Genomic DNA, 72,089 nt, shown 5'->3' on the forward strand with positions numbered 1-72,089 from the left:
ATATTTATAATTTTCAAAATATTTTCCAAACTGCTATTGGAGCTGACAACCTTGTTGCACAGTTCTTTAGATTTTGTCCATTATTAATCTGGAATTAATAATGTAAATACAACAGCCAGTTTGGCATAATGGTTAAGGCATCAGAGTAGAAACTGGGAGACCATGAATTCTAGCCCCCCTTTATGCATGAACCCAGCAGAGTAATCTAGAGCCAGTCAGTTCTCTCAGCCCTAGAAACAAAGCAGTGGCACTTCAAAAAATCGTGCCAAGACAAGTGCAGGGAATAGTCTCTAGAAAGTGGTCAGGAGTAAAAACTTACTTGAAAGTAAGTAAAAATATTTGTAATTTAACATTGTATTCAAAATGTTTAAAATTTTGTGTTGAGTCATGGTATTATATCTAAAAGTTTTGTTCTGGCAGCAGAAATAACTAACAGAAAAAACTAGTTTTGTTCATTTGTTTTTCTAGTGTAAGTATATTTTATGAGAAAGGTGAAGCAAATTATAAATTCTATTTTAATGTAAATAGTTGACCCTACATTTAGCATAATGACTGAGCAAATATTATTTGGCAGGTTCAAACTAAATAACCACAGTATATACTGTTAAATATGTACAAATGGGAAAAAAAGACTTGGCAAAATGTATTACAAAGATAAAATTATTTAATTTGAACGAAATCTTAAATGTGTAATCCTATATTATGTAAATCAGTTCCTGAAATTCTGCCATGCAGCTTGGATTAATTTAACAGTGTATAATGTTATTACTCTTATCCTAAATCTATAAAAAATTAAATTGACTAAGCCATTACTTGCTAAACACATTTACAACTGTTTTTCAAAATTAAAATTATATAGTATATTTCTACAGCATTTGAAATATTAATTGATAACAATATAAGTAATTTATAATATCAAAAATCCTTCACATATTGACAAAAGATGTGTATTGAAATGAAGTGTTACTATTACCAAGATTTTCTTGTAACACTTTAGTATTTGTGGGTTTAGGGAAGCAAGTATTATGAACTGTTATTATGGTGTTGGACAATATTCATGAAAATTAATTCCTTGCTTTGTAATCTTCATAATTTCTCCATTTAATGAATCATCTTCAAGGATTTTTATCAGTCCTTCAGCAATTAGTGATGGGCTACAAATAAATTCATATGACAAAAATTAGACAAGGCTGACTATAAATATTAGAAATCATTTCATATTTCCTAAACTATTAAAAGAGAAAAGAAACAATTTTCTGTCTTTGTGAGATAAATATACTTGAGGAACAATCAGGTAAATAATAGTTTGATCTAATTTATTTCTATTCATTTTCCTATCATGATAACAAAGCAGATATTTTATATGACTATATAGTATTTTTAATACTAGATAAAATATTCTGATATTTGTTTCTGGGATCTTGCAAGAGTCAAAATAAAAATCAGTTATGAAGTTTATACAAACCTCATTCATTTGAAGTAATTACAGGTAGTCCTCTACTTACAATCATTGATTCAGTGACCATTCAAAGTTACAACGGCACTGAAAAATTTGACTTATGACCATTTTTCACACTTAAAATTGTTGCAGCATACCCATGATCATGTGATCAAAATTTGGATGTTTGGCAACTGGTTCATATTTATGATGACTGCATTGCCCTGGGGTCATGTGACCCCTTTTGTGACCCACTGACAAGAAAGTCAGTGGGGAAGCCAGATTCACTTAACAACTGTGTAACTAACTTAACAACTGCAGTGATTCACTTAACAACTGTGGCAACAAAAGTTGTAAAATGAGGCAAAACTGACTTAACAAATGTCTTGCTTAGCAACAGAAATTTTGGGCTCGATTTTGGTTGTAAGTCAAGTACTACCTGTATATAAAATCCTATTCAAGGTATTGTAGAGAACAGATGATATTCAATATACCAGAAAATGTGTGACTATTTTAGGCCTCCAACTTTTTCTATCTCAAAATGTATTTATTATATATAGTGAAAACAATTCACTTTAATGGTGATATGTTTTTGTGGATTACCTAACTTTATTGCTAAATAAAGTAACCTTGTGGATAAGCAATCTTACATTGCTTAATATGTATTGTCTCCTTCTTGGTCCATTGTGGCTATTGAAGGAAGCAAATTTAAAGGTGACTATTATATTTTTAATATATTTTTAAGGATTTGTCAAAGCCCACACATCCCAAGTATATAACCTGTTATGTGCGAGCATCTGAAGTTGCAATTACTTAATCTAATCCACAATTTAAAGATGTATTTGAAGCTTAAGTTCCATATTTCTATTAATGTCCTCGTATTCTTTTTAAAAACATAGTTTTCAAATGAAGAATTTGAAAATAAAAATGGAAAATACCATTTGAACCAAGGACATTCCAAGAAAAAGCTAGTGTAATATTTGAGTTCACACAAAATGCTAAAATAAATAAACAAAATATATATGCTTGGTTCAGATCTTACGGACTATGATTTAACAACTGGCTGGTAATGCAAAGCCCTTTAGTTAAGTTATGGTCTGCATTATCCCACGTGCTGGTTTAGTTGCTTTAAAAAGATCCTGCCATGCATGTAAATACTTTGAAACATCCAAGCAGAAATGTAAAATAAAGATTTCCTTTGAATTAATATAGCCAGCCTGCAACTATCAGTAGTCCTTGAGTTACGAATGTAATGGAGCCTGCCCATTCCATTCGTAACTTGAAAACTCATGGGAGTGAATCTCATACCTCAAATGAGATCACTCCCTGCTCGTTAAGATGCATGCAGCTTGTTAAGTGAACATGAGGTATCTCAGGGTGGGGAAGACCATGGAGGGCCTAGTGATGGATAGATAAGATACTTCATGCTTCCCCCTTGCTTCATGCCACGCTGGACTCACCTTGAAAAGATCCATCTCCTCTCTGCCACGGTTCCTGCTGTGCAGGAGGTAACACAAGATCATGTGAGATCATTGGCGCAAGATCTCACCCTACTGATTTTGTGTGATCTCATGCTACTTTAGGTCTCTGTTCTCTGCAACAGAAAACGGAACTGTAGCTGGAGGACACTACTGTGTGCCTCTGTAGGCTGGATCCAGGCATTGGAAGCCTTTTCCAGGCCACTGCCATCTGGATCTGAGGCCAGCTTGTGGGTGGCCGCAACCTGGAAAAGGCCTCCAATGCCCAGATCCAGCCTACAGAGGCATGCAGAAGTATCCCCTGGCCTCAGCAGCCTGGAAAAGGTCTCCAACACCCAGATCCAGCCTCCGCAGGCATGCAGAAGCATCTCCCAGCTATGGTTCCATTCTCTGTTGCAGAGAACAGAGGCCTAAAGTAGCATGAGGTCATGCAAGATCAGTAGTGTGAGATCTCGCACCACTGATCTCATGTGATCTTGCGTTACTTTAGGCCTCTATTCTCTGTGAATGCACCGAAGGCCTGGAGCAGCCAAGAAAGTGAAGAATTTCAATCTTCACAAGGTGAGTATTGAAGCTCTAGTGCCTAGGGAAATATGGGGTGGGGGTGGGAAGGGAAGGAATAACCAGAATGAATGTTGCAGGGCCACTGAGGTCGGTCATAAAGATGAATGACTGCCGTGGTGCAGCAACATTCATAATTTTGGGATTTGCTCATAAGCACTAGGGGCCACTTATCACGTAACTTCAAACATTCACTAAGGGAATGCTCGCAACTCAGGAATTACCTGTATATGGATATATGTCCATGTAGTTTTCTTGGCAGCACTATGGAACTATATAATTCTTACTGAACTACAGGCATTAAGTAGAACTGCATAGTTTTTACTCACTCCAAAATGCCATAGAATTCCATCTTATGTTTGATTTCTTCTTTGAATGAATAATATGAACCCATATATTCTTCCTGGAAAGCACTCTGAAGAATTGGTGTGTTGACAAAACCAGGACAGATAGCATTTATTCGTACACCATAATTTTTTGCTCTAGCAGCCAGCTGTAAAACAGGAAACTATATTATGTACTATTGTTGAGATACGGTAAGAAAACATTCTTTGTATGGAAAAAATATCAGGTTCTATCTCTGGCATCTTTAATTCAAAGGAACATTAAATGAACATATAGGAAACCATGCTGAGCACAGTAGGAAATATCAGAAGAATAAATAATTTGATATAAAATACAAAACAGTTCCTTGATTTGTATTGTCTACTGCATTTACAAATATTGTTTCATTCAACCAACAATATAATAATACTTTTTATCATTTATATTTTTGCGCTATTACTATGTAGTGTTTCAGTCACTCCTTATTCTTTTGATCCAGTGGACTTCATTTCTCTAGGAGTGTCTATCAGTAACTGTTTCTTATAAGCTCATATTTCTGTCATCAGTGATAATATATATTCACATAGACTTCTGTGGCCTTTTTCCAATTGCCTTCAATTTTTACAAACATGTGAATGTAATGCAATTTCCATTGAGCCATGGATATAAAATAGGTAAACCTTAGCTTCATTATTACAGTAATGTAATAATGTATTTACTTCATCAAATACTGAAGATTTGTTTTTCTTTGTGGTCCAGGGTAATCCCAAAAATTCAAAGGCATCAGCTTTTTTCTTTTCATTCTTTGTAAGGATACTTCTTTCACAGCCACATATTACAACCAGGAAACCATGGCCTTTGTTGTCAGCATGATGCTCTTACACTTTAATACTTTGTTCAGTACTTTCATAGCTTTTCTTCTAACCAACACACATCTTTATTTCATAGCTACAGTAATCATACTTGTGTTTTAGCCTAGGAAAATAAAGACTGTTACTGTTTTTATCTTTTTTTACCTATTTGCAATGGACTATTAGCACTACTGTGTTTCTCCAAAAGTAAGACCTACCTTGAAAATAAGCCCTAGCTTGATTTTGGGGTGGGCCTAGTATAAACCCTACCCCAAGAATAAGCCCTAGTTTTGGGGTGAAGTGCACACCTAAAAATCAAGCTAGGGCAGGGGGGATGGAGCTGCCCCGTGTGCCCCGCATCCACTTATCATCTGCTCACTTCTGTAGCATACCCTGGTCTGCATTTCACTGTCAGCGGCCTTCAGGAAATGCCCCTGCAGCTGAGAATGGAATTCTGGATTCCTCCCGGCCTGTATTTTGCAATCAGAGACCTTCTGGAAAGGCCTCTGCAGTCGAGAACCAAGCTATGGAAATCTATAGCTCAGTTCTTGGCTGCACAGGCCTTTCCGGAACATCTCTGATGGCAAAATGCAGGCCGGGGGGTGCCATGCGTGTCACTCTGGAGCTTCATTCTCAGCAGCAGAGATGTTTCCTTCAGCCGTGGAAGAAGTGGGCCAGTTGGGTGGGGCTGTCATTGTCGCGAGGTGAGACTGTGGTAAAGTCACCCCCTGAAAATAAGACCTGGTGCCTTTTTTGGAAGCAAAAAAAATTAGACCGGGTTCTATTTTTGGGGAAACGGTAGCACTGACTGTTGACATACTGTAATCCTACTTTTGATGGTGGGATTCTACTGATCCTTCTGGTTTTGAATTCCATTTTTTACCTATATGCTGTCTCACACCCAAATCTATCATTTGTTAATTATGTTCCTGCTAAAGGAGAAGCTTTTCTTAACATTGATTTTATTTTAAGGAGAACCTCAGAAAATCTTCAGTTAATCAAATCTGAAGAGTGTGTGTGTGTGAGTGAGTGAGAGAGAGAGAGAGAGAGAGAGAGAGAGAAATAGAACGATGGGGTTCATCAAGAAGAGAGCAAGACTTTTTTTCCCACTATTTATACTCACAGCCACTGAACGTGTAAATCCAATTACTCCATGCTTTGAAGCAGAATACACTGGTTGGTATGCAACTGGCCACAGCCCTTTAATGGTTAAAAAAATCAGGAATTTAAAAAGAACTTTACTTGTTAAAAAATGAAAAAAAACCCTGTAAAACTATATGGTTTCTTTATATTATTCCATGGATCAACACAAAAAGAGTTAAAATGGTTCATTTTTGTTAAAGCTAGTATTCTTCCATACTTTGGATTTGATCTCAATATTGTTTATAAGTACATAGGAGTATGAAGGTGACACCTGTTTGCAATATTTTAAAATGGATAGATTTTTCCCGGTCTTTTGGAGACTGAACCTAAATCTTAAGCTGTACTGACATTTTGGCTACCACTTCTTACTTGTTTTTCCTATATTATGATCACTCAAAAAGCACTTATGAAAGATGTTTCAAAACTGTATCATTCATGTGAGAAGAAGTAGAGAAGAAACGCAGCTTTAAACGTATGATTTTACTTCTATTTCACAAGAATTATTTTTCCAAATGTCATTTATAGATACTTTAGAGATACATGACAGTGTTTTCTGCAAATTATCTATAGGTATCTAACTTTAATTGATTAATTTGTAAAAAACAGTCCTAAAATGTCAATGAGTAGAAGAAGAATATTATGATATAAAAGCAATTAAATAAATCCTAACCTTGTAGGATATGAAATCACAGAAGTAGAAAGAAAAAGAATAGAAAGATAAGGTAAAGTAATGAAAAAGAAAAATATTTCCTCTCTATAGATTTTCCCCACCATAACAATTCATAAATGTAAATTCGCACAGCTGGGAAGCACATTTTGCTGCCTTGATCTAGAAGTATGGACAGTTTTAAATCAGTAGCTGTTAGATAAGAGCTTCCTACTTTTCCTTGTAAAATCTGTCCTGAATTAGCTTGATCCCAACTACATCTGTACAGAATACACTTTGATCCTCCTGATATATTCCCCTCTGTCCATCATTAAATAGAAAATCATTGTTTCATTGGAAATAAAATGAAAACTTTCAAATTACAATAAGGCAAACTTTTCATTAATTAAACAAAATTAGAGCAAACTTTTTATTTCTAATGACTGGCATATTGTCATTTTTCTCTCTCACATCTGCCTCTTTGATACATGCAATATAGAAGAGAGATATCACTTTATGACTTTTTCTAATTGTATCTTGCTCTGCAGCACATGGTACAATATGGAATACAATACTCTGAACATTATCTCAAAGGGACTTTGGTCTTAATGGGAAAAATGCTCAAGCTAAATTTGCTGCACTGTACTATGCTGTGCCGTGCTGTGCCGTGCCGTGCCGTGCCATGCCATGCTAAATTCTATGCTACCTTTACTATTGTCCATCTTCTCACAATGGCAAAATCAAAAAGGTTTACATAAACAAAAATGCAAGAGTCTGAGGAATTTCAGGACTCAGGTTAAGTTTGCTCATAGTTCATTGTCAATATAATTAAAACCTGTTGAGTTCAAGGAAATATTATATTAAGCAACAGAGAGAACCTAGACTCTTCATAAAACAAAAGAAAAGTGACAGGCTATTCTGGAAACTGATGTCATAGTAATCCAGTATGTTTATTCCAAATGTTTCAGTAGAATCCTAGTTCTGATGCTTCTTAATAATCTCATTAATCTGTAATGTCTCTCAAGGTTGTCTAGACAGTATATCCTTTCCTTAAAAACAATTGAAGATGCCCACAATATTGGAATTGGGGAGCAGATAGCTAATTGCTAAATTGACTCTGGATAAAAACAAAGAATAAAATCTTCCAGAACCTTTGGACTCAACACCCAATGATAGTTTTTTGTCCTTTTAAGATTTTGACAAAAATCTGAGCAATAAAGTCCTTTTCTCTGACTAGAAAAATCTTATACTAGATGTATAAGATTCAACAATATTTATGAATATTTTCCCCAAACTTTATGATCAGAAATTATTTTAAGTTTTATTAATTAATAGCAGACAGGGTTCCAGAAAAATCACAGCATAATTGACTATTATTTAATACTTATATTATTGTAACAAATACTCATCCTAAAACAGAGGTCTCTAAACTTGGCAACTTTAAGACTTGTGGATTTCAACTTCAGCATGGCTGGCTGAGGAATTCTGGGAGCTGAAGTCCACAAGTCTTAAAGTTACCAACTTTGGAGACCCCTGTCCTAAAAGAACATTTCTTTGATACGCTTACTGATTTTAAATAAATATTTTATACAGTTGATAGATTGTGGGAAAAGCATTGGTATACAAATATTGGTAGCTACCTTGTAAAGTTTAGTAAAGTAAAGTTAGTAATCCACTCCAATATATTGGCAAACTGATAACTGGCCATCAGTCTCCTTTACTAAAAACAAAAGACTTCTATGGGACTCTATATTTATAGTACTTCTGTTTTTTCCTAAATAAACAATATGCTATTTCTTTTCTCTACTATTTAATAGTTATAAAATCATGACTTTGATGTATGTTAGCTAAATGACAACTTTATTTTTGAGGGGAACTTAGGTTTAAAAACAATGTTGATCAGATTGTCAAACCACTGAAGTGCAGAAACTCAGAGTATTAACTAGGGAAGAACAAAAGTGATGATATTTGGTAGCAGAAATATTAAATAAAAATAAATTGTTCGATTTTGATCAATAGAGTAATGTTCTTCCTTGAAGTTTCTGGATTTTACATTGTGTAAGTCTTTATCCTAATAGAAACACTTTTGGAAATGGCTAATGAACAGTGAATCATCTTAAAAATTATCCTTGAAGAAAGGAGAATTAGGAAAAAAAATCCCGGTCCTTTTTCAGGCCAACATTTATTTTCCTTGACTTGTTGATTCTCATTCTCATCTATAATTGCTTCACTAAACTATATCCTGTTCACTTGTCTGTGGCTGGTATTATTAGTTTTTTTCTATTTATGTACACTTTTCCTTTAATGGTATAACTTCCCTTGTTTATTTGAACTGGAAATAATAATGTTTAATGGTCACACATTTTCAAACTTTAAATAATACCTCATTCAAAGGTCAGGAAGCATAATGATAAAAAAATAAGGTTTTTCCGCCCTCTTTTCACTTCTTATCTAAAGCAGAATCTTATTTAAGTATATTCAAAAGAAAATACCATTGGCCTCAACAGAACTTATTCCAAGTGTATGGATATTAGTTTGCAAGTGTCCAACTTACGTCAGGAGGACCAGACAGGAAACATTACCTGCTAAACTAATTCTAATTTATTGTAAAGTTACTGTACATCAATAGAATCTTGCAAGTCTAAAAGTACAATTGTCTTGCAGCTCCTTTACAGGAGTAGTCCCTTCTGATCACGTTTTCCTGCCCATTTTGCAGCTATAGGCTATTGCTGTCTCTTATCAGACTGTTCCATATCCAGCTTCTCTTACTCCTCATCTCCTGAGGTGTTTCACATTACCATTACAGTCTATATGAATGTCAGAAAATCTCATCATTCAAATGGACATTTGTGCATAATTTGGACAAAAACAAAAGCCTTTTATAATAGTATTCTTTTATTAAACTGTATATTCTGCTCTCACTATCTCTAAAAGATTATAAATTTATGAAACAAAACATACCTAACAATTAGACAGCTGGGAGATTTCATAATTTGGTTATGGAAAACTATAGAAAAATTCTGAAGTATAACTTTACATTATTTTTATTATATGAACCTATATAGATATGAATGTGTGTGTTTGTGTATGTGTGTATATTGGGTCATATCTATGTTTTAATATATGTATAAATATATGTTATACTATATAATATACTACTTCGTTTTACAACCCTGTAATCCCTTAATTCAGAGTCAGAGCAACTGGATGGAGCTGTACTACTAATATATGAAGTGCAGAAACTATTATTACCTAAACTTCAAAGGAAGATCCAACAAGGCCTCTTTATTTTAACCAACACTGAAAAACACAGTGCAATGGCAAATAGAAGCTAAAATAAGAGACCCATATAGCCTATAAGATTCATGAGAAGTTGCTGACTTTTAACCCAGTGTTGTTGGAAAGAGCAGACAGTTTTCATTATATAACAGCAAGTGTGCATGTTTAAGTCACATTTACATTCTCATTCTCTGTAAGAAAACCTATGACGGGATGAACAGATTATAGTTTAATTTGTCGTGTTCTATTTTAACATGGGCATTTGTAATTAAAGTGATTGTTAGAAGAGAGCTCACTAGGGACCTTTTGTCCAGCTGTAAAATGTGATCACTGGCTCAACCAAATGGTAAAAACTAGTTTCTGCTTAGGATATAAACTACAAAGCACAAGGAACAATTTATCAAACAGAACTGAAAAAATCATGATTTTCTTGTGGATTTATATTTACGTGCAAGGTGTAATGTTCTAGAAACTGTTACATCTTATGCATTAATTCCAAGAGTCCACTGCAAATATAAACTCAATCTGCAAATTTTAGCCATGTTTGTAAGCAGGTTCTGCCTAATACACAGTACACATATACAGGTCAAGGGAAGAAAATTATTATTTTGAATAAGTTTCTTTTTGATGTACAGTATATATTTAACACACTAACTGTTAAATATATTTTATCTAACTGAACTTCTTCAGATGGATAATCTGAACTGCAAATCACCTAAACATACACCTTAGTGTTGTCAGAGATCCCCTGCACCTCAAAGGGTTTAGGACTAGGATACTCTGACTCTCCATTCAAAAAATTGGATTTAGCCATTTCATTTTTTCTCTGCTTTTTATTATTTTTTATTGAGGCCTTTCTTAGGCTCTAGATAACTGCACATAGGAGGGATCTGTTCAGGGATTTCAGTATTAAAATTACTACAGATTTAAATTCTACAGATTTAATGGAAGCAAGTGCAGATGACAAAGTACTGGAAAAAGATCATTAAATCTGTCCGAGGCAGCTTGGATTAATTTTCATAAAGTCCTTGCATTGCCTCAAGTATTAACTAGCAGTTCCAATAGTGAAAGCTAAGAAACAACACAAATTGCCTTAACAATGTGCTTTACAATGTGCTTTAATCTTTGATTATCAGTTTCTAGACAATAGTCATACAAAAACACAGTTTGTTCCTTTGGTTGTTGTAACATTTGGAGTAGGCTTCACAAGAGAGGCCAAGTGAAGCAGTAAAGCCATGTTATGTGCTACTGTGTTATCTCTCCTCAATTTTACTTCTGAAATTTTGTTGGGCCTTCACCTTGTCCAGGTTGTATGCATTACCCTCCAGATTCCCACATTCCTTTTCAACAGTGATTTGCCCATGTAGAGATGGCTGTAGAAATCCCCCAGTCTCATGCTCCTTTGTGACACTCTCTACAGGGAATCTCAGAAGACATATAGATCTCATTTTAAAGAACTATCCTGGTAGAGAGACAAGGCTTATCTTTCACTGCTTCTGTCCAACCAGGCCCTTACTTATCTTTCCCAATTTTGCCTAATTTTGTGCTATCATTTCAGTCTATGAATGCTGGTGATTGTCACTGTATGATTGTTCCTTTTTACTTTATTTTATGTAATTTTACTGCATTTTATGTCTACTTTTTAGTTTTGTTAATTATAGGTTAATGTATTTATTGTAGAGTTTGCTGGCTTAAACATCTAATATTATAAAGATTTATATTTTTGGCCTTTTTATTGTTTATATTGTAATTTCTTTTTCCCAATATTTTATTATTTATAGATTTTTTGATTGAATTTGATTGTTAAACATAGGATGTGGAATTGCTTTAAAAGCAGTTTCAAAAGAATGTTTTTCTTAAAGCTTTTTAAAGCATTTTTTTCCATTTGAAGCTCTGCATAAACCTAGAGATCAGAAAAACCATATTTCTCCACTAAAATCTTTAATGCTCTGAAATGTTCTACTTTGTCATATCTTTAATCTCATAATTAATGCTGTAACTTGTCATTTAAAAGCATATTTTCCATAACAATTATCTTTGGATATGCATAACTAAGCTGAACCTAGCAGGGTTAAGAAGTCTTATCACTGTAGCAAAGGAAAGATCCAACAGATGTAGGTAGAGATATTGTTAAACTCTAACAGAAGTGAAGAGTCAGAGAAACAATGAAGGACTAATAAATCAGAAAGAAATGGTTGGCCAAGAGCAAGAAAATGTTAATATTAACTGCGCAGGAGAAGAACAAGAATAGGCTATCTGAGGAACTATCTCACCCCAATAGGTTTGGTTCACCCTACCATGCTGGCAGAAAGGGCATCCTGTGGATGTTGCTCAGGGAATTTTAGCTGGCAGGGTCCAGGAGAAAAAGTTTTTTCCCAAGCCTCTTGCCCTTTGGAACACTGTACATCCCCGCCCCCACAAGGTGAGACCCAACCACTTACTGTAAGGGCACTGAAGACCTGGTCCTACCAGTTGGCTTCAGGCCCCAACATGGGTGCAACACTCTGGAAATGGGTATCAGGTTAAAAAAAGTGTCCCAACTCCACCCACACACTTGGTGCTCTCTTCCCCGCCCTATCTTTCAATTGTAAATTATCATTATTATTACTTATCATTTATAATTTTAATGTTTATAAGCTTCCTACATATGAGATGAGCAGCACAAAAATCAAATCAAATAAATAAATGCAAAGTCACGCAGCCTGAAATTCTGGGTATGTAGACCAAATAATAATGTTTTCCCATGCTTCACAATTTCACAAATAAGGACCAGCTAAATCCATGATATGGGGACGTGGTGGCTCAGTGGGTTAGGACACTGAGCTTGTCAATCAGATGGTTGGCAGTTTGGCGGGTTGAATCCCGAGTGCCACGTAACAGAGTGAGTGCCTGTTACTCGTCCCAGCTTCTGCCAACCTAGCAGTTCGAAAGCACGTAAAAATGCAAGTAGAAAAATAGGGACCACAACGGTGGGAAGGTAACAGCGTTCCGTGCGCCTTTGCCATCTAGTCATGCTGGCCACATGACCATGGAGACGTCCTCGGACAAGTGCTGGCTCTTCGGCTTTGAAACGGAGATGAGCACTGGCCCCTAGAGTTGGAAACGACTAGCATGCATGTGCGGGGGAACCTTTACCTTTACCTTTAAATCCATGATGGTTGGTGATATAACTTTTCACCTGGCTAAACTATATTAGAAAAAGCTTCAGAAAAGAGAAAGAATTAGAGCCCCCCTCAAAATCTTAATTATTGCTAGTTTTAATGCTGCTGCTGTAGATGATTACAATGGTTTGGATGTAGATTTTACATTCTGTTTGGGAATTACCGGTAAATGTTATGGAAAAGCTCATGCCCTTAAAAATAAGGTATAAAGTATATTTTTACCTGCTAATGATGCAGTATTAATAATAGCCCCTCCACTGCCACCATTTTCAATTTTCATGTACTCTAGTCCAATATATGTTCCTCTAATCACTGAAATCTGATGTAGAAAATACAAATGAGTTATCAGGTATATTTCATTCTCATAGCTGTTTTTTAAAAATAATGTTTCAGTGTACAACTTGTATCCAATGTTTTTTTTTCCTCTTCATGGCCCATTATTTCTCATTCTAAGCAAAATCTTTCTTTTGATCTGCTTCCAATTTTGTAATATATTTTTTGTTTTAATACATATATGATTCTGAGTGTTCTTTGATTGCTTAATAGATTTCAGAGGCATTTTTGATATCTGCCAACTAACTACAGATGAGCTCCACACCTTTCAATCATGTAGGACGTTTCAAGCTTGTTATCAATTTCCTCATATCTCCACACTATCTGTTTCCATATGTTGTTCTTTCATTTAAAGCAATGGTTCCTTGTGATGGGTAACTAAAATAGTCTTGTAGACTATTATCACTTTTATGCTATACTATTTGTTTCAGTCAAAATTGAATGGTTTCATGACTGGGGAGATAACACAGAAAAAAAATCAGCAGATGGATATGCAGTTAAAACCAAACATATATTGAAGAAGTTATTCTGAAAATGTCAGTGACTCAATGTGTCATGTTTTGAATATTATTCTATGAATTAATTATTTAATCCATACTTAATCCATAATACTGCTGACATTCCTGAGCCAGTAGTGTAATGACTACTTCTGTTCTTAACATTGACAATAGACATGGAAGAACTGTTTGAAGTTAGTTATCAAACAGCATAACACTCTCAACAATCATTTAGGATGCATTGGATAATCCTTCTGCTGCAGTTATAATTTGTAATAATTAAAATCAATAGCGATAATAGGCAAGCAAAAGCAAGTATGTATTGGGAGGAGAAGACATATATAAGTCAACTGTCAGCACTATAAATAATTAACCTGAAAATGAATATCTTTTAAAAATAAAAATGTCTTTGTGGGACAACAATATCATAGCAGAAAACAAACATTGCATTCAGATGGCCTTAATTTAATTCTGATTTCCTAGCTCAAAGGAATCTACAATCAACCTATCTATTATTCAGAATACTAAGCTAACTTATGGTAAGATAACTATATTCTTCACTTTTCATTATATATATATATATATATATATATATATATATATATATATATATATATATATATATATATATATATACACTAGTTTTGTGTGTGTGTGTGTGTGTACACACACACACACACACAAAACTAGTTATTAATTTTACTTGGAATAGCAATATTGCAATTTTACACACACACAAACATAAGCACATCTAAGCCCTACCTCCAAAATAAGCCCTGGTTAGGATCCTGCCAATTCCATCCCACCTTGCTGCCATAATGCGGCAGGAGAGCACATGTCGCACAGCAACTGCCACAACAAAGTGAGGCAGGTGGGGGAGGGGTGGAACTGCCCCACACGCCCCATACCCACTTACTTCAGGGCCCCTCCCAGCCAGGCCATTCCTTGCTTGGTGACCTTCCATTTCACTCCCCTCCTGAGCCAGACTGCCATGCTATGGAGGATGGGTGGGGTAGGCCTGGTTCCCCCTCCACTGTTTTGGAGCCAGGGGGGCAGTGACTGAGAAAGCTTCTGCTACTGCTGTGCTACACTGGATGGGCTTTCTTTGCACTTTGCCCCACAGATCACCTGCCCGGCAGCAGCTGCCACCTCCTCTTCCGCCAACTCTCCTGTGGCTTGCGCCATGACTTGGTGGTGCAAGCCTTCTCTGTCGCATCCCTCTGCTAGCCCTCTGTCACCACCACCGGAGAGAATGGAGAACATGGAGGGAAGCAGCTCCATGCATCGATGCAGAACAGAGAAGAGCACTTGCTTGCCACCCTGCATCGCCCTGCATCTCCCTTCTTGGTTTTGGAAATGGCAGCCCCATTTTGTGCCGCTTCTCCCAGCGCTGCTGTAGAGTTTGGTGCACCACCGTATAGCTCCTCTCTTCCTGAAAGCATTTCTTCACTAACCTGCTTTCCAGCTCTGCTTTCCAGTATGAACTAAGACAGAGATCTATTTATAATCATATCATAATGCACAACAAGATTGTAAAATGGGGAAAACTCACTCAACAACTCTTGCTTAGCAACAGAAATTTTGGGCTCAACTGTGATTGTAAATCAAGGACTACCTGTATTTCCTCCTTAATATCTTCATTTAAGTATCATAAACATTATCACGATTGTTCTTATTGCCTTTGTTCCTCTCACTATTAATAGTATTGTTAACAATTGTTTTAAAATTATGATCTATGTATTTTCTTTTCATCTGCTATTTATTTATCCAGTTTATATATCCACCTCTCCATCCCTAAAAAGAACTTTATATTTTATAAATATATATTTATAGATAAAGTAGATATATTTATCTACAGTATATATTGATTGGTACAGCTTCCTCTAGTTACGTGGTGGCAAACCTATGGCACATGTGCCAGACTGGGCACGCAGAGCCCTTTATGTTGGCACACATGCCAGAGGGAAGCTCCCCTCCCCCTCTCCATGTGCACCTGACTAGTGGGAACTGGAGAGGGCAGGGAAACTGAATCCAGCAGCGCTCTCACAGGAACAGCTGCAAGAGCTGGGCGGGGAGAGGGGAACCTATAAAAGCAGGTTTTGGTAGGAGTGTAGTGAGAGAGCGAGTGAGCAAGCAGACGGCCTTTGAAAGTGATGGTGGGCATCAGTTTGGAGAAGACAAGTAGGATGCAGCGTCCATTTGCACTATGCAGAAGGCTAGCAGGGGAAGGAGGACAGGTGAGTTTGGACTTTGGAGAGGGAGAAAGAGGAAGGAAGGAGGGGAGGGAGAAGGAAGGAAGAAAGGATGGGCCCACCAGCACTGCTGGGCATCCAGGCCTGCCCAGGTGATGCTGAAGCTAGCCAGGCCTTCTGTGGGAGCACGGGAAAAGAGGGGAGAGCGGCTACCCCTGAGCACCACACCTGCCTCCCTTTGGGCTCCCTTGGCCTCTCCCCCCCTCCAGGCTGGGGCTGGTCAGATTCTCCCAGTGGGCAGCGCTGCGCCCACCACTAGCCCATCCCCAGGCGGTGCCTCTCCCTGTACATGTCCTCAGGCAGAAGAGCCAGGCAGCCAGGGCTCTCGCTCCCCTCCAGCCTCCATCCACCTGAGACCCAAGCTTGGCACATCCGGCCAGCCGGCAATGGGCTGGAGAGTGCCGGATGGCAGCAGCTGCCTTGGGATGAGTGGTAGGCAGGGAGGGTGCTCCTGATCTCTCCAGGGGAAGAAGTCGTGAGGAGGCTCCATGCCCAGCCATGGCATGGCAAGGGAGGCAGCAGCCCCATGCACATCCCTGTGTGTGAGCGCACCCCTGCCCTGCCAGGCAAGTGGAGCCACAGCATCTGCAGCAGAAGAGTGCAGGCAGGCAGCGGAGGGCACGAGGAGTCCTGATCCCAGCACAGCACCTCCCCACTCTCCTCCCCTACTTGGAACAGCTGTGGGGCTTAGGAAGCTCCCCCCCACAACCCCTGGTCCCCCAGTCCCCAGGGCATGGTGGCCACCTTTCTCCCCAAAGGAAGGAGATGAGCCACCTTGGCAGCACCTGCTGGGCATTGGACGGGCATTTTTCTAATACAGCTCACACACACACACACACACACACACAGAGTGACAGGAGGGTAAGACAGACTGTGCCAATCCACCTTGGATTGCCTCTCCACAGTAGGGATAGAATCAAACAGGGTGTGTGGGAACCAGCAAGATATCTAAATGATCTGACCTTCCCAAAACAAAGAATAGCTTTCTTCAGAGACAGATTTAACATTCTCCCCTCAGCACTCCTCCAGGGCAGGTATAAGAGAACACCAATAGCAGAACGGGTATGTATATGTGGTAAAGGAGAAGTCGAAGATATCTCATATGTTTTATTGTACTGTGAGTTATACCGAGGTTATAGGTCAGCATACATTCTCCCCTTATTAGAGAGATTGCCAAGGAAGGCAGACAATTTGTATGTAGACTTTTTCCTCCAGGACTCAAACCCCTCTACCACGCATGCAGTGGCAAAATTCTTTGTTGCTGCAATGTCCACGAGGGAAAAATTGGTTACAGAACTATAGTTGTCAACTTGTGCCAATTTTTTGGAGATATCTCTTAACAATTTTTGGAACATTATATTTACTCACATACTTATCGGCTTTTCACTCATATAAACTAGGGAGTGACCTTAACATTTTGAGAACATGTATTTTCTTAACAGGGATGTTATTATTTATTATTAATGTCAGTACTATTTGTTAATATATTGTAAAAAGTGACTTCTATTGCTGGTCTATGACCGTAATAAAGTTAAGACAATCCGCCTTGGTGCTGCTGAGCTGGCACCCCTGACTCAAGAGGGTGAACCCCCCTACCCAACGTTCTGCAATTAAGAGGCTCTGGCAAGTGTCTGAGGGGGCAGTCAGAGGGGCAGTGAGCCCACCCAGATGGCCTCCAAGGACTGTTTGTAACATTGAAAGCTCTGTTATTGTATTTTTGGGAGATGGAGTGAGTGGGGGATTTTTATTTTTTGCCTTGTTTTGCTCTTTTAAAGAGAATGCTCCCCCAATGCCCCCCTGCATACCAGAAGCCTTCTGCCATTGCCGTTCACCTGCCGCACTCCCCCAGCCCCTTTCTTTCCCTTCCTTTGAAACAAACAACCCTCCCAATCCTCCCGTTCCTGCCTTCTGAATTAAAATGAGAGAAAGCTACATTTTTTTCTTTTGTGGTCTTTACATATTTAAACTGCAGCCAGAAGGAAGTGGGGAAGAAAACCATTGCGAGATACTCTTCTGTTTTAACTTTTTTTCCTTGTCGCTTTTTGGAGTTTTCATCCTGCTTTAGTGAGACGGCAGCATTTGGGAGAGGTTGTAGCTTCCCCATTCCCCTCCAAGCCATCAGCTGAACAAGATGCCCTCCTGCCCACTGCCCCACCTGCCAGAGACCCCATGGATCTCCCCCAACCTTGCCCGGCCCCCACAGGCATCCCTCACCAGGAGCAACATCAAGCTGGCCACACTCACCTTGGCCACACCCATCCAGTCTGCCATGACCACTGTAGCCACGACCACCCAGTGGCCCACCACCTCCCGCCACCCTGCGATACATAAGTGGGTATTGGGTTGCAGTTTGGGCATTCAGTCTCTAAGGCAGGGCTTTTTTTCTCATAGAACGCTCAGAACGGAGTTCCGGCACCTTTTTTGGATGGAACCTTGTGGGGTAGGCAAGGCGGGTTGTATGACATGTGTGAGTTCCGGCACCTTTTTCTTTTCCAAAAAAAGCACTGCTAAAAGGTTTGCCATCACTGCTCTAGTTTATTAAAAAGAAGAAAGCAAATGCTTCCACTAAACAAGTTAGCAGTATTTTGCAAGTAGTACTATATTGCAGTGATATAACACTTGAGGTGTTTGACTTGAAAAGGGAGTCTTAGACAAATAGGTAGCGTAGTGACATTTATCATGATTGTTGCTGATATGGCATTTATCTAATGTGATGTTAATTATATTACTTACACTTTGAAGTTATTTCTGGTATGTATTCCTAGCACAAAAGAAGAAGATATATATATATTGGACTCTGAAGGAAAATTTAAAGTATTCATCATAACTAGATCTTGGGGATAGTAGAGGAGGGAGGTCTTCTAGCTACAGTCAGAATTTTAATAAAGCAAAAATAAAATAATGCCAGGTTAGCACCAACAGTTTTGTTAAAGAAATATTGTATCATTCATTTTAATTTTAAAGAACATATTAAACTAAAGCAAGTGTGAGGCTAGGATGAATGCTTTTGATTAGAATCCAGATGACTGGATTCTATTTTAATCATAAAATTAATTTTATGTTAAGCTTATTGTATGTTATTGTATGTTCAGTTAATCTTATTAAGCCAGTTTGGTGTAAAACTTAAGGAACCAAGCAAGAGACATGAACACAGTGAGTTCTAGTCCCTTCTTAAGTAGAAAGCCAGCTGAGTGACCTTGGGCTATTCACTCCCTGTCAGCTATAGAAAGAAGGAAATGCCAAATCACTTTTGAAAATGTTGCAAGAATCCTTCAGGGACATATGTAGGCTCTTGCCAGGATCACGACTGACTCCAAGGCATTCTCTGTCTCTTCCTCAGTCTCCATTTCTCTCTCTCTCTCTCTCTCTCTCCCTCCCTCCCTCTCTCCCTCCCCCCCCTCTCTCTCTCTCACACACACACAGAATTCAGCAAAGTTAAATTCAGCAGTGGTGATTGCTGCTCAGTGTTAAACTATCATCTGTTTGTTCTTTATCCAAGGATCAGCATAACCAGCTTAATCCATGACTCAGAAATAAATGGATTTATGACAATTGCAAAATTATCCTATTTAGGTTCATAAATGAGAAGTAAGATGTACTTGGGTTTACTCAATCAGAAATACAGTCTTTTCTAGTTGGACAAAAACACAGAAAAAGCGCAGGAGCTAGGTGAGCTTGTTGGTTTAGAGACAAAAGTCAAGATAACCTGAGCAAATTTCTTAATTTGTTTTTCCTGGTGAAATAAAGTTAAACTGATATACCAGCATTTATTAATTTCATATTAATAAAAAGTGAACAGATGTGTTATACAAACCAACCCTAGAATACTTTTCAGTAGGTTTGTACATGAAAACTAAGAGTTCAGGAAGCTTGATTAATATAAAAATCTTCAGTTGTTCTCAGACATGCAAATTCAAAAGTTGCTTAAGAAACATCTGCTTGTAGAAAAATTAGCAAATCTACTTAGTATTAATTTTATATATACTTGGAAATAAAAAATAACCCATAAAAATGTAATATTTTTTTCTCTAATATTTTTTTAACTACACTTCTGTTTTTTCTTTTTTTCCTTTTAAAAATATAGTATGTATTAGTCTTACCAAGTTGATTTGAACTGTGTTTTCCCAGTTCGCTTCATCATTTACTCCAGCATTATTGACCAAAATATCCAGATTTCCAAAATGCTGAATTGTGTTCTTAAATGCATCTGTAAGGAAATTTGATATTTATTTCCATTATAATAATATTTAATGATCGATGGCAATACCATTAGAACTATGATTTTGCTTTAACCAAGTGAATCCACAGTGATATAGATATAAGTATGACTTTTCAAATCATCCATCTTATATATTGGTTTATTTTTTATCAATGGAATGCATACCCTAATTTATAGACACTTATTTATCCACATTTATGAATTGATGTGGTCAAAGCAAAACTGGTTTTCAAAGATAGAAAGTTATGAAAAAACTGTAGTGAATGATATTTGGATGTAAAGTAAGAAATAGAGTTCATTTTCCTTTCTCATACCACTTATCTTCAATTACCTTAGGTTACTACTTCTCACTCTTTTTCTATGGTTCTGTTAATTAGCCCCAAAAGAAACAGTGATGGATATGTATCGTGTGTGTATGTGTTTGTGTATATTTCCACATATAAGCCCCAGTGAATACAATGGACCTTGATCCGAACTATTTCTGTGCGGAAAAGATAGGGAACCCCCAGCTCCATATATATCAGAACTCCTAGACAGCCTGTAAAGACTCAAGTGACAAACTAATACATCCAGTTTAGCTAGTGGAAAGTATATTTTAAAAGAATATTTGGAAGAAAGAAATGAAAGAAGCTGTATGAATTGAAATGAGGGAATGCTAGGAGCAGGATTTTAGAAATACCAGTTGGATATTTGGCGATATAGTGAAGAATGATATAGAAGATGTTATAAATATTAATATTCAAGAAAAATGTCAGTGAGAAAGATGTCATAGACATGAAAATGTTGAAAAATGCTAATGCTGCATGTCTAACAATGCAACTGAAGAAATGCTAAAATGCTGGGGTGGTTTGCTTAAGGACAAACTTGTGCAAACTCCTTAAGTATGAAGATTGCATCTACATCGGGACTTCTGGGTGGCGCTTCAGCGGTGAGGACGGTCAGATTCGACCACTGGCCCTTCGATCCCGTTGAAGCGGCGGAATAGCCGACGATCAGCTGTTCTGCCGCTCGAAAACCCTTCTCCTTGGGCAAAGGTAGGGGTAGAGCTCCCCCCCCGAAGCCTAGAAATGCTCCAGACGAAGGACTCTTCTGCTTTAAGAGAACAAGATGCTGAATCCACTCCTGCCGGATCTGATTGACATCTTGAGTGATGGTAGCAGCAGAGCTGATGCAGGAGCAGTATAAATATCAAGTACAAAGCTTTAACTCTGAAACTCAAACTTTCTTCCTGCTCCAACGATCGTTTTGAAAGAAGGGGAAGATGGCGCCAGACTGATTTTTTTTCTTTTTAACAAGAAGTGAAAGTGTTTTTCTTCAAAGTAAAGTGACTGTTTGAACTGAGTAGGAATATATAAAATGGACTTTTAAACCTTAAAAAAGCTAGTTATAATTTGGAGGTGCTAAAAAGTTATTTTCAAGATTTGGTTATTTCACAATTTAACTATAAAGTAATAAATGGACTAGAAAGTGAAAGTGTGTATTGAAAGTCATTAGTTGCATAAATGGCTCCCAAACCACATAGACCCGTTTTTAAAAGTGCGGAGGCATTGTTTGTTCATCAATCTGAAACACAGTCTTTGAAGTTATCCCCCAAAGCTTCTGTATTGACTTTAAAAGATTTACAATATGCTCTAAATGATGCCTTAAAGATTCAGTCTGAAAAAATATTTGAGAAGGTGGCAGAATTTATTGGAAAGGAGAGCAAGAAAATAAGGGAGGATACTTTGATGGCACTTCAAGTGTTTTCAGGCTGTATTGAGAATCTGGATGAATGTGTGGAAGAAGTGAAACAAAATAATCTGATGCTGGAGGCTAAAATGGGTGAAGTGGAGAATAAAATGGAAAAACCTGAAGATGAAATGATGATGATGCAATATAGAGATATGGAATTCGCCCTGAGGATCAGAGGTTTGAAAGAAAATCCGCAGGAGAATTTGGAAGAGACGTTGGTGGATGCCCTGGCGCCTATTTTGGGGTTTCAACTTGAGGATTTTTTTGGGAAGATAGAAAAAGTATTTTGTGTTAATTCTTGGATTGCTAAACAAAGGAAACTGCCAAGGGATGTGGTTGTGTATTTTACAAAGAGAAAGATTAGAAAAGAGATCATTCAAATCTCTTATAATAAAAGACTTAAAGTGGCTAATCAGGAGGTTTTGATTCTGAAAGAGATTCCTCCAAGAATTTTGAGAAAAAGGAAAGATTTTTTCTTTCTGACAGATGAATTAAAGAAACAACAGCTTCGGTTCAGGTGGGAGATACCAAAAGGGATTGTGGTGAATTATTCTGGAGAAAGATATTGTCTTAATACAGTAGGGAAGGCACGTGATTTTTATTCTAATGTATTGAAAGCAGGCTTACCATCATCCTCAGAAGTCAAAAAAGGAAAGGAAGAAGGAGAGTAACAGTTACAAGAAATAGTTTCGGAAGCTGTGCAATCCTTGGTTTTATTTAAAGATCTTAAGATTCAAAGAATGACACGGGCTGCATTTAGATTTAAGGAGTAATAATAACAGTAGAGATTAATGGAGGACTTTGATAGAAATAAGATTTAGAAATGGAATTTGTTAAAGATCGTAGGATAATCAAGATCTAATAATGGTGGATATTTGGGGATGGTATTTACAGTAGATCTTAAAAATTAGTATGTATGTGTTTAAATTGTTAGTCTAAATGTTGAAGATGGGGTTGTGATGATGCAATGTATTATTATGTATGGTTGAATTGTAAAAGATTACAATTTTTAAAAGTTAAAGTAATTTAGTGGAATATGTAAGATCTTTAAGATATTGGAAGAAGGCTGATTTGTTTATTATAGAAGAATGGATTTTGAAAGTTTTGAATCAGATAGAAATGGTAGAATTTGGAATATGTGAAGAAAATTTGTAATGGAGATATATTATGATGTTTAAGGAGAGTTAAAGCGCGACTGGATTTAAAGTGTAATTATAGTTAGTTAGTATATTTTAGATTAAGATTGTGAAAATAATACCCTGTATTCTGCTTTGGGAAGTCGGGGGGGAGGGCTGGGAGAGGTAGGGGTATTGGGTGGGTTAGGGTATGGGTTAGGGGTAAGGGGCGATGGGGTTTATGTTCAAAAATGTACTTCAAAACTTTTTAATAAAAAAAAGACTGCATCTACATCTGATGATAGAAGATTTCTGTAGCTGTTACGGTAGCAAAGAGTAAACTACAAGAATGAATGCAGGGATTACAAGGGATTAGTTGAAGAGTGTTTGGAAAGTGTGACAGGATTAAAATGCTATTTATTAGATACCAGGGAGCCAGTCTGGTTTAATGGTTAAATGCTAGAAAGTGGGAGACTCTGAATTCTAGCCTTAGCCTTAGCCATGACCTTGGGCTAAGACCTCTCAGCCCTACTCACTTCACAGGGTTGTTTTTGGGAAAATAGGAGGAGGAAGGTATGCTGGGTATGTTCACCATTTGAGTTATTTGTAAAAATAATAAATACAAATACAAATAAATAGATACTGTACTATTTAATATAATAAATACTATATGCTGAATTCATTTGGGAGAAAATTCATCAGTGTCTTTTATTTATAATAGTGGAAGAGAAGTATTTTAATTTTCCTCTAGGTTTGATTTAAAGGTGGAAAAGGAAGAAGTAAAAGAAGTTCCTATATATTCAGAAAGGGTATTAAAGGGTATTGAAATGATAAATAAAATAGACTTTCATTTCAGGGAGAAAGTCTAATGTTCATGGCTTAACTGTTCATGACTAACCAGAAGAGGAAATTGGGGACAGTAATAAAAGCTCAGTGAAAATATTGGTTCATTGTGTAACTACTGGGGAAGGCAAATCCCAGACAGAAAATCATGAGGAAAAAGTTAAAAAATATCAGAACCAAAATGTCTTCACACAAATAAATAAACATCTAGATATTAGGGGAAGTATAAAAAATGTTTCTGTGTACTTAAACTGGAAAAATGAAAAATGAAGAAAACCTGGCTGAACAGATTGAACAATTCCTAGTTTCCAATATATTTAAAATTTAGGTGAAAAAGATCAGAAAAGGAACAAAATGATGAAGCTGAATGGGAACTGAAGGAAATAATGTTGGGGATATTTGACTTAGAAAACTGTGAGTAAAGAGGGATATAGTAAAGCATGGATTGTGTTGAGAAAATGAGCTTCCTTTTTTCCGCTCCATATGTCACAAAGCTAAGGCTAGGATCTCTAGATGAAGATAAGTGGTGGTAAGCTTGAGACTTAATTTTAAGCACTCATGGACTCTGTTAAGAAAACTTTTAAAATGTTTTTTTCCATTTTCACAATACTGTTATAAGCCAATAAAAATAAACTATTGTCTTTATACTAGAAATTTTATACAAAGAGTATCTCTTGTTTTTTCTGCAGCAGATTAACAGTTATCCCTCTGGAAACTGTTCAAAAAGGTGTCTCAGAAAGATAAGAAGTACAAATGATAAGAGCTGTAACTTTTGAAAAGAAGATTCATTCTAAGTGGTTCAAGAGATATATAGTGGAATGGAAAAGATGGATTGATTTTATTCAGAACAAATATGGGACTACAAAGTATCATTTAGCATATGAATAGTTATTAGTTATTGTAATTAGAGGCTATATTATTTTTCTTTTCTATGGTTAAGGAGAGTTAAAGTGCGATAGGGTTTAAAACTTGTTCAAATGTAGTTTGTGAAGTAGGCACAAAGGGATATGTAAAAGAGAAAATACAACTTTTTATGTTATAGCTACCAAATCCTAAAAAAACATTCTTTGAAAGAAATGGTATCTTCTTTATGAATAAATATAATGCAACATAAAATTTAATGTCCATAGTAATACTAAGATTTGGAAAAGACTGTATTTGAACAGTTTTAAATTTCTAACCAGATCCAAAATACAGAAATAAACTATATTTGTTTTTATTCATAATATGTCAATATGGTTAATATTTCACAAATCACATGTATAAATCCTGATTACATACAAACTTCTTTCTAGAAACTATAATTGCATATTGACACAGAAAACATCATTTCAATTTTGATCAGTAAGTAATAAAATTTGTCTATATTTTAGTGAAATTTCATATGTTCATGATTCAAAATATATATCATTTTATCTCTACTGCCTATTGATGCAGATATATCTGCCCAATTAGTTTACATATTATTACTAAGAAACTTAATCACAAAGGCTATTTTCTTTGCTCTACAGGCTTTTATAAAACTTTTACATATAATGGCTCAGACTTCCTGGAAACCTAGCTAATAGGAACAATAGTCTAGAATTTGAATAATACAGCAACTTGATTACCCATTTCAGCCTTATCATCTCCACATAGAAAACACTGATCGAAATAGTGTGTTCCTTTGAATCTTCCATACTAAAGGACTGACTAGAAACTGATATTGTGGTTAACTGGAAGCACTAACCTATTCATGAGAAGGTCTCTCCTGTCCACCCTCGTTAGCATGGTAGTCTGTCCTGGGAGGGGAGTGAAAGGGAAGAGGCAGGCGGACAGCCGGGTCATTGAATGTGTGTGGGGAGGTTGCCAAGCCAGGAATGGCCTGGCTGCGGGAACCCTGAGTAAGTGGGTATAGGTCATGTTGGGCAGCTCCAATCCCCATCTGCCTCGCCTCATCTCATGGCGGTAGCACTGGTGTGATGTGTGCTCTCCTGCCCCATTGTGGTTGCGAGCAACTGTAAAACATCCCCCAATATATACATACATATACATAAAAATATACATATACTTCAATATCCTTGACCCTTTTGGGGAAGAATATAAATTTCAGTTGTCTGTCCACACATTTCATGAAGAAAATTATATACTTTCATTCCAAGATGGATGCTGGGTGGATGGAATCTGTTGAGATGACAGAAACTACATCTGGTAGTCACATTGACAGTAGGGGATTTTTGAGCATATGGCTCTCAATAGCATGTACAAAATTATGTTTGACCTTAATTCTCTCACTTGTGCATGTAATTTTGGCCCACCTGCCTAGAAAAAAAAGCCGAAAAGAGTCTGATGCAATGGATCCATGCTGTGTATGCTTGAGAGACAATGAAATTCTAGATTTCTCAAAAATGTCCAGCCATGGAAGTGCAATAACTTCAGTTATGTCTCCAAATTTTACTTCTTGGGAAGATTGCTGAGAATGGGGTAAGAGTATATTTCAGACTGCTTTGGGGAATATAAATGATCCAGATGTAGGGCAATCTGGATTCAGTTTTGGAATGAAGCAGAAAATGCACTGGTAGCTGTCATGGATAAACTCTAACAGGAATTAGATGAAGAGGGTACCCAACTATCTTCTTCCTAGATTTCTCAGCAATTTTTGATAATGTTCATCATAGTATCTTTTTGGATGGATTACAATGGTTGGAAGTTTGAAGCTGGACTGTGCAATACACATTAAGGAAGACAGAACCCTTAACAGTGAAGTTTATAGAAAACTGCCCCACACAGATCAGTATTTACATTTTGATTCTCACCACCCACTGGAGCACAAAATGGAAGTTATCAGCTGAAGGCCTGCCTATCAAGCTGAAGGCCTGCCTATCAGAAAAGATGGGAACAAAAAAGAACTCAAACACATCAAGGAAGAACCTGTGGTTATCCCAAGTGGGCCTTTATCAAATCTCAAAAAAGACCCAGCAGGAGCTCCTCCATAACAGACAAAGAAAACAATAAACAAAGCAACATAGCCATTCCACACTGTCAGGAATATCAGAAAATCTCAGGAAGATCTTCAGCCAACACAATATACATGCACACTTCAAACCCAAGAATACACTAGGGCAGAAGCTTGTCCACCCCAAGGATAAAAAACCTAGACACAAACTGAGCAACATGGTATATGCAATGAGCCATGTGCAGATCTGTACATTGGGGAAACAAAAGAACCACTTCATAAGCACATGGCACAATATAGGAGAACAAAAATACAGTATCAGAACAAGATTCAGCAGTCCATCTGCATTTAAAAGACAAAGGCCACACTTTCAAAGGCAGCAAAGTCCACATTTTGGACAGAGAGGACTGCTGGTTTGAAAGAAGTCTCCACAAACATTTGCACTACTCAGGTGACCTTGATGACATAGATAAACCTCCAGGTGGCCTCTACAACTCTGCAAATGACCAGCTCTCTGCAAGAAATGTAAATTCTTCCATTCTGTTCTAGTCAGAACTGAAGAAGCTTCTTGGATGAGAAGCGAAATGTCTTCAAAGAAAAACAAAGTCCAGTTGCCAAAAAAAGCATCTTTGGGACATTTAAGGCTGCAAGTCTAATATGATTTTCTTACTGTACAGAATTTAAATGCTGTCTCTGTAACATGCTCTAATGTCACCTCCATGTATAGTGGACATAAAATCATACTCCTAATGTTTCAAGGTCCTGACCTGTTCAATTTGATTATCATCTATCAGCTGCATATAAATTTTGGACCTTTTAGCAAAATTATTTATCATAAATAGATTTTCTATATAATAAATGACAGGATATTTCAGCATTTTTCCCAGGCTTATTAAGGTAGCAAGAAAATATTAACACAGCTTCTGCATACTGAAGTAACAACATGTATCTGTTTGGCTAGATGGAGATCAAGACTTGCTATTATTTCAGCTGCATGACATTTAAAATAGGGAATCAAAAAACCTTTTTAAAAAATCCTCTAACCTTTAAATTTTTCTTCATTTGAAACATCACAAGGAATGAAGATAGTTCTCTGTGGGTCATACTGCTTATCAAAGTATTCTTTGCTGGCTTTGCCTGCATCTGCATTCAAATCCACAAGTGCCACCTAGGAAAAAGAAAAGTGTTCCACACAGATCTATAAAATTAGGTGCATATCCTGACATAGAAGACGGAAAAATTAGTTATACCTTTCATAGACATAAAACAGAGAAAGAAAGTAGAGCAGTTTTAGAGAGTGGTGATTAGCTGATATATTTACATTTGTACAATATGTAGCTTTAGGTGAAACAAATGTGGTAGAAATTGCAAGCATATTACTTAACAATTTTGCATTATGTAACTTATTTGAGGACATAAATCCTAGGCATTTCAAAGGGAGGCTAAGTAAATTTCAACTGTTTGAAATGTGTCATTCCCTAGAAATTTTAGATTATACAACTTAAAAAATGAAGGAATATAAAATATCCTGACAGCAACCCAGTTGAATTTTGCATGACATTAAGTGCACATGGAATACATTACCAGTCTAACTATATAGTACACTAGTGTTTCCAAAGATTTGGGGGAAACATGCATACCTATTTTTATCCATGCATGTTAAAATAATTTTAAAATTAGAAACTGTGAATACAAACACCAAATCCTACTTCAAATAGACCCAGAAAAGTACAGTAATGTTTTATACCGAACATTCTCGGAAGAGGATTAAACGAAGATTTTACCCATTATCTGCACGTATCAGCAAATAAGCTGCACTTTGAAACTAGTACTACCCATTCTGTCGCTTCCAACCCACTCCCCCACCTCCCTCTCCCGTTCTCTCTCTCTCCCTCTCTCTCTCTCTTTCACACACACACACACACACACACACACATCCGCGAGCGCTACGAAGTTCGCAGAACTGGAGAGACAAAGCCAATAGCTCCGAGATACTTGCATGTTGAAGAAAAAGGAGGAGCCAGTTTGATCTTACGAATTCCGAGAGAAACTTCTATCATTGCTTCCCAGCGCGAGCGAGAAGGCAAGCAACGCAGGAACGTGGAGTGTCTGCTAGTGCTAGCTGGTCTTTTCTGCCCATACCTCTCCTCCCCCGCCGTCGCCACTCTCCTCTTCACCCGCACCCCGTCACTCGTTCTCGGGCAGCCTTACCTTACAACCTTTTTCCAGCAGAGCTTCGACGAAGGCTTTTCCTATGCCTTGAGCTGCCCCAGTGACCAGAGCCACTTTGCCCTTCAGGTGCATTTTGCTTCTCTTTGCACTTTCGCCCACGAGAACTGACACCGGTTCCCTGTCGCTCAGAGCTGCGCGCCCGCTCCGGCGATTCCCTTCGGCTGCTGGTATGAACCTCCACACAGCCTCCAGGCGCGGAGATCTGAAGGAAAACTGAATCCGACCCGTGCAAGCCGAAGTTGGTGTCACCTGCACTGAAGTTGCCTCCCTTTGTCCCTCCCTCCTCCAGCTCCACTCGCGGCTTCCCCTTCTGGTGACTGTCCGGCTGGCTGTCCCCAGTCTGAATTTCGTGTTTCAGCCTCTGCGTTTTGTTTCTTTCCGGAGATAAAGAAACAGGCTATCTTTGTCGTCCGGTCCCCTTCCCATTTCTTCTCGTTGTTTCTACGCCTCAGTTTGATGAGCCAACAAATGCCTCAGGCTATTCCTGCCGTTCAGTAAGGAATGGCCTGTCTGGTTAGGACAAAGCTTTGAAAGAAGGCATTTGTATAAGATGAAGAGCCCTAAAAATGAAAGAGCATACAGAAGGATCATTGACCTGGCCGAGACTATCTCCAATTGTTATTTAAGAAATGATAAATGATATGATAAAGCAAGGAATGGATCCTGTGAAAAAAAAATGAATAGTCCCAGCTCTTTGTGTTTTAAAAGTCATGCTGATATCAATGTCCAGTCACAGTCCATCAGGAATTATGTGCCTGACCATGGAAAGTGACCTCTGAATCAAATTATGGCCACTAAAAGTAAAGTTATGCTACTGATTGATAGCAGTACTACAGCTCTGGAACAGCATTGTGGCCACCAGCAAAACGTATAAATATCTAGGATGCCACTTTTTAGGAACCTTATTTCAATCCTGAAACAGTGAAGGCTGCTTGGATAATCTAATTAAAATGTAAGATTTCCTTCTTCCAGTTTTGATAATTCTGCCCCTTTTCTCCCTTCATTTTCAAACATTAACCTAGAAAGGAAATAGGGCTATCTCTCAGCATGTTCCACTGGTAGCATGAATTGATGTTCTGGTAATTCAAGTGAAAGCTTAATTTCTCAAATTTTACTTTAGCTGAGGTCACTGATAAATTCATAGATGTCTACCAGAGTCTCAGTCTTATCTCTGAGTTGGGAACAGCATGCCTGCAATTAGCATTAGACACAACACACCTAATTGGCGCTCTGAGAATGCTAAGCTAAAATGGGCCTTAGCCTTAAGCAGGGCTGTTTTTAGATTCACGTTCCCATATGCATACTTTCAAAAGAACTGATCTCTTTCATCTCTTTCTGATAGCATGAAAGAAAAAGGACCTTTGGGAAAAAGAGCTGATCACTAAGTCTCCTATATTCACTTTCAAATAGTATATTTTAAAGATCCAAAATACAGAAATAAACTATTTATTAGTTTTAGTTTTTATTAGTTTTTATAAACCGCCCTTCTCCCGAGGGACTCGGGGCGGTGTACAGAGGAAGGACGAAGAATACAGACCGAACAATAAAATAATAAGAAACACTAATGAACACAAACTGGGACCCCAATTAACGCTATCAACGCTATCATGCCAGGCCATATGTCAATATGGTTAATATTTCACAAATCACATGTATAAATCCTGATTACATACAAACTTCTTTCTAGAAACTATAATTGCATATTGACACAGAAAACATCATTTCAATTTTGATCAGTAAGTAATAAAATTTGTCTATATTTTAGTGAAATTTCATATGTTCATGATTCAAAATATATATCATTTTATCTCTACTGCCTATTGATGCAGATATATCTGCCCAATTAGTTTACATATTATTACTAAGAAACTTAATCACAAAGGCTATTTTCTTTGCTCTACAGGCTTTTATAAAACTTTTACATATAATGGCTCAGACTTCCTGGAAACCTAGCTAATAGGAACAATAGTCTAGAATTTGAATAATACAGCAACTTGATTACCCATTTCAGCCTTATCATCTCCACATAGAAAACACTGATCGAAATAGTGTGTTCCTTTGAATCTTCCATACTAAAGGACTGACTAGAAACTGATATTGTGGTTAACTGGAAGCACTAACCTATTCATGAGAAGGTCTCTCCTGTCCACCCTCGTTAGCATGGTAGTCTGTCCTGGGAGGGGAGTGAAAGGGAAGAGGCAGGCGGACAGCCGGGTCATTGAATGTGTGTGGGGAGGTTGCCAAGCCAGGAGTGGCCTGGCTGCGGGAACCCTGAGTAAGTAGGTATAGGTCATGTTGGGCAGCTCCAATCCCCATCTGCCTCGCCTCATCTCATGGCGGTAGCACTGGTGTGATGTGTGCTCTCCTGCCCCATTGTGGTTGCGAGCAACTGTAAAACATCCCCCAATATATACATACATATACATAAAAATATACATATACTTCAATATCCTTGACCCTTTTGGGGAAGAATATAAATTTCAGTTGTCTGTCCACACATTTCATGAAGAAAATTATATACTTTCATTCCAAGATGGATGCTGGGTGGATGGAATCTGTTGAGATGACAGAAACTACATCTGGTAGTTACATTGACAGTAGGGGATTTTTGAGCATATGGCTCTCAATAGCATGTACAAAATTATGTTTGACCTTAATTCTCTCACTTGTGCATGTAATTTTGGCCCACCTGCCTAGAAAAAAAAGCCGAAAAGAGTCTGATGCAATGGATCCATGCTGTGTATGCTTGAGAGACAATGAAATTCTAGATTTCTCAAAAATGTCCAGCCATGGAAGTGCAATAACTTCAGTTATGTCTCCAAATTTTACTTCTTGGGAAGATTGCTGAGAATGGGGTAAGAGTATATTTCAGACTGCTTTGGGGAATATAAATGATCCAGATGTAGGGCAATCTGGATTCAGTTTTGGAATGAAGCAGAAAATGCACTGGTAGCTGTCATGGATAAACTCCAACAGGAATTAGATGAAGAGGGTACCCAACTATCTTCTTCCTAGATTTCTCAGCAATTTTTGATAATGTTCATCATAGTATCTTTTTGGATGGATTACAATGGTTGGAAGTTTGAAGCTGGACTGTGCAATACACATTAAGGAAGACAGAACCCTTAACAGTGAAGTTTATAGAAAACTGCCCCACACAGATCAGTATTTACATTTTGATTCTCACCACCCACTGGAGCACAAAATGGAAGTTAGTATATTTTAAAGGTGCCAAATGCCCAGTTTTGAGATATTTCCTGTAGAAATTATAAAGTAACACAATAAAATGGAATAAAATGGAAATAGTCTTGGTTTTAAGTCTCTCATCTCTACTGGAAGTACTAGAAGAGTCAAGTTTAGTGTTATAAAAAGGAAGCTGCAGAAAAATGATAATTTTACCAGGTGGTAAAAAATCAGCATATGGAAGTAATCCTGGATGTTCAAATGTGCTACTCAGAGTCTTTTCCCATGATTCCATTAAAGTACTGCTTAAACCGGGTCTCTACTGTTCGCTTTTCTGAACATGAACTGGTGGGAAATACACTGCTGCAGTTTTAACATACTGACAAAACTGTACTTCTCCAAGCCTATTGATCAGTATGTTGAGAAAGAAGAGTAAATGTCTGATGAACCCAGGCAGGTATAACGTTCTGAGAAAAAAGCACAAAATCTACTACCCAAACAATCCTGCTCTAGGGCTGAAAATAGGAGAAGCTGAGCCACATAATAAAGTACTGCCTCTATTATTCTGTAGATCAGCTGTCCAGAGCACAGAATTTTAAAATTTCTCTTAACCTGCAGTCAAAATAAAGCTAACAACAGCTGATCAGCAGTTAAGCAAACAGCATAGTAAAGTGAACAGCTTTCTAAATCTAATTATGCCATTATATTTTAAGTATTATTCATAGATCTAGGTGTCAAAATATGTAAGTGGGTTTTTCTCCCTTAAATAATTGTTTCAAGTGGGGGCAGTGTTTATTACTTAGGACCACTTCTTTGGATAAATATAAAATTTATATCTTTTGACTCTTTCAGATTTTTTTAAATTTTACAAACATTTACTTTGAGGTATGAATTAAAGGGCTTGTTCCCATTATCAGAATCTCTGGATTTTACCAAGTAACAATCATACTTATTGAAACTGTTACATCGTTCATGGGTTTTAATTGTTGGATTAACTGGGTATAACAAAAATATTTTTCAATGGTTTTGATGCAGATGAGCATGGGTGCATGCTTTGTACACATATACATTGAAGGGTTGAAGGGTTACTTGGAAAATCAACTCTTACAACATGAAAGAGTTATCTTCTTCAAATACAACAATATTTCTTCTTGTATAAATATTAAATCTTCCTACCGTATCTTAATAACTTGTACCCTGGATAGATTATTGTGAAAAGCAGGATAAACTTCCTTAACAGCTACAAAATTAGTTTATTAATGGTGTAGGAATGTTCAGAAAATAAAACCAAGTTTAGTTTAGAACAAAATAACTCTATTTAAATTTTCTATTGGAATGTTTGAAGTTGATTGTGTTTCAATGGAAGAAAACCTCAAATATTTCTATGTTATGCTATAGGGAACAATGGCAATGTTTAGTAACCTCTTTGCCTTCTCACTTTTTGTTCCAACGTTACAATAATAGGTGACACAGCTGTCAAGAGAATAATTAACAACAATGCTTTGAAATGCCAATAGCAAACTTAGGAAAAAAACAGTTAAGTATGGTTTCCATAGTCTTCAAAAGCAACCAAAACAATAAGATAGTCCAAGCAACTATCTTTTTTTCATTTCTAAGATTGAAAAGATAGGAGAAAAAAGAAGGATATACAAATGCTGGGGAAGAATATTCAATATTTCTGCCAGTGTTGTGGTTCAAATATCCCAGTTGCCCCCTTCCCTGTGGTTGCATTAAATACAAAAGCTTTAGGGATGCTCTGATATTTATGCTGCATCTGAAATATAAATTAAAATGAAAATCTCAGTATTGTTCACACAATAGAGTAATATACAAAATGTAAACAATTATTTATACTACAAATGTGATGAGCAAAAGCCATTTAACACCTTGAGGACAAATACCACGGCTAAGGCACAGTTAAACCCATTGGTTTTTGTGCCAAGCTATTTGTTGGACTGTGTCCCAATTTTAAATATTATAGACTTAAGAAAAAGAAGTGCCTTGCAGATTTAGTGGGGTTTTAACTACAGGAATCCCTCCCTACATTGGCAGTCATCCATAACTTCCCTTGAGTCACTCAAGATTTTCAAAGACTCACAAAAGCTCTTGTTATACCGTAGTATGGTCAGTGTGAGCTGACCATATTGTTTGCTACAGTAAGAGCAGAAGCATCTCTATATTAATTATTAAGTTACTTATTTTCTCTCTATATTTTTTTTCTCGCTCAAGATGGTGGCGGTCATTGGTTGAGCTCTGGGAGCTCTGCGATGGGCCTCAAAGTTGGGCAGTCTGGGAAGCCCGACCGAGGCACAGCAGTCTGACGGGGGGGTTGGAGTAGGCAACAGCTGTCTGGTGCCGCTTTTTGCAGCGCGGATGCCTCTGCCCCTCTGGAATGGCAGCAGCGACCTGGTGGCCCAAAGATCGGCCGTGGTCCTATCGGCCGATCAGCTGGCAGGCGCTGGGGCAGTGAGGATGTCCCCCGCTCCTCCTCAAACAGTGGCAGTGGCCCGAAGGTCGGCCACGGCGGCCTGGCACCCCAAAGATCAGCCGCGGCAGCCTGGCACCCAAGGGTCAGCCATGGCGGCCTGGCAGCCCGAGGGTCAGCTGTGGTGGCCCAGCGGCCCGAAGATCAGCCGATCAGTTGGCGGGCACTAGGGTGGCGAGGATGTTCCCCGCCCCTTCTTGAACGGTGGCAGCGGTGCGAAGGTCGGCCGCGGCGGCCTGGTGGCCCGAGGGTCAGCCATGGCAGCCTGGCGGCCTGGCAACCCGAAGATCGTCCTTAATTAGCTGGCGAGTGCTTGTGCGGCACGGATATCTGCCGCCCCCCCAGAACGGCAGCAGTGGCGTATCGGCCCAAAGGTAATGGCAGCAGTGGCCTGGCGGCCCGAGGATCAGCTGCGTTCTGGCCCAGTACCTTGGGTCAGCTGGCGAGCATTTTTTTTGCAGCGTGGATGTTTCCTGCTCTCCCGGAGTGGTGGCAGCAGCCTGGCAGCCTGAGATTGGCCATGGCCTGCCGGGTCTAGCGTCCCAGATGAACTTGTTGGGGCATGGAGGCCTCCCGCCCTTTCGGAATGGCAACATTGGCCGGGAGATTATGGCAGCCTGATGATCGGCCGTGTCCGCATTTAATGCCTGGTTGGAGGTTGGAGGAAATGCAGAAGCAGCGAGGAGATGACAGTGGCCTGGAGATCGTCTACGGATGTGATCTGAACTATAACTGTGATGTTTTCGACATGGGACTTTTCTGTTTATCTGCTTATTTCAACATTAAGCTGGTTATTTGGACATGGCTTATACTTCTGCTTCTGTAACTTCCCTATTGATAGTCCGGAATTGACCTGGGACCTAACCGTGGTGAGAGTGTGGTTTTGGATTCGCCATCAACCACCCCACTGGTGTGAGAGACCAGTGGGGTAGGTTTATCCCAGTAGTTGTACCCTGTCCACCTCAGACTGGATGCCTCAGCTGTAGTGAGAGGGCAGTTTGGGGTTTCTTTTGCCTGGTTACCGGCTCGGGTGAGAGCAGAGCTGGATTGGGGGACTTGAGGTACTTCTGGACTTAATATCAGTGTCATCTTGATATTAACTTGACAACATCTGACTACCAATTTGTTATAAGTGCCCTATGTGGATATCTTTAGCACTATATGGCTCGTCTGCGTTACTCTAGTGCTGACTTGTACGCTCTCAGGGGGGTTTCTCCCTCCTGGGTACGACCTGCCGCCTTTGTTTGTAATTTCCTTAATGACGGACCCAATTTTTGCGACCCCGAGAGGTGGCTGGGCATGGATAGGGGCCTCTGGGGGAAATATATCAAGAGGCCCCTAGTACGTTTTTTAGCTGGTTGTTTTAAAGGGTTAGGGAGGGGGGAATGGGAGGGTTGGGAGGGAATTAGGATGTGTTTCTTCAACCAGCTGTCAGTCTGGGCCGGAGATGGTCCCTGGTGAGAGGGGTTTGGGGTTGGGGGCTTCTGGTTTTCCTGGTATAGGGAATGGCAGCAGGCTGTCACACGGAGGGCCATATCGACATCTGGGATCATGCCCCCACTGTCTTCAAGTGGTGGCGTGCTCTGACCCTCCGGTTGGTACCCGTTTACCCGGGGGTGTGGGGGATCAGGTCCCTGAGCTTAGGCTGGTGTACTTCAATGCCAGATCCATGGTGAATAAGGCTCCCCTCGTCCATGATTTGATCGAGGAGGAACGCGCGGATCTGGCATGCATTACAGAAACCTGGTTGGGCTCAGAGGGAGGTGTCCCTCTGACTGAGCTTTGCCCTCCAGGTTTCCGTGTGTTGCATCAGCCGAGGGCTCAGGGCAGGGGTGGTGGGGTGGCAGTAGTTATACGGGAGACCTTATGTCCGCAGGAGTCCACTGTTTTACAGATAGGTGGGAGTGAGTCCCTCCTCCTGAGGTGTGGCCCTAGGGCTCAGTTGGGCTTGTTGCTCACATACCTGGCACCCATCTGTGTGGCAATGGCCCTGCCCGAGCTTCTTGACACCCTCTCAGGGTTGTCGGTTGAGTTTCCCAGACTTATAGTTCTGGGCAACTTTAACCTTCCTTCTCTGGGAGGGTCGTCTGAGTTAGCCCGGGAGTTCTTGGCCTCCATGACGGCCATGGACCTGACCCAAGTAATTCAGGGTCCCACCCATGGGGGGACACACTCTCGACCTAGTTTTCTTATCTGGGCAGTGGCTTGATGATCTGGGAGGGGGCTCACCAACTATTGTCCCCCTGTCATGGTCTGATCATCACCTCCTGCAGTTGGTCTTCTACTATGCCACCCCCCGCTGCTGGGCTGTGGAACTGACCAGGTGGTTCTGCCCCAGGCACCTAATGGACCCGGAATGGTTCCAGATGGCGCTTGGGTCTATACCTATCCCCCTCACTCACAGCCCGGTCGACGCCTTGGTGGATGCCTGGGAAAGGGCTGCCACCGAGGCGCTTGACCGTGTTGTACCCTTGCGACCCCTGACCCGGCGCAGATCCCGATGGGCTCCATGGTTTTCTGTGGAGCTCCGGGAGATGAAGCGTAGGAGATGGGGTCTAGAGAGCTGTTGGAGATCCAGCTGATCCAAATCTGACCGATTGCAGTTAAGAATCTTTATAAGGTCTTATCTTGCAGCGATGAGGACGGCAAAGGCTAATTACTTTGCTGACCTCATTGCGTCTGCAGATAATTGCCCAGCCACCCTGTTTTGGGTGACTCGCTCCCTTCTCAACTAGGAGGTGAGGGAGGATCCCTTACAGGGGCGGGCCGAGGAGTTTAGTCATCATCTGACGGATAAAATCACTCAGATTCGGACTGGTTTGGACTCTGACTGGGCAGAGTCTGATGTGGAGGAATCAGACGGCCTTGAGCGTGTTATCTGGACTGAGTTTGATCCTGTTTCCCCTGATGATGTGGACAGGATGAGGAGGAGGCTGAGCTCCACCACCTGTTTGTTGGACCCGTGCCCCTCCTGGCTGGTTTATGCGGCTCGGGAGGAGACACGAGGCTGGTTCCAGGCAGTAATAACTGCTTCCTTGAAGGAGGGTATCTTTCCCGCTGCCCTGAAGGAGGCGGTGGTGAGACCCCTCCTCAAGAAGCCTGCCCTGGACCCGGCTGTTTTAAATAACTATCGTCCGGTCTCCAACCTTCGCTTTTTGGCGAAGGTTGTTGAGAATGTGGTGGCTCCTCAGCTTCCTCTGTTCCTGGATGAAGCTGATTATCTGGACCAGTACCAATCGGGTTTCAGGCCCGGGCACAGCACGGAGATGGCATTGGTCGTGCTGGTGAATGATCTTTGCTGGGCTCGGGACAGGGGTTGTTCCTCTGTCCTAGTCCTAATAGATCTCTCAGCGGCTTTCGATACCATCGACCATGGTATCCTACTGCGGCGTCTCAGGTGGTTGGCAGTGGGAGGCACTGTTTTGCAGTGGTTCTCCTCCTATCTCCTGGGCTGCTCGCAGTCGGTGTTGATGGGAGGGCCGAGGTCCGCCCCGAGGCCTCTCGTTTGTGGAGTTCCTCAGGGGTCGGTTCTCTCTCCCCTCCTGTTCAACATCTGTATGAAGCCGCTGCGCGAGATCATTCGTGGTTTCGGGGTGGGGTATCATCAGTATGCTGATGATACCCAACTTTTCTTCTCCACCCCGAACCAACCCAGTGATTCCCTCGCCGTGATGTCCCGTTGCCTGGAGGCGGTCCGGGTCTGGATGGGGAGAAACAGGCTTCGTCTCAATCCTGCCAAGACTGAGTGGCTGTGCATACCGGCATCTCAGGTTACCCAAACTATTCCATCTTTAACGATGGGGGGTGAGGTGTTTCCCCCCGTTGATAGGGCTCGCAACTTGGGCGTCCTCCTGGATTCACGGCTCAATTTCGAAGATCACATAGGAGCCGTGACCAGGGGGGCTTTTGCCCAGGTTCACCTGGTGTGCCAGTTGCGACCCTATCTGGACCAAGATGCCCTACGCACAGTCACTCATGCGCTCGTGACCTCCCATTTAGACTACTGCAATGCTCTCTACATGGGGCTGCCATTGAGGACCACTCGGAGGCTTCAACAGGTGCAGAATGTGGCCGTGCGAGTTGTGATGGGGGCTTCTCGATACTCCCATGTAACACCTCTACTCTGCAAGCTGCATTGGCTTCCGGTTGCCCTTCGGGTGAGATTCAAGGTGCTGGTGATGACCTATAAATCCCTAAATGGCTTGGGTCCGGGTTATCTGAGGGAACACCTGCTGCCGGCATCAAGCTCCCTTCGTCCCGTGTGCTCCCACAGGGAGGGCCTTCTCAGGATACCGCTGGTTAGGGAATGCCGGCGGGTTATTCCCAGGGGAAGAGCGTTCTCTGTGGGCATGCCAGCCCTATGGAACCAGCTCCCCATGGAACTTAGGACTGCCCCCGACCTTTGCTCATACCGCAGGGACCTGAAAACTTGGCTCTTTGAGCTGTCTGGCCCAGGCTGAGGGGTTTAAATTTTTATTAGGCTTTAGTTTTAAATTTCAGGGACTTTATTTAATTAATTGTTTTAATCTGATTTTAATTTTTGTATGTTTGTTTTAATCTTCCCTGTACACTGCCCTGAGTCCTCCGGGGATAGGGCGGTATATAAATTTAATAAAATAAATAAATATCTCTGATCAGGAGATAAGCTTGTGAGTAGATTTATATTCTTTAGGATTTTCTTTCTTTTTTGCTTTTGCTTTGTTTTCTTGGCCAAAGCTGTAAAGGACTGAAGCAGCAGAGATGCAGAAAGCAATTTTGGATGCTTTGAATCATTGCAGAATTGTTGTAAGTTCCCAGTTCCAGAGGTGAAGAAACAGATAAAATAGGGAAACAGGATTCTACAAAACGTAATTGTGTCATGCTTCTTAACATCCTCTTTCTCCACATGACCAGAAATAAAATATAAATTTTATATTTATCTTGACTACAGATTCAGTAGTCAAGATAAACAGTTTCTATCTGTGAAGTCAAGGATTTTGAGCACAGATTCTCAAATAGTACTGTAATGTAAAGAAATAGAAAATTATACCCCATTCTCTGGAAGTCTTCCTGTGCTAATTTCCAGAGCAATTTAGAAGAGGAAGTAAACCAGAATGACATTTTTGACAGGAGCCAAAATTAATTTCTTTGTCAAAAGCAAACTTCTCACTAGAAACTCTAGTTTCTCCTTTCTTCCTTGGAACAATCTTGCAATTGATTATTGCATATATGTTGAAATCATTAAGTTTTTAAATTGTGCTCCTAAAATATATTAAAACCAAATGTCCAAAGCACTGTGGAAGATTGTGGCTTTAAGATACTTTCTAAAATTTAAAAGAGTGACGGCTAGCCTGATCTCAGATGGTTATCTGCTTCAAGGTGAGGGATTGCTGCTGCAAATCCATCTCCCCCCTCTGTTCTAAGATTGGGTATCTGCAGGATCATCTGGCCCACCACTTCTTGTCTTGCCCTCTGGGTGCCTTGGAGAATAAGTCAATCCTCTCTTCTCTGTAACAGCCCCTGAAGTACTGGAAGACAATTATCATGCATCTGTCTTTACACAAAGGGAAAAAAACAGACCAACCTATCAAAAATAGTGCCACAAAAACAGAATAGAAACACAAGATAGGCACGAAAATGGTAAGTGAGCACCTGTCCAGCCTAGACAAGTTCAAATCACCAGGACCAGATGGATTACATCCCAAGGTTCTCAAGGAACTGGCAGATGTGATCTCAGAACCACTGAAATTTATTTTTCAAAGATCCTGGAGCACTGGGGAACTACCAGAGGACTGGAAAAGAACTGATGTAGTTCCCATCTTCAAAAAAAAAAGGATCCAGAAAATTACAGACCTATTAACCTGACCTCAATACCTGGAAAGATTCTGGAAAAGATAATCAAACAACGAATCAGTGAATACTTAGAGACAAAGTCATTACTAAAAGCCAACATGGGTTTGTCAAAAACAGATCATGCCAGACAAATCTTATTGCCTTCTTTGACCAAGTGACAAAATTAGTGGAGCAGAGGAATGCTGTGGATATAACTTTCCAAAGCTATTTTCCAAAGCGCCTGAAGGCAGGACAAGAAGCAACGGATGGAAACTAATCAAGGAGAGAAGCAACCTAGAACTAAGGAGAAACTTCCTGACAGTTAGAACAAATAAATCAGTGAAACAACCTGCCTCCAGAAGCTGTGAATGCTCCAACATTGGAAGTTTTTAAGAAGAGACTGGACAGCCATTTGTCTGAAATGGTATAGGATTTCCTGCCCGAGCAGTGGGTTGAACTAGATGACCTCCAAGGTCCCTTCCACCACCACCACCATCATCATCATCATCATCATCATCATCATCATCATCATCATCATCATCATCATCATTATTATTATTATTATTATTATTATTATTATTATTATTATTATTATTATTATTATTATCCTTCTCTTCTATAGGCTAGAACACCTAGCTCTAGATTCCTTTACCATCTTTTTTGCTCTTCATTGCACCCAACATTTGTGGAACTAACACAGGGTCTGGAAGCACATTGAAGCACAATTGATTTATTTTTGGAATTTGCTTATTTTCATCAGTATGTAGTAGGATAGAGGAATCCAACCTGCATTCCCCAAAGCTAAACCTAATGGATAAGATATTTGTGGAGATATTAAACAAAGTTTAACTGTAGAAGGTATGATCCAGGGCTCATATTAGCATGTGTTTCAGTGTTTCAAAGGAACACTCTCTAGTTTTTCAGAGAGTAAAAGGACAGGAGGGGAATAATATTTTCAATCTTGCAAAATTCTGTTATGTAACCTTACAATAAGGTAGTTAGTACTCCCAATTATGCTTCTTGTCTGGACTATTTGGGCTAACACATGGGACTATTGGAAAACCACAGAATATACAGATATTAAAGTGATTAGCAAACATTATCATACAACAGACTATTACTTAATACTGCAATTAAATAATTAAATCTTACAATCATAATTAATAAACTACTATTTAAATAACATTAATTTTAGTAAGTATTGTTTAGTTGGCTTCCAATCAAAGCCAGGGTGTGTCAGAGAATTATTACCCTCTCTGTGTTACTTAGGAGCTGTTGTTGAAACTCCTGAAACCTAGAAGGCAAATTTCATGCCATATTTCTGCCTCTCCCAATCAGGTTTAGGAAATACATTCCAGATCAGCTTGCTCATTCATGGCCAACTCATGAATGAGTATTCTCTCTCTAAAATCAATCATTAACACAAATTGAGGTTTCTCACACTCAGGAAAGAGACAATTGGGCTAAAACTTAAAACTGCAATCAAATGACTAATCCTTCTTTGTCCTGGAATAACCAGTCGAAACACCTCTCACCATACCTTCCTCTGATTGTTATATTCACAACTCACCCTACATCTTCTGTCTGTTCCCCAATAAAAACATTGGCTTATCCCACTGCCACTACCACCAGCAACTTTCTACATGGACAGATTTCTTCTCCTTCTATTATAGGTATAAAAGGTGGCCTAGGTATCTGGTAAATGCCATTCCTACTAGCTAACCCAGCTACTTTGTCTCAATCCTGCCAAGACTGAGTGGCTGTGCATACCGGCATCTGGGGTTAACCAGGTTGTTCCATCACTAATGATGGGGGGGTGAGGTGTTACCCCCCGTCGATAGGGCTCGCAACTTGGGCATCCTCTTGGATTCACGGCTCAATTTCGAAGATCATATAGGAGCCGTGACCAGGGGGCTTTTGCCCAGCTTCGTCTGGTGCGCCAGTTGCGGCCCTATCTGGACCAAGATGCCCTACGCACAGTCACCCATGCGCTCGTGACCTCCCGGCTAGACTACTGCAATGCTTTCTACATGGGGCTGCCCTTGAGGACCACGCGGAGGCTTCAACTGGTGCAGAATGCAGCTGCGCGAGTTGTTATGGGAGTTTCCCGATACTCCCGTGTAACACCTCTTCTCCGTGAGCTGCATTGGCTTCCGGTTGCCCTCCGGGTGAGATTCAAGGTGCTGGTAATGACCTATAAAGCTCTAAATGGCTTGGGTCCAGATTATCTAAGGGAACACCTGCTGCCGGCATCAACTTCCCATCGTCCTGTGCGCTTCCACAGGGAGGGCTTTTTAAGGGTGCCAGCGGTTAAGGAGTGCCAGCGGGTGATCCCCAGGGAGAGGGCATTCTCTGTGGGCGCACCTGCCCTTTGGAATGATTTACCGGTGGAACTTCGGACTGCCCCCGATCTGCGTTCATTTTGCCGGGACCTGAAAACCTGGTTTTTTTATTTATCAGGCCTGGACTGAAGGGGTTTTAGCTTTTAATATTGTTTTAATTGTTGGGCTTAAGTAATTTAATCTATTTTAATTTTATACTATTTTTATATTGTATTTTATGCTGCCCTGTAAACCGCCCTGAGTCCTTCGGGAATAGGGCGGTATAAAAATTTAACTAACTAAATAAATACTATACAGCCCTGCATCCCAACTTTATCCCTGTTAGTCATCCTACTCATCACCACAAAACAGAACTGCATGTGAACATCCACACAACTACTCAGCCTGACCACTCAACCCAACATAGCAGAACCAACACAAGCTGTAAAAAGAATAATAGTGCCATACATCAAAAACATCTCAGAAACCACTAATAGACTATTACAATCACATGGAATCCATGTAGCACACAATCAAAGTCCTCCATAACATCCTAAGCAAACCAAAAGACCCAGCAGCCCCAAAGCAAAAAAAGGAGTCATCAACGACGTACAGTGTAAGGACTCCAACAGCCACTCCATCAGACAAATAGAAGGCTAGCAGAATGCATCTATGAACATCAACTAGCAGTCAGAAGACATAATAAAAACTCTTTAATTTCACAACATATGGACAGACTCAATCCTAGTTTCAACTGGGAAATTGTGACCATCCTAGACCAAGTTAAATCCAAAAATGCTAGCAAATTTCTAGAAGTCTGGCACTCTGACAAATTAGCCATCAATAGACACAGACATAAACAATATATACATATTGTGCAAAACAGACAACCAACAAGACAAAAAGGGAACAAAAAGATTAAAACACCTCCTTATCAGCAATCAACATGCAGGGGAGCATAGATTAAGTCCAAGATTAACACTAGATCAACAATCAAGAAGTGAACAATATTTCAATAAGGAACTGCCAAACAAGCTAACAATAAACATCCCAACCAAAGAAACTCCAAGACTAACCCCATATACAATGACAGGGCAAGCCACTAGAATAGGGGTCCCCAACCCCTGTTGGAAACTGGGCCACACAAGCAGTGGGCAAGCAAGTGAGGCTTCATTTGCACATGTGGGGAATTAGGTTGTGCGTGTGAAACCATCTTCTCCCCCCCCCCCATCAGTCTGCAGAACCAGGTTGGGAACCACTGCACTAAAATGTACATTGAGAACAAATCTCATTCTTTACTAGCACTAATGATGTTCCTAATTTGGGTAATGAAATGTTTGCAAGAAAACAACCAAGCTCAGAGAGCACCAAAGACCCCTCCCCCAAAACCACAATAAACTAAAACTACATCCACTCTCTATTGTACACTCTGGTACACCCTTGCACCATCCAGGGGAACCATTTGCTTTTGTTTGTCTGTCGTCCAGAAAACAACTGATCGCCCAGTTTTGCCTACTTCCTGGTAAATCTGATTTCATGCTGTAGGCAATAACATGCAGCTTTGTTGATAGACATTTTATCTGTCCATCCAAGAGGGACATCCCCAAAACTGCTAACTCTACTAGCTTCCTGGTTATGTCTGAACCAGCTGTTGAGCCACTGTGGAAGCCATCCCAGCTGCTGCTCCCCTAATGATACCATTGTTTCTTATAGCCATATTGGGGAAAAAATGCCTGGTTTCCATCCCTTTTTATTGAATTTAAATAATAAATGCACAGCAAAATGAACTATTCCTTATGTACCTTTAGCAACCATCCCAGTTTTATTGCTGTAGGTAGTTTAGATTGATTCCAGTGGAATTCAATTATATCAGTGTTCTTTTTTTAAATCTCCCATTATTTTATATTATATTTGAATATATTTTCCCCACCGGCTATTTTTGTCTTTCCTGTGTTTTCTTTTCTAATCTTTCAATTCACCCCACCTAACCATAAAACTTTGGGCCAGCTTAAGTTAATTGGATCTGATTAAATAATGTAAAGAACTGAAACAAAATCACAATTGTAGGTATGGAGTAAGACAGTATGGAACAGTTTGTTCTCTGACATTATCATTGTGGATGTGCATAGTCTCTTTGGCAGCCAAAGCAGAAATAACCATGGAGATACAACTCCTACGCCAAACTGAAGGGGACAGTCATGCAGTGGACCAATGGAAGCATTATAGGATACCAGCATTCAGCCTTCGTGTGAAATAAAAAGTTTACATAGGAGAAACTGTTTTGTATTATGATGGAAAGTGCCACTTCTAGGCTTCAGCTTTCTTCACTAGTAGGTTGTAGCACAATGGAACTTTCACTGTCTAAATAGGCCACCTTAAAGCCAAGGCAAGGAGGCTATGGGGATAACCCATAAATAAGAAATATGTGATAAGACAGGGTGAGTTCATGTTAATCTTATTCCCTCTCATATATTCTGTGTAAACAATGTTTGCAGGAAAAACATATTTTATCAATGGGATCCTAAATTCTAGTTTTCATAAATTCTTATTCATATGAGAGGCGATTATAACAAAAGAGTAGAACAAGCATGTTAGTTCCACTCTTTTTAATGGAATCACAACAATTTTCACATTCTTTCACCTGTTTCAGTTACTTGCTTTTATTGTTTGCAATTCCTGCCATTTACTTTTAACAGCTTCTTTTCTATTATCATATTAATGAATATAATTGACAGCATAATTTGCGGATGATTATCTGGTGGGGGGAAAACTAATCCTACTTTCTGATTGTATTGTACTGTAACTCTATTCTGTTCTGTTCTGTTCTATTCTATTTTTGGTTGTTATTTCATGAACAACTTTTCTCTGATAATATATTAATTTATAGTCCATTTGAGGCTTCATCTATGATCAGAGAGCAATAATTTGAAAGCATGTGGGCACATATTTATGACAATTCTCTGCAGCCAACTTGCCACGAGGCAACTTGCTGCGGGACAAGAGTTACACTAATATCAAAGAAATGGTGGAATAGAATCATTAAAGAAAGGATGCAAAAGGAGAGACAGAATGAAATGTGAATGGCAAAAATTAAAATAGTTTTTTATTTATTTTAAATAATTAAATTGAATTGTTAAATTGTCCCATGGCAAGTTGGCCCTGGTGAGTTGATGGTGATGAGTTGGCCACAGCGACATGGCTGTGTCAAGTTGTCCTATTCCATGTGGGCACTACTTTGTTTGCCTACGCTTCTTCCTTCTCATTTTAAATTTCAGGATTGTAATTAGGACGTCAGAGAAGACTTTCAAATCTATTTGGCTCATAGAAAGATCATTGAGGCCATATACTCTAGCCATATATATATATATATATTAAACATTAGGGACGCGGTGGCTCAGTGGGTTAGGACGCTGAGCTTGTTGATCAGAAGGTCAGCAGTTTGGCGGGTCAAATCCCGAGTGCCGCGTAACAGAGTGAGCGGCTGTTACTCGTCCCAGCTTCTGCCAACCTAGCAGTTCGAAAGCACGTAAAAATGCAAGTAGAAAAATAGGGACCACTACGGTGGGAAGGTAACAGCGTTCCGTGCGCCTTTGGCGTCTAGTCATGCCGGCCACATGACCACGGAGACGTCCTCGGACAAGCGCTGGCTCTTTGGCTTTGAAACGGAGATGAGCACCGGCCCCTAGAGTCGGAAACGACTAGCATGCATGTGCGGGGGAACCTTTACCTTTACCTTATTAAACATTAATTACATTTATGTTAAATAGCAGAAAGGAATATATATTTCACTCCAAAACAAAACAAAACCCCAACCAAAGAGACTAGCATTGTTTGCAAGCTGGCCATTAAGAGTAGACTCCAGATTTGTAAAATTAAAGTTTTAAAAATAAGTTATAGTATTAAATCACATATCTGATACATTGATTCAATTGAATACTTTTATTAATTAGTATAAGCAGAGAAAACGTAAAAAGAACATTATCTTTTCACAATTCTTACCTTAGGAAGAAAAAAAATTAATATGGGGAAAGCTTATAAGGAAAGCCTGTATTACCATTTATTTGTGGAATATTTGTGGTAAGTATGAAAAACTTTTCTCTTTATAGAAGAAGGAAGTTTATCATAAATCAGGAAGGGTGAAATGGAGAAGGACCAAATTAACCCTTTTGAACTTCCTTCCCCATTGCTGTTTTTTCAGCTGCTACTATTCCTTTACAGGCTGTTTCAAGTAACCCTTGCTAAAATATATTCTTGATATTCTCCCATCTGACTGTTTGGGTGAATATGAGACATGTTTTCCAACACACTATTAATATGAGAATTATTTGTAAAATGGTCTTTTTAAGCTCTCAAATAATAATTGACAGTATATCTAGCTGAGTTTCTATATTTTATATATTTATTCCCTTGTGATTCCTTAAGACAGGGTGTCAAACTCACAACATCATGTGATGTGTCATGACGTATCACAACTTTTTTTCCATTGCCGGCAATGGGGTGGGCGCGCTTTCAGCATGATGCATCCGGCCCATGGGCCGGCAGTTTGACACCCCTGCATTAAGATTTCCTTTCATATTTATACAATTTCCAGGCAATAAATCAAAATCAGCCATTTCCATTCCATGTCTAAATACAGAACAGGTCTAATTAATCCATATCCTCCAATATTCTCTATAATTTGTTGCCTACTGCCTTTTCAGTAACCTGCCCAAGAAGTGGAAATTAGAAACATGCCAATGGTTGCCTAATAACATTGGATCCAGAACAGCCTTTGAGGAATAGGCAGCCAGCACCTGCTTTGAGGCAACTAGAACTCTCCCTCCTTTATGTAAGTACTGATTACTACCTGAATTCATTTTCTCATCTCATTAGGGATGTCACTAGGAGTGACATGATAGCAGTGTTCCAATATCTCAGGGGTTGCCACAAAGAAGAGGGAGTTTATCAGTCATTATACTTCAAGCTAACCAGCTAGTCTTAATCTTTTAAGACTACCCAAGTTCATCTGGAAGGAAAGGGGGAAAATCCTTCTCATGACATTTAGAATGAGATATGAACCGAACCAAGACATTTCTTTAATGAAAATGCAGAATGACACTTGGGCCTACAAACTCAACATTCTTGCTCCAGACCAGGATGACCCTAGCCATAGAGCAATCTTATTTTTAAAACATACAGAAATAAAATATTTTTCTGTCCTAATTTGCTCTTACTTAAAAACAAGTGCACAAACTATGCACCAGTTTCATAACTACTTGTTCTGTGTTCAAAGCTCAAGTAATGTCTAAAGTTCACTTGATAAATCTAACATTTTGATCTGATATTGTTTGCATTTCATAGGAGTACATTGTGGTTTCTTTGATCTAATATAACATTATGTCTTATGGACAAAAAAGGATTGGATTGATTTTTCACCAGGCTGATGAATTAAATGTAAAGAACAACTTTATGATTATAAAGAATAAACCTCCCCCTAGAACTTTTCGGAGTGCTGGAAATTCTCCGGTGCAACAACAATCATTACTGCAGGCGTTGCATTCTCCTGATGTATTGACATCGAAGGATCTTGAAAAACATACCCAGTTAATTTTGGAGTCAATGGGTGTTAAATTTGCACAGATGGAGGAGAAATTGGAGAAATTGGAGCAGAGAATGGAAGAAAGGATGGAGCAGAAACTTAGAGAGATGAAGGTAGACATTTTGTCCTCAGTGCATAAAGTAGCTAAATGTGTGGAGGTGCTGGATGATCAAGTGGAAGACTTGACTCAAAAGAATGCTATATTAGAAGCAAAAGTATTGGAAATTGAAGATTTAAAAGACAAAATGGATAGCGAACAGAGTTTGGCTCAATTTTACCAGATGCAGTTTGCTGTTAGAATTAGAGGCCTAAAAGAGAATATTAAGGAAGATTTAAAGCAGCTGGTTTCTGAGGCTTTTGAGGGGGTATTGAACCATCCAGCATCTGAAATAAAACAAGGCATGGACAAAGTGTTTCGTGTGAATTCGTGGATTGCTAAGCAGAGAAAGTTGCCTAGAGATGTGGTGGTTTATTTTGTAAAAAGGGAAATTAGAGATGAAGTTATACAAGCTGCCTATGATACTAAAGTTGTGATTGCTGGTCAAGAAGTTTTGGTTCTAAAAGAAATTCCTCCAAAGATTTTAAAGAGAAGGAAGGACTTTATATTTCTTGTGCAAGAGCTCAAGCAAAGAGATATAAGGTTCAGATGGGAGATCCCAGCTGGGTTGAGCTTCATGTATGATGGCAAAAGGTACTGTTTGGGTACTGTGAAGCAAGCGCATGATTTTTACAACAATGTTTTAAAAGCAACCCCATCAACACTTCTGGAAGCTGCAGAGGGATCTGGAGAAGGAGAACATCAAGAGGATGAAGATGGACAGATAGACGAGAAGGGTACAGGAGGAGATCAAGCTGCAACTCTTTTGGATGATCCTAGAGAACAGAGGGTGACGCGTGCTGCCTTAAAACGCTCAAAAAAGATTAAAAAATAAGACCAGTAGAAATCTATGGAACTTCCACAATATACTTATAGTCAAGTGGTAGTTGTGTTTTTAAGAGTTTTGGGATGATATGTATGGTAACAGAATGTTCAATTTGGAATTAATGGACAATTTACTACAGAGGAAGAGGAAGAAAGTTTTGTGGGTTAATGCGGGTTAATTTGTGTAAGAACTATCTATTATAGCCTATTTTGGCTAGAGAGGTTAATAGGGATAGGTGCTTGTGATGTGTAAGTGAGAATATGTTTAGGTAATAGTGAATTGTGGAAGAACATAGATGGGAATGATGCTAGTTTTCTTTTATTTTAGTTCTTTATACATATTTAGTATTGTTAAGGATTGGTTTACTCTATATAAGCTAGAGAGTGATGGATTTTAGAGTTTATAATTGTTAGTATATGATTGTTTATGATTGCTTTTTAGATATATACCTTGTATTTTGCTCTGGGAAGTCGGGGGGGAGGGGGGGAGGAGGGGAAGTAGAGGGGTGGGAGGCAGGGGAGGGAGGAGGGAGAGGGGGAGGGGGGGAGATAGGGGGGAGGTAGGGAGGGGAGGAGGGAGGGGGAGGGGGGTTTTTTCAAAGGAAAATTGTATTTTAAAACTTTTCAATAAAAAAAACAAATATAAAAGAATTTGAAATTGTATGTATTACAATTACATAAATTTAATTTTTATCTTTATAATAAATGCTAGAAAGTATATTTTATATACATATATAAAATGTATATATATATCTCCATTCATACATGGAACCAGATGTTTGAATTCAAACTATAAGTAATAACACAGAAATGACTCAGAAACATTCAAAACAAATAAACATGTACTTTTACGTTAACAGAAGTCATAATAAATTGCAGTTTATAATAACAATTGTTCTTGAATATGTAAGGATAAACCTTATTTTCTAAGCACCGAACAAAAGAATAACACTTAAAAAAATCCTACATTAAACAAAACCAAGCTTGATAACATAAGAACCTAGTAAGAAATATTGACAGGGGTTTTCCTTAGAGATGGGATGGAATTCCACTGAAACCCTTCAGAATAAAGAAAATATAGGATTTCTCTAATCAAACATAAAAACAGAGGAACACTATTGAATAAGATCAAAGTTTATTTCATATAGCATTTTATTTCTAAGTAGTAACAAAATAACCTATGAATTCCTATGTCTTGTAGAAAATATGTATAGAATAATGCATTCTTATTACTATGTCTTGACAGACTATGCATTCAAGATTTCAGAAGCAATTAGAATAATGCTGTGAATTCAACATGTATTATATATAGAGAAACATACACGCACACATAATAGTTATTAAATTTGAATGTTTTTATATTTCTTGTATACACACACATACACACACAGAAAGACATTGTTATACAAGAAATACAAAAACATTCAAATTTAATAATCTTAATTGTATTATGTGTGTATGCGTCAGGTCCCCGTTTTCAGGTGCCCTGCCATTCTGGCAGAAAGTCTTCCTCTTTGGGGAGGCATTCTTTGCATACTTTCATTTTTGCTATAACTCTGTACTTGTTTAGGAAATAGGGAGGGGGATCGCCTTCAGAGATGGGACGGACTCTTTCCCAGATGGTTACAACCTGCTAGCAGGCTGTGCACCTGCTTCGGTTGCTGTGCACCGAAGATGAACCACTATCTATCCTGCTTCAGCCAATACAACCTTGTGGCACTGTATTGGCTGCCAGTGGACTAGTCAGTGGGGCTGGGTTTCATTGTGGGAAGAATATCTTGGCCTTTATTGCAACCACCCCCTCTCAGTAAAAGTTCTTTTGATTAACCACATGGAGTCAAGAGTTGTGTTTTCCTGACATTAAGCAGAATCTGCAATAGCGATCAACCCAGAAAGGCTTTTATCTCTACCAGGGGGAATGTGCGAGAGATGTCACCCCAAGTCAGTGACCAAGATGAAGCTGAGTGCTGGGGGGAAGCTTCTGCTAAGGCAAACCCTACAGTGGATCTTTCTGAATGGATGGAGGAGGCTGCCAGCCTAGGGGACTCTGTTGTGACTCAGGGCCAGCCTGTGGGTCCGACAGTCGGCTCCGATGTATCGGATGACTCAGACGAGGGGGAGGAGGGAAACGAACCGGCTGATGATGGTTCAGAGGCTTTGCAGAGCCCTCAGCCGGGGACCTCTTCTCAGCTGCGTGAGCCCGAGAGTGCGGAGGAAGATGACCCACAGCTGGCCCTGTTCAAGGACGCCCGACGCAGGAGGCAGTCGAGCAGGAACAAACAAAGAAAGGTTGTGGGACTCCTCGGGAGGAGGCACAGGGAGACCACGCCCTGAGCTCTCTATAAAAGGAGTGTTTGGGGAGGGGCTGGTTGCTGAAAGCAACTTTTCCGCTTGAGAAGACAAGCTCTAGTGTTTTTGTTAACTGCGTAATTAAATCTTGGCAGATGCCTTTTAGCCTTGGACGCTCTCCAGTCTCTTCTTTCTGAATAGGGGTTTGCCTTACTCAAGGCCAGAAGAGGGCTGGTTCAGAACAGTTTGCTTTCAGCCACCCACCCCTTATTACTACGATGGAGCAGCTTCTTGCCGAGAATGCCCAGCTCACCCAGCAACTCACTTTGCTGGCAGCTCAGGTGGCACAACTGCAAGCTCAGGTACATGCTGCACCCCCACCCAGGAGGAAATGTCAGATAGCTATGCCGGATAAATTTGCTGGTAAACCAGAACTGTTTCCTGCCTTCCTGGGACAATGCCAGCTTTTTATCAGCGTGAGAGCAGTTGATTTCCCCACTGACCGAGATAAGGTGGGATTCGTGTTGAGCCTTCTGTCGGGAGATGCAGCTCGTTGGGGCACGCCTCTGTTGGCACAGCCTAGCCCTTTGTTGGATAACTTTGGGGGGTTTTGTGACCATATGCGCCTCATGTACGAGGACCCGATTAAGGCGCAGACTGCCACCCGACGCCTGAAAGCTTTGAGGCAGGGTCAGCGCCCTCTACAGGCCTATATCAGCGATTTCCGGCTGCTTAGCCAGGATTCCGCCTGGAATGAGGCTGTGCTCGTGGATGCCTTTCAGGATGGCTTGTCAGAGGAGATGTTGGATGAGCTGGCCCGCGTGGACATTCCCTCAGATCTGAATGGGCTGATCCATCTTTGTTTGCGGATCGATGCCCGGCTGCAGCAGCGAAAGAGTCGCCGTGCCACCCCACAGACCCCTGCCGCCCCTGTTGTGCGTGAGCCCCCAGTCCAAAGGGAGGAGCCAATGGAGCTGGGTGCCGCCAGGTCCCGTCTATCGGTGACGGAAATGGACAGATGGCGATCGGAGGGGTTGTGTTTTTACTGTGGGGACCCTGGACATTTGGCTGCTTCTTGTCCAAAGAAGCGTCAGCGGGCATCAGTGACCAAGCCGGCCCCGAGAAAGTCCCCTGCTTTGCTGTCGGGAAACGGCCCGAGCCCGATCTAGTCGGTGTGATATATCGGTCGACCCACCACGACCACGCCGAGCGACGCCATTCCGATGGTGCCTGTGAACCTCCACGGCATTTGATTTTGGAGGCACGACTGATCCTTCCTGGCAAGCCAGAGGGGATTCCGGTCCATGCCCTAATTGACTCTGGGGCTACCACTAACTTTATGGACTCGGCCTTCGTGGCCAAATGGGCTGTTCCTCAGTGTCCGGTGGATCCGCCCATGCTAGTGGAGACTATTGATGGTCGAGTGCTCCTGTCCGGGCCTATTACGGCCACCACGCAACCAGTGAGTATGGCTATCAGTTCCCATGTGGAGGCCATTCAGTTCTACATCACTTCGGATCTGCACTTCCCCGTGGTCCTGGGACTGGCGTGGCTCCGGGCGCATGATCCACAGATCTATTGGTCTCAGAACTTGGTCACCTTCCCAAGTTTGCAGTGCGTGGACCACACCCGTCATATCTGTGCCGGCCAGGTGGAGGGCTCCTCAGGAGTTTCTTTGCCTCCCGAACTGTCCGACTTTGCTGATGTGTTCAGCGAGTCAGAGGCGGACCAATTACCCCCGCACAGGCCCTATGACTGTTCCATTGATCTAGTTCCTGATGCGCCTCTCCCAGTGGGGCATTTGTATTCCATGTCGGAGCCCGAGTTGGCTGCATTGCGGGACTTCCTGACAAAGAATTTGGCTCGTGGTTTCATCCGGCCCTCGTCCTCGCCAGTGTCTGCGCCCGTGCTCTTCGTCAAAAAGAAGTCGGGCGAGTTACGGCTCTGCTGTGACTACCGGAAACTCAACGCCATCACGGTGCGTAACCGCTACCCGCTGCCCCTCATCCCCGAGCTCTTGGACCGACTCCGGGAGGCTAAGATCTTCACGAAACTGGACCTGCGTGGAGCTTACAACCTCGTCAGGGTTCGGCCGGGTGATGAGTGGAAGACGGCGTTTGGTACTCGCTATGGACATTTCGAGTACACGGTGATGCCGTTTGGCCTGACCAACGCCCCCGCTGTGTTTCAGCATTTTATGAACGACATCTTTCGAGATCTGTTGGACCAGTTTGTCGTGATTTACCTGGACGACATCCTGATTTACTCCCCGTCGCGTGAAGCGCATCATCAGCATCTCCGTCAGGTCTTGCAGCGCCTCCGGAAACATCGGCTGTTTGCCAAGTTGGAGAAGTGCCAGTTTTACCAGGTGACCATCGATTTCTTGGGTCACCGCATTTCTCCTGAGGGCATCGCCATGGAACCGAGTAAAGTTGAGTCGTTGCAGAGTTGGCAACCCCCACGTCGCGTGAAGGATGTTCAGCGACTTCTTGGATTTGCCAACTACTATCGAACATTCATTCCTGGCTTTGCTGCCTTGACAGCCCCCCTTACCCGGCTCCTGCAGAAGAAGACTCGGTTCCAGTGGAACGCCCCCGAACAACAGGCGTTCCAAGCTTTGAAGGACGCCTTCATGAAGGAGCCCATCTTGAAGCATCCTGACCCGCAACGGCCGTTTGTCGTGGAGGCGGACGCCTCCGACATTGCCATTGGGGCCGTGTTACTCCAGGCAGCGACGCCCAACGGTACCCTTTTCCCTTGCGCGTATCACTCTCGGAAATTGAACCCCTCGGAGCGCAACTATACCATCTGGGAGAAGGAGCTGCTGGCCATCAAGGCGGCGTTCGAGGCTTGGAGGCATCATCTGGAGGGGGCGCGGCATCAAATCGAGGTCCGGACGGACCACAAGAATCTGGAAAGCCTGCAGACCGCTCGGAATTTGAACCAACGCCAGATCCGGTGGTCCCTCTTCTTTGCGAGGTTTGACTTCCGGGTGCGGTACATACCAAGCGGGCACAACCAGAGAGCGGATGCTCTGTCCAGGAAGCCCGAGTACACCCGAGTGGAAGACAAGCTTCCGCCCAGGACAGTGATCCCCGTCGAGTCTTTTGCTGCGGTGCGGGAGCCGGTGGATATACGGGCTCGGATCCGGGAGGCGCAGCAGCAGGAGGCGTGGGTGGCTCAGCGGAAGGAAGAGGTGGGGCCAGATTCGCCTTGGTCGGTCACGGATGGACTCCTGTATTATCGTGACCGGCTCTATGTTCCAGGAGGGCCACTCAGGGGACTCGTCCTCAGCCAATGTCATGATAACCCGGCTGCGGGGCATTTTGGCCTGTTCAAGACTCTGAACCTGGTCTCCCGTACCTTCTGGTGGCCCCGAGTCCGACACGATGTCCAGTCTTATGTCACCTCCTGCGTCCCATGCAGGCAGGCCAAGTCAGCGACAGGGGCCCCGCCTGGTTTACTGCAGCCTTTGCCAATGCCCAAGAGACCCTGGGGGGCTGTGTCCATGGACTTTCTGACGGATCTACCCCCATCCTCCGGCTTCACGACAGTGTTTGTGGTGGTGGACATGTTGACCAAGATGGCGCACTTCATCCCCTGTCGCGGCTTACCGTCAGCTCGCGCCACTAGTCGCATGTTCATCCAACAGGTGTTCCGGCTGCACGGCCTTCCCGATAGGGGCGTCTCCGATAGGGGGGCCCAGTTTACAGCCCGCTTCTGGCAGGAGTTGATGCGGGCGTTGGACATTAAGGTTTGCCTCTCGTCCGCGCATCATCCTCAGACCGACGGGGGTACCGAGAAGGTCATCGGCATCTTAGAGCAGTATCTGCGCTGCTATGTTAACCTGCAGCAGGACAATTGGGTGGACTATTTGGCCATAGCCGAGTTTGCCTTTAACAACTCGCAGCACACCTCCACGCAGATGACACCGTTCTTGGCCAACGTGGGTTATCACCCCAGGTTTTTCCCCCTTTCTCCCGTGGACTCACCGGAGCCGGCAGCGAAAGAATTCATGGCGGAATTACAGGCGATCCATCGGTTGGTGCGACGGCAGCTGGAGAAGGCCAAGGCCGACTACAAGAGGTTCGCCGATCGGTCGAGAAGGGATACGCCTCCATTATCGGTGGGGGATCGGGTCTGGCTGTCCACCAGGAACCTACCATCCACTCGGCCGGCGAGGAAGCTGGACCACCGTTACCTTGGACTGTTCCCAGTCGAGGCCGTCATCAACCCGGTCGCCTATCGTTTAACTCTGCCACGTTCCCTGCGCGTGCACCCCGTCTTCCATCGGTCCTTGTTGGTCCCCGAACAACCGGCTTGTCCACTTCGCCAAGCGGAACCTCCCCCATCAGGACCTCGTGATGGCGACAGCACCCCCGAGTACGAGGTCGCCAGCATCAGGGATTCCCGCTGGCTGAAAGGTCGCTTCCAGTACCTGATCGAGTGGAAAGGGTACGGGCCGGAGGACTTCACATGGGAAGACGCGACCGCCGTTCATGCCCCTGCGTTGGTGACTGCTTTTCACGAACAGTTCCCATCCCGACCGCATCCGGATCGGCAGACCCGGGGGAAGGGCCCTGCGGTGCGGGATAGTGTTGTGACTCAGGGCCAGCCTGTGGGTCCGACAGTCGTCTCCGATGTATCGGATGACTCAGACGAGGGGGAGGAGGGAAACGAACCGGCTGATGATGGTTCGGAGGCTTTGCAGAGCCCTCAGCCGGGGACCTCTTCTCAGCTGCGTGAGCCCGAGAGTGCGGAGGAAGATGACCCACAGCTGGCCCTGTTCAAGGACGCCCGACGCAGGAGGCAGTCGAGCAGGAACAAACAAAGAAAGGTTGTGGGACTCCTCGGGAGGAGGCACAGGGAGACCACGCCCTGAGCTCTCTATAAAAGGAGTGTTTGGGGAGGGGCTGGTTGCTGAAAGCAACTTTTCCGCTTGAGAAGACAAGCTCTAGTGTTTTTGTTAACTGCGTAATTAAATCTTGGCAGATGCCTTTTAGCCTTGGACGCTCTCCAGTCTCTTCTTTCTGAATAGGGGTTTGCCTTACTCAAGGCCAGAAGAGGGCTGGTTCAGAACAGACTCATCAAAACCCATAAATGGCAAGTATCAGACCCCGTCCGACGAGTCACCCAAAGATGGAAACCGGAACGGGAGCTGGTTCTTCTAGCCGTGTTTATTTTCCTCATAAACAGTTGCTTAAAGACCAATGAAGTCAGCGTTGACTTTACAGCACAGTCAACGCTGTTAAATAACCGGCAGAGCCGACTCCCACCACCACACCCTAATCACACCACCACGCCCCCACCCTACTTAAACACCGCCTCCCAAGATTCCCTCCTTTTGGCTCCCACCCCACCACCAATGCAGCCGGTAAGTTACCCCCCAGCCTAAACCTCTCTCCGTCCCCCCAGAACCCTGCCTAGGCTCCTTTGTCCTCTCACCACCCCAGACCGCTGCAACCTGCGCTCTAAACCCCTCCCCGGCCCACCGGTCGTCTCCGTCACCCCCTGGCCCGCCCGGGCATCCATTCTTGACCTGCAGCTCGGGCGCAGGGCAGCCATCGCCCGGCCCATCGCACAGCTCCTTCCCAGCCTGTAAGCAGCTTCTGGGAGCCGGCCGGCTGGTTTGCGGCCTCCCCAGCTGACAGGCGGCCCGCCGCTGCGTCGTTTTCCCAATTGTCCCATTCCTCGGCCCGTCAGAGTGGTGTGGGCGTGGCCAGCCATTTCCGGAGCCCGGCAGCATGGCGAGGAGACGAGGAGGCCGGCGAACGTCCCTGCGACCCGGTACGTTGCCCCGAGCGGTCACGGGGAAGCTGGGAGGGGCCGTATGCCGAGCCGGTCCTCCGGGAGACGACGAGCGCCGGCAGGGGGTCTGGGGAGGGCTGTACGCTGTCCTGGCCCTCTGGAAGGCGTTGGGCGCTGGCGGGAGGCTTCGGGGCCTGACGGGGCGCTTAGCAGGAGCCTGACGGTCGGGTGAGTCTCCCCGCGGCCCGTCTGAATGTCGGGCGTGCCCGGCCCGACATGCCGCCCCCCCTACCAAGGGTCCTCCTGCAGACGTAGAAAACAAGGGTTTAGCATCATTCACTATGCGCACACCCCCATGTGCCCCACCCCCCGGCCTGCCAGGGTGGGCTCGGTGGAACGCCCGGATCAAACGTGGAGCATGGACATCTCCCCGTGACACCCACGTCGCCTCCTCCACCGGGTACCCCTTCCACCGAAGAAGATACTGTAGAGCACCCCTCCGCACCCTGGAGTCTAAGACCTCCTGCACCTCATACTGGTCAGTGTGAACCGGTCTGGGACCCCCCTCCCCTGCTGCCGCGGTAGCCGCTGGAGCAGGTTTCAGCAAGCTACTATGGAACACCGGGTGGACCTTACCCAAAAACCTAGGCAACCGCAGCCGCACCGTCACCGGGTTTATCACCTGCACCACCCGGAACGGCCCGAGGTATTTGGGTCCTAGCTTACGGCACGGAACCTGTAACCGTAAATACTTGGTGGACAAGTAAACCAGGTCCCCCACCCGCGGTGTAGCAAAGGGTTTTCGTTTCTTGTCCGCCTGTGCTTTGGACGCTACGGCAGACCGATCCAACGCTTCTTTCGCCGCCCCCCAGGCAGCCGTGATCTGATGCATCCAGTCAGGCGGTGAGCTCGGAGATCCGTCGTCCTGGGGACACTCACTGAAGGGAACGAACTCGTGACCGGTGACCACCCGAAATGGAGAGAAGCCAGTACTACTGTGAACTGCGTTATTGTATGCAACCTCAGCAAGCGCTAACAGGTCTACCCAGTCTGTCTGCCGAAAAGAAACATAGCTTCGTAAATAGCGTTCAACAGCAGCGTTGGCTCGTTCTGCGGCCCCGTTGGTGCTGGGGTGATAAGCGGTACTCAATCCCTGGGACGAGCCGATATGTCGCAAGAACTCTCTCCAAAACCGGGCCGTGAACTGTACCCCTCTATCCGAAATCACACGCCGCGGTACTCCATGCAGTCGGTATACTTGCGTGAGGAACAACCAAGCTAGGCGACGGGCTGATGGCAACCCCTTACACGGGACAAAATGTGCCTGTTTAGAAAACAGGTCAACTACTGTCCAGATAACAGTGTGACCCTTACTCTCTGGGAGGTCCACAACGAAGTCCATGGCGATGTCCTGCCAAGGCCGAGTTGGGTCAGCTACCTGTTGCAATAACCCCAAAGGCTTCCCAACATGGGGTTTTGTAGTGGCACAAATATGGCAACGCCGTACGTACTGCTCGATGTCATTCTTCATGCGGGGCCACCAGAATTGACGACGTGCCAGATGTAAAGTCTTCACGAACCCGAAATGTCCCGCTTGTTTAGCATCGTGGCACCCATGTAAAACACGTGGCCGCACGGTTTCAGGCACATATAACCGTGTTCCATGCCACGCTAAACCGTCCCGCATAGTTAACAGTCCCGGATTACTCAGCAACCAGGCATCCTCCTGCAAGGTCCTTTTGATGGCCTGGTTCAAATTCTCCTCCATCACCTGTCTTGCACTCTCTAAATCAATCCCCTCGTTCGCCAGTGTCGGGATGAGTGCCTGCACCACCTCCTCCCTCTTGCTGTCAAACTGAGGCATGCGTGACAAGGCATCCGCCAGAAAGTTCCGACCCCCCGGTACATACTTCAGCACAAAACGGAAGCGACGAAAGTATAAGGCCCATCGGACATGTTTAGGCGACAGACGACGAGGGGTTTGAAGGGCTTCCAGGTTTTTATGGTCTGTCCACAGTTCGAACGGACGGGAAGCCCCTTCCAGAAGATGTCGCCAGGTTTCCAAAGCCCAACGGACCGCAAAAGCCTCCTTCTCCCACACCGCCCAGGCCCGTTCGGTGGGGGTCAGTTTCTTAGAGGCATAAGCACACGGCTGCAAGACCCCAGCACTGTTCCGCTGAAGGAGGACGGCCCCAAGAGCAACATCGCTCGCATCCGCCTGCACGACATAAGCCAGTTCGGGGTCGGGATGTTTCAAAACGGGCTCTTTAGCAAAGAGAGACTTCAGTTCCTCGAACGCCCGCTGACACGCGGTGGACCACTCCAATTTCAGCCCCGGACGCGGGCGTGTCTTCAACTGTCGTGTGCGCAGAAGATCAGTTAATGGCAGGGCAATAGCCGCGAAACGTGGGATGAATTGTCTGTAAAAGTTGGCAAAGCCAAGAAAACTTTGCAACTGTCGTCGAGTCTGCGGAGCCTGCCACTGTTGAATGGCTCGTACCTTTCTAGGGTCCATCTCCACCCCCGCCGCCGATATACGATACCCAAGGTAGTCCAACTGGGCCTTGTGGAACTCACACTTGGACAGTTTAACAAAAAGCTGTGCTTCCAGCAGTCTTGACAACACCTGCCGCACAAGAAGCACATGCTCCTCCAATGTGTCCGAGTAAATCAGGATGTCGTCCAAGTATACCAAAACACCCCGATACAGGAACTCATGCAGGACCTGATTGATCAATTGCATGAACACAGCGGGAGCTCCTTGTAGGCCAAATGGCATCACTCGGAACTGAAAACTGCCAAGGGGACAATTAAACGCAGTCTTCCATTCGTCCCCGGCTTTGACCCTCACCCGGTAATAGGCTTCCCTGAGGTCCAACTTGGTGAATACTCGGCCTGTCGCCAAATGGGCCAGCATGTCCTTCATCAAAGGAAGGGGATAGAGGTGCTCCACGCACACCGCGTTAACCCCCCGGTAGTCTACACACAAGCGCAAGCCCCCATCCTTCTTTTCACGAAAAAGAACTGGCGCCGCCACCCGGGATCGTGCTGGTTGTATAAATCCTCTTTTCAGATTCTTATCTATGTACCGCCGTAACTCCTGCATCTCTTTTGGGGACATGGCGTACATACGGGGCTTAGGCAGTTTGGCTCCAGGTTCGAACTCAATAGCACAGTCCGTCGACCGGTGGGGTGGTAACGAATCGCACTCTCGCTCATTGAAGACGTCCATTAAATCAGAGTAAACCCGGGGTACATGCTCCTTCGAGTCATCCGTGCCCCCGCAAGCCTTCTCCCGCGTTCCCGTGTCCCCCGGCCCCAAGAAGGAATGGTGGAGAGGGGGCTCGGGCCCCAGACCCATCCGAAGATGACGACTACCCCCCTCCCACCAAATCGTGGGGCCCCATTTATCAAGCCACGTAAGGCCCAGAATAAGAGCTTCAGTCATAGAGGGCACCACAACAAAACGCAGAATTTCCCAGTGGGCCCCCAATTCCAGCCGGACTGGCTCGGTGACGTGGGTGATAGGAGCCCCCCCCAAGAGCGACCCATCCACTTGTTGGAAACGAAGAGGGGTCACCAGACGTTGCAACCGGATTCCCACCGCAGCTGCTGTTTTCCGGTTGATTAGACACCGGGTGCTCCCTGAATCGACTAAAGCCCTAACCACCCGCCTTTGCCCAGACATGGGGCTCACCAACACCACTGGGAATGCAAAAGGACACACCGGAGCGCTTACCATCGGATCCTCCTCCAGCTCCAGATCCCCAAGGTCTTCCGTCGGCACGGTCTGGGTAGTTACAGGCCCGGTTGCCGAAGGAGGTGTCGTCACCCGTCGGCCGTCGTCAGCTACCTGGTAAGCAGTTCGGGACCGCTCCGAGGTCTTTCGTGCAGGCAAAACCCGTGTTGAAGTTGCTGGGGGAACCATCCGGGCTGGCGGGAGCGGGCATTCAGCCGCCCGGTGACCCGGCTGGTCACATCGGAAACACCTAATACCAGGACGGGGTGGCGGTACAGGGTTGGCCTTGGCCGCCGGCAAGCCGGGCCGCTCCTCCACCTTCACTCTTTCGGCCGGCCGCCGGGTCCCAGTCACCCCCTCAGACCTTCCTCGAGTATCCTGCAAACCAATGTCCAGCTCAATAGCCACCCGGAACCAGTCCTGCAAACGGGCCGGCACCCCTCTTACCACGCAAGCTCGCCGCAAGGCACTATCCAGTCCAGCCTTGAAGTGGTGCACAAGAAGGCGTTCAGGCCATGACCGTAGCCTCCCGGCCACCTTCCGGAACTCCCCAACGTAATGCACTGCCGGTTTTCCTTGCTGGCGCAGATCCAATACTTCAGCCTCAGCCCGGAGCACCCGTGTGATGTCTTCAAAACGGGCCCGTAACGCCTCCAGGAAAAGACCAAGGTCCCCGAGCTCACGGGCATGATCGCCGTATAGGTCGGCCGCCCAGGCCGCGGCCTCTCCTTGTAGACAAGCTGTTACAGCCACTACCATCGCCCACTGGGACGTATAGGCCGGGCCGTATTGGTCCATGTGATTAATCACCTGCCCCAAAAACATTGCCAGGTGATCTGGATGACCATCATAGACCGCGGTCAGGGGTGGAGGACCCCATGCCAGCCCTGGACCCCAAGGACCCAGCGGCACCCCCTGGGCAGGTACCCCCCCAGCTGGTCGTGTCGGCCGCTGTCTTGGTCTTCCGGTAACACTGTCCCAAGGAGTCGTGCCGCTTAGCACCGTCGTAGCGGGAGCCGAAACCCCGGAACCTCTGTGAACCTCAGGCTGCCGGGCTGACCCCTGGTGCCTCGGGCTGTCCATACGGAAGCGGGGTGGGCTAGACCGCCGAGCAGGGCCACCTGGGAGGGACCACTGCCCCTGGTCAGACTCATCCGGAGCAGACCAAAACCCAGGCTCCCGACCCCTCACTTCCCCGAACCGCTCTCTGAGAATCTCCATAGTACGGTTGCCCGGAACGGTGGAGTAGCTCCAATCTTCACCGCTGTCCTCCATGAAGCACCGCTCCCTCCACTCAGAAGACGCACCTTTAGGCCGGTCCAGCAGGCCTTGGCCGAGCCCTCGATGATCCCCATCAGAACGCGTCCACCGATCACTGCTGCGACTCCGCACTGCAGGCTCCTGAAGCCCTGGTCCAGGGCCTTCAAGTGGGGTAGGTTTTTCCTTCCGCCGCACCGAGGGCAACGCCTCCTCCCCCACCTCTACCGACTCCAAGAGCCCAGCCGCAGCTCCAGCCTCCTCCTGCTCCTCAGCCAGTGGTGCAGAGTCCTCCGTGCCTTCTGCCATAGCGAACTGCCAGGAAAAGAGCTCCCCACAAAGAATAAAGGAACGCTGACTTACTATCAGACCCCGTCCGACGAGTCACCCAAAGATGGAAACCGGAACGGGAGCTGGTTCTTCTAGCCGTGTTTATTTTCCTCATAAACAGTTGCTTAAAGACCAATGAAGTCAGCGTTGACTTTACAGCACAGTCAACGCTGTTAAATAACCGGCAGAGCCGACTCCCACCACCACACCCTAATCACACCACCACGCCCCCACCCTACTTAAACACCGCCTCCCAAGATTCCCTCCTTTTGGCTCCCACCCCACCACCAATGCAGCCGGTAAGTTACCCCCCAGCCTAAACCTCTCTCCGTCCCCCCAGAACCCTGCCTAGGCTCCTTTGTCCTCTCACCACCCCAGACCGCTGCAACCTGCGCTCTAAACCCCTCCCCGGCCCACCGGTCGTCTCCGTCACCCCCTGGCCCGCCCGGGCATCCATTCTTGACCTGCAGCTCGGGCGCAGGGCAGCCATCGCCCGGCCCATCGCACAGCTCCTTCCCAGCCTGTAAGCAGCTTCTGGGAGCCGGCCGGCTGGTTTGCGGCCTCCCCAGCTGACAGGCGGCCCGCCGCTGCGTCGTTTTCCCAATTGTCCCATTCCTCGGCCCGTCAGAGTGGTGTGGGCGTGGCCAGCCATTTCCGGAGCCCGGCAGCATGGCGAGGAGACGAGGAGGCCGGCGAACGTCCCTGCGACCCGGTACGTTGCCCCGAGCGGTCACGGGGAAGCTGGGAGGGGCCGTATGCCGAGCCGGTCCTCCGGGAGACGACGAGCGCCGGCAGGGGGTCTGGGGAGGGCTGTACGCTGTCCTGGCCCTCTGGAAGGCGTTGGGCGCTGGCGGGAGGCTTCGGGGCCTGACGGGGCGCTCAGCAGGAGCCTGACGGTCGGGTGAGTCTCCCCGCGGCCCGTCTGAATGTCGGGCGTGCCCGGCCCGACAGCAAGCAGACCTAGAAGAACTTGAGTTTGAGGAGGAAGAAAATGGTGAGGTTGACCACACTATGTGTACCATGATAGCTTAAGGTACGCAGAATCCTGGCAAAGATCAAGCTCAAGAAAAAGATGATGCCATGAGAGCTTTTTTTCTTAAGCATCACCGTGGGGGTCCTGGCAACCTTGGCTGGGGTGGCAGCAGTGGCAGTATTTGCACAAAGGGACCCTACCAATGCAGCAGGAGGTGGCAGAGAGCAGATGCGCACAGAAGAAAGGCCCACCACTGGGGATGACATTGGATGGGGACTCCCAGCAATTGGGATTTTTCCTGCCCCACATCCTAACTTACATGCAGGAGTACAGGCCAGACATCTCCACTGAAGGTGCCAAAGTGAGTTGTGTCACACTGACATTGGATGGAAAGCTACCTGCTGGATTGCAACCTTCCATAATGCAAATGCACCCAAGCTGAGAAACTTTAATTGTTTTATGATCGCTCCTCCACTGGCTGACTGGAAAGCTAGAGACCACATTAAGACCATGAGGCAGGCGTGTTGAGCTGTGGTGGCATGTCATCTTGACTGGACAGAAGACATCCTGTCAGCTGTTTCAAAGATGGGCTGAATGAAGATCTTTATAAGCCTTTATGAGCCATGGTGGTGCAGTGGTTAGAATGCAGTACTGCAAGCTGTAAAGCACTTTGAAGCAGTATATAAGTCTAAGTGCTATTGCTATAATGCTTGAGTGCCTCAAGGAGCCCTGTGACCCTACACATCTGGTATGTGTGTACTGAAGAGGTGGAGATTGGTTAATCTCAAAACAAGTAATGAAGAGCAAAATTCTGGAAGAAGACCCCTCTGGAGAAAAAAGAAACCTCAAAACCCCAACTTTCACCAGCCAGATTGACTGCCTGCTTCAAGTGTGTTCAAGAAGGGCATCGAACGGCTGAATGCAAAACCAGACATCCAGCAAAGAAAGCCAGCCCAAACCCCACAGGGAAAATGATGAAAGTTCCAGCATAATCTAAGCATTGAAAAGAGTGGAGGTTGCAGAGTTCACCCCAACACCAAAAGGGCTGAGGGATCTTTTATCCCACCAGATGATTACCAGGGGTTTAATGACACTGAGAATGATGACAAACCCCTGGTAAGTGACCCAGTCACACCAGTAACTTTCCCCATAGAGCTTTATGTTCCAGAAAGCCAAAACCTTATGGTGTTAAGAACCTGCCACAACTCAAAGACAGTGGGTCATTTTGGATTTGTAAAGACGCAGCACCTAGTTAAGAAACAATTTTGGTGGCAATCCCTTAAAAAGGACATTGAAAGCTATGTTGCTAGTTGTCCAGTGTCAGCAAATCATCAGCGAAACGCCAGCAAGGGAAAACCCCAGGACTGCTTCAAACTGTTGATGAGCTGTCAGCACCCTGGAGAGAGATCTCTATGGACTTTATTGTTGAACTCCCAAGATAAATAGTGTAATCTGGGTGGTGTCTGACTTATTTTCTAAGCAAGTGCACTTTATCCCTTGCCAAAAGATCCCTAATGCATGAAGCCTTTCAAAGCTATTTTTGCATCACATTTATTGGCTCAATATGTTATTTCCGATAGAGGGGTACAGTTCATCTCCAAATTGTGGAGCTGCTGGGACAGGTACTTACAGTATGTATGTCTATGTGTAATATATGATGAAATCAAAGTGTTATTCTAGTTGTTTCTGAAATCTCGAATGCATAGTCCTTCAAGACAAAGTTATATATGTATAAGATAGCTAGCTAGCTAGCTAGCTAGCTAGCTAGATAGATAGATAGATAGACAGACAGACAGACAGACAGAACCTCTTCACTCCCTATCTCTCTCTCTCTTAGAAAGTCTATTAAATAATTACTTTTGGCAAGCTTTTGGTACTTAGTTTTATTGTACATTTTAATCTGTTTTTAGATTCTTGTATTCTGCTTTTATTTTGAATTTTTGTTAGCTGCCTTGAGTGCTCATCAGATATGGATGGGATAGAAAAATCATTTAAAAATTGCATATTAGATCCAGGTTAAGTAAGAGGCACAGTAAAATCAATGAAACTCAACTTGGTCATGAGTAATATAATCCCCATTGATTTTGTTTGCAGAAAGCTGGCAAAGAGCACTGGAAATCATGGCTGATTGTACAATGGCATGGTAGCATGATAGGTCAGCATGATGGTGCTGCAGTAGCCACAACTTTATCAATACAACTAGTCTTTGAAATTTCAGTCCACAGTATAATGTGGTATCACATTTTAATCCACAAATGGTGCAGTGGTTAGAATGCAGTACTGCAGGCTTACCTACCCATAGCCAGGAGTTCGATCCTGATGGGCTCAAGGTTGACTCAGACTTCCATCCTTCCAAGGTTGGTAAAATGAGGACAGGAAAGTGTTAGTTCTATATTAAATTATTAAGATGTGTATTGTATATAGTAAAATACTGTACTGTATTACATAAAAAACAGTATTGATCACATCCATGAATACCTGAATATATTTGGATTTGAGTTTAAGCTTGAAGAGATAAGTACTAACATTCTGAATGTTAGGCCGACAGCTGGAGCTCTTCTAATATTGGTATTCTACAGATGAAATTTGTTTTTATTACATAAAATGAATCAAGACAATGATTCTGTGGGGGTTTTGCTGCTATTTTGTATAAAGAGTATATGAAAGATTATTGGACTGAGAACAATACTTATCATTTCTCCTTACAACCAATAGTTTAAAAAGCTAAGATATTTTGCTCATTTTTATATGACAAATGTATTTACTGCATCTACACTGATGCAGTATGAAAGAGCAATCATTACAGGTCTACATCAGATCATGTAATACAAATAAGCTTCTTGTTAGGAGAAGTGATAGATCACATGGAAAATTATTTGCAGAACTTTCTTCTCCTAACATTAACTGGACAATGTGCAGCATTTTTTTAACAAACTAATTTTTCACAATGAACCCAGAGTTCTGTTTGGATTTTGCAAAGGAGAAAGTGAGATCCTTCACATGAGCCTGTAAACCAAAAACAGTGGTAAATCTGGCACTAGTTTATGAAACCTCTGCTGGGAATGTTGAACACTTCTAAAAGTAGTCTAAATACTGTACATATTGCAAAAGAACCCTAATTAAGGAATAACAGAGAAAGACCATCTCACCTCAATTGAACTGATTAGTTATTCAAGAAAAACAGGATCTAAATTCCAAATAGGTTTTTTCATACCTGCACGGAGTCTCCCCCCCCAACTGCCTTTCATCTGAGACATGTTGCCACATGCTATTGGAAAACAATCTCCTGGAAAGGAAGCCACAGAGTGGTGTCTTATAATTTCAACCTATGTTTGTTAATGAAAACTAATAAAAACAGTATATAGTTCTCTTGTTCTATATTTCCTTGCTTGCCTCCTTTATTTCTAAGTGAAAACAGCCTTTAGGCAGAATGCTGTATAAGATTAGCTTTCCTTAATCAAGAGCCCTTCAGATGTGTTTAACTTCAGCTGCCACAATTCTTAATTGATTTGAAATTGGTTCACCACATAATGAAACAGGTGTTCTGAAAAGTCAGGAACCAGCTTTTTCTATCACAGCTTTGCACTGGATGGAATGTACAGTTTAGCCATAGACATTCACAGTATCAGAGGAAGGCGAATGAACCATAAACTTTATCCCTTTTGTAGAGCAGAGCTTATAAGGGGCCCTTGATTTTGGTCATTTTGCTCAAAACCCCCAGTATATTAGATTTTAAAATGCTTTATCTTCTTTTAATTAACATTTGATGAAAAAAGTAATAGCAAAATACCAAGCAAATTAAATTCAGAAAAAGAATAATGAGAGAACAGAAAGAATAGGAAAGAAAGAAAAGGATAACAATATTTAAAATATTTAAAAATGATTTCCAATTCTTTAAACTGCAACTACCCTGCAATTATAAACTTTAAACTGTAATTACACTGCAACTACAACAAAGTTAGTAATTCTTCATCCCATATAAGATTATATGCAAGTATTTTTTTTTCTTTCTATAACCCATTCCTTATTTGTGTGTAAATCCATAAATAATTAAAATTTCAGCTCTGATGTCAGTAAGGACTCCTGTAACTTTATAAATATGTCTTATTTTAATTTTGTTTTTTTAAAAAAACCTTTATATTCCTTTTTCTTCTAACAGTCTTGGTCTTTCATTCATTCAGATATTGTTGTACAATTCAATCTCTCTTCTTGTAAAATCAGTAAGGAATCATAATCTTAGTCATTCTCTTGGGTTTGCATTTATATTTCTATTTTAAGTGTCATCTCTGTTTTCTAATCCTTATTTTTTCCAGTGTTTCAACAATTTCTTAGTGTTAATAATAATCTTATTATAATAAGATTATTATGCTCAGGGGCCTGGAGGCTAAAACATATGAAGAATGGTTACAGGAATTGGGTATGTCTAATCTAGTGAAAAAAAGGACTACAGGAGACATGATAGCAATGTTCCAGTATTTGAGGGGCTGCAACAAAGATGGTGTGTGGGTGTGGGTGTGGGGGTTTCAAACTATTTTCCAAAAGACCAGAAGGCAAGACAAGAAACAATGGATGGAAACTAATCAAGGACAGAAGCAACCTACAACTAAGGAGAAATTTCCTTAGTTGTGAGAACAATAAATCAATGGAACACTTGCCTTCAGAAATTGTGTGTGCTCCATCACTGGAGACTTTTAAGAAGAGACTGACAGCCATTGTCTGAAATGGTTTAGGGTCTCCTGCTTGAATAGGGAGTTGGTCTAGAAGACTTCCAAGGTCCCTTCCAACTCGGTTATTCTGTTATTCTGTGTCTTCTAATTGTAGATCAAATTTTTCATCAAAAATAATCTATTGTTTTAAAAATCATTCATTACAATCTAAAAATGTATCTAAGATATCCATGATCTGTTCTTAAGAGAGAAGAAACCCAGAACTAAGGAAAAATTTCCTACCAGTGAGAACAATTAACCAGTGGAATGGCTTGCCTTCAGAAGTTATAGGTGCCCCCTCATTGGAGGCTTTTAAGAAGAGACTGGACAGCCATTTGTCTGAAATGGTATAGGGCTTCCTGCTCAAGCAGGGGGTTGGACTAGATGACCTCCAAGGTCCCTTCCAACTCTGTTATTCTATTCTTTATATTCTAATGTTTTTGTATCAGATGAGGTTTGTTTCAGCTCTTTATTCTGGAGGTCTTTCATTGTATTCTCTTTCATCTGTCAAATCTTCTTTAAAATCTGTCCATAGAAGCAGGCCGCATTGCTGATATTATAGCTTCTATTTTCAGCCCCCATTGATCAAAGATCCCAAGTAGTTCAATGTCATATGATTTTATGTCATGTTGTTCTGTTGCTGATGTAAAATAAAAGGGAAGCCTTTCTCTCTTTTTCTTTTTCTCTGTTTTCCATTTCTGCCTGGAATCTTTAGTCCCCTCTAGTGACCAGTTTCTGAAATCATAAGTCTTGAATTTCTGTTATGACTTAAGATAACTATAAACAGTTTATTTCCCATGAAAGTGCTATTTATTTACATAAATTTATTTACATAATTAGTTCCAAAATCTTACAGCAAAATGTATATTCCAAAAGTGTCTGGTCTGTTAATTTATAATTTTCTAGAAGTTTTATTTATGCTAACTCTGGAAACTGCTTAGAGAGGGCTGTAAAGCACTGTGAAGCGGTATGGAAGTCTAAGTGCTATTGTTATTGCTATTTAGCTTTTTGCTGTTATGTTCAAATTTTATAAATTCTTAGGTTTATAGTTTATTTTTCTTGTATTTTGTAATGAAGGCATACTAACCATATGTCTTTGCAAACTTGCCATTTTAAACACAGTCTTATGGTAGATAAATAATTTATGAAGGTGATTAGAAAATGAGTTTAATGAAGCCAGTGTTCTCATAAAGGTTCTACCATGGTTGAGAGCCTGATGGCTTTTCTTTATCTTCCAGCTTTCAAACTTGTGGGAAACAGCTGTTCTGCAGTCTGTTGGTGATGAGCAGCTGTTTAGAGCACAAGTGGATGATATCCCATCTTCTCCTTTTCTGAAGAGATTCTATAGGACCAGTCTACTTCTCGGTCATTTGATTGTGGTCATGATATTGTCTCACATGTTTGGAAGGGTCTTAGCTAGTCATTCCTCATCCAGAAGCAGCATCTTTTGTCTTCTTATTGTGGCGCTGATTGTTGCCACATCTTTCTACCTTCCAGCTTATATTTCATGTTCAGAGACAAAGAAAATAAAACTGGATTTACAATAGGTGGGGAATAGTTGGTGACATTACAGGGCTCAATTGAGTTGAAACCTAGCATACCTAAAGTGCATGGTTTATTTAGTTTATTTATTCAAGTTTTATGCCACCCATCTAACTATAAGGTGACTGACTCTGGGAGGCTTATAGATTATAAAATAGAAAATAATTTAAATAATTTAAAATATTAAAACTATACAGATTAAAATTTTAAAAAGCGGTTGAGAGAAAGGTGAGAAGTTAGTTTAGTTTATTGATTATCCCATAGGCCATATCAAAATACAGAGTTCCAGACACAAATTATACAAACAACATTCAAATAGTATGTGAGCCAAGTCTTCTACCTCTACCGCTCCACAGATATGTCCATCATATGATATAGAATGGAACCTCCTATATCTGACCATTATATCAAGCTGTTCAAATCTCACTCACATAAATATCTCCCTAAGATGTTTTGGCAATTGTAACTTTAAATAGCGGTCTGTTTGAAAAGTATGTTTATATTTACTCAGCCATTTCAGGTTATCAGCCTTACTGACAGTGGCTATATCATTTTGTGCTTCTATGTCCATAATTCTTTGAGCAGCTTTTTTAAAAACCTGTTCTCCTGTTGCATAAGAGACAGAAAGGCCACAGCTTCTTACAAAATTTGTCACTTTAGTATCCAAGAGGTTTGTAATTGCGATTTTATTTGCTCTAATAAACATAACTTAGAAAGTCTATCAGTGTCCATTTCATTGATTTTGTACCAGAAGTTATATGCTCTGATGTATAAATTCCCAATTCAACTTTAACTGTTGCAGCAAATGTCTTTAAATCTATACCCAAAATACATCTCAGGTGCTGGGACTGTGTTTGTTCTAATACTGTAATAGAATGTAGATCCCAAACTTCTGTTCCATACAAGAGCATAGGACTAAACTTAGCTTTATATACTTTAATTAATGGGGCTACAGATCCTGGGTAAATATGATTCTTTAATTTAAGCAGTAAATTCAAATGAGCTTTTGCTCTAAGTGTACTCCATTGATGATGACAAACCCAAGATCCAGACTTGAAAAAGGTTACGCCCAAATATAAGAAGGCGTTAACCAGTTCAACTGGTTCACTGTCTAATTGCCATCAATATCTCTGATGGTGTTTTCCAAACACCATAATTTTTTATTTGGATTTACTAATAATTAGAAAGTTAATAGGAGCTAAAACTTCTTAATAGCCTATGCAATCCTACTTCTGAATATGATAATAAAATCATATCATCTGCGTAGAGTAAGATGTAAGGACCATTGGCATAGGATCATTCATTATTACTGGCAAGTCATTGATGTATCAATCAAATAATAATAGAGCTGAGATGCACCCTTGTCTTACTCCTTTGTGTAAATCCTGCTCCCTTAACCCCATGCCACATTTTCAAACAGGTGCTTGTGTAAAGGACTTTAATCAAAGCCAGAAGTCTAGGTTCTATTTTAAGGGCTGTCAATTTACTCTATAGTACTTCTCTGTTTACCATATCAAATGCAGCTATGAGATCTATAAAAGTGGCAAACTGAGGTCTGCTCTTATAGGAAATTTGGTAATAAGATGTTCAAGACAAAGCAGATATCAGTGGTAGATCAGCTTCTAAAACCAGCTTGTTCTTCTACAGGGACATGATTTTCCTCTACCCAGGTTTCAATTCTATTCAAAAAGAACCTAGCAGACATTTTTGGAACAATGTCAATCAGATGATGGGCCTATAATTACCAGGATCCCTTTTATTTCCTTTTTGGTATACGAGGACAACTATTGTCATCTTCTGCTGGTAAGAAAATCCTGACCTAGGGCTTTATTACCCTTTAGACTTTTAATGATGGATTGGATCTCTTTTGCCAAGACTGGTGGCCAAGGGGGAAGAGTTTCAGGGGATGCTAAACCACTGCTTACCAATAGTTTCTCTACAGGTTCCATGGAAGCAAAAAACATTGATAGTAATTTTCTCAGTCCTCAGCAGAGATTAGTATAAAGTAAAGGTAAAGGTTCCCCTGCACATGCGTGCTAGTCGTTTCCGACTCTAGGGGCCGGTGCTCATCTCCATTTCAAAGCCGAAGAGCCAGCGCTTGTCAGAGGATGTCTCCGTGGTCATGTGGCCAGCATGACTAGATGCCAAAGGCGCACGGAACGCTGTT

General features: G+C 42.4%; 1 protein-coding gene across 1 annotated transcript; it reads right to left on the reverse strand.

The window, feature by feature from the left end:
• Positions 1-698: 698 nt before the first annotated feature.
• Positions 699-29,110, reverse strand: HPGD (15-hydroxyprostaglandin dehydrogenase; the record flags this gene model as incomplete). The annotated part of the gene is made up of 7 exons (XM_083367043.1): positions 699-1,154; positions 3,807-3,970; positions 5,776-5,852; positions 13,104-13,200; positions 20,064-20,170; positions 27,851-27,974; positions 29,018-29,110. 7 exons carry the CDS (start codon positions 29,108-29,110, stop codon positions 1,037-1,039), a joined length of 780 nt encoding a protein of 259 aa, XP_083223169.1. The 3' UTR covers positions 699-1,036.
• Between the last annotated feature and the right edge of the window lie 42,979 nt (positions 29,111-72,089).

The sequence above is a fragment of the Vipera ursinii genome, assembly GCF_947247035.1.
Source record: "Vipera ursinii genome assembly, chromosome: 7".
Classification (NCBI taxonomy): Eukaryota; Metazoa; Chordata; class Lepidosauria; order Squamata; family Viperidae; genus Vipera; species Vipera ursinii.